General features: G+C 43.2%; 3 protein-coding genes across 5 annotated transcripts; 2 read left to right on the top strand and 1 right to left on the bottom strand.

Moving 5' to 3' along the window:
* Positions 1–16,858: 16,858 nt before the first annotated feature.
* Positions 16,859–23,699, top strand: CMBL (carboxymethylenebutenolidase homolog). Its single transcript, XM_016217310.2, has 5 exons — positions 16,859–17,077; positions 20,068–20,175; positions 20,975–21,117; positions 22,212–22,303; positions 23,044–23,699. The coding sequence occupies exons 1-5, from the start codon at positions 16,863–16,865 to the stop codon at positions 23,221–23,223; spliced, it is 738 nt and encodes a 245-aa protein (XP_016072796.1). The 5' UTR covers positions 16,859–16,862; the 3' UTR covers positions 23,224–23,699.
* A 3,586-nt stretch (positions 23,700–27,285) lies between these two features.
* On the bottom strand, positions 27,286–42,542 carry CCT5 (chaperonin containing TCP1 subunit 5). Its single transcript, XM_016217325.2, has 11 exons — positions 42,351–42,542; positions 39,693–39,753; positions 36,080–36,244; positions 34,787–34,985; positions 33,511–33,703; positions 33,281–33,430; positions 31,198–31,317; positions 30,355–30,540; positions 29,616–29,753; positions 28,923–29,103; positions 27,286–27,654 (listed from the first exon to the last, which is right to left on the bottom strand). Exons 1-11 carry the CDS (start codon positions 42,453–42,455, stop codon positions 27,527–27,529), a joined length of 1,626 nt encoding a protein of 541 aa, XP_016072811.1. The 5' UTR covers positions 42,456–42,542; the 3' UTR covers positions 27,286–27,526.
* Positions 42,543–42,741: 199 nt separating this feature from the next.
* ATPSCKMT (ATP synthase c subunit lysine N-methyltransferase) lies at positions 42,742–58,440 on the top strand. Of its 3 annotated transcripts, none has more exons than XM_016217329.2 (5): positions 42,742–42,897; positions 48,168–48,457; positions 50,068–50,159; positions 51,407–51,459; positions 58,217–58,333. In XM_016217329.2, exons 1-5 carry the CDS (start codon positions 42,882–42,884, stop codon positions 58,240–58,242), a joined length of 477 nt encoding a protein of 158 aa, XP_016072815.1. In that variant the 5' UTR covers positions 42,742–42,881; the 3' UTR covers positions 58,243–58,333. The 3 variants fall into 3 exon arrangements, with proteins under 3 accessions (XP_016072815.1, XP_016072814.1, XP_016072812.1); XM_016217328.2 differs by having other exon boundaries at positions 42,744–42,897; positions 50,068–50,205; positions 51,409–51,459; positions 58,217–58,440; XM_016217326.2 differs by lacking the exon at positions 42,742–42,897 and having other exon boundaries at positions 47,628–48,457; positions 50,068–50,205; positions 51,409–51,459; positions 58,217–58,440.
* Positions 58,441–60,948: the final 2,508 nt, after the last annotated feature.

Below are 60,948 nucleotides of genomic sequence, written 5' to 3' on the forward strand. Positions count from 1 at the left end.
GCGGCGGTGGTGGTGAACCCGTCTCCGAGCGCTCACGCACCCAGCGGCTACACCGCTGTCTCCCTCCGCACCCCCGAGCTTCTGGGCGCACGTGCAGCCTGCCCACGGCGCCCACCCTGCGGGGCGGGGGTCCCTCGCGATCCCGCCCTAGCTCTCGGCCGCCCGGTTTCTGCTTACCTCCCGACCCTCCCCCAACCCCTGCTGCTCCGACTCTCTTATTTGCTGTTCTCCCTAACACAATATTGCCGTTTGTCAAGCCTCCGGCCCCCTGCAGTGCCTTCGATTCTGAGCCAGGTCTCGCAGCGAGAGCCGCGCGGATTCCGCTGACTCGGCGCCACGTGTCCGTGCTCCGGGCTCCGGTCCCCCCAATCTCGGGCGGCCGAGGGGGGCATCACGCTCACCCAAGGACACCTCGGGCCTGGTCCCCTGCCGGGGCCTGCCCCCCCCCCATTCTCCCTGAGGTCCGCAGGGACTCGGGGGGGACAGGATCCAGGTGCCGGGTGCCCAGCGGAGGAGCGCGCTGGGGGCCGCCGCCCTCGCCCTCTGAAACGCCCGCTCGGGTCTGGGGCTTCCGTTTCGGTTGGTTTCAGGATCTTCCGGGGCCGCTGGTGTGCATCTGACCCAAACAGCTCCGTTAGTGTCAGGTGCCAACCTTTTCCGATGACCCGTGTGGCAGGGTTGCTCGGGGTGCGCGCGGGGGGCGCGCCCTGGCGGCACGTGCGCGGGTCCCTGGGGCGGTCTCCCCTCGCCTGTCGCGCTACAGGCTCCTCACCATTTCCTGCGACTCCGAAAACCCCACCCCGCCCGGTTCGAAAGGGGAAGAAGTGAAAAGGGAAACGGAGGCTTGAAGAAAGGGCGACAGGGGCCGAGAGCCAGAAGCGGTTTCCAAGGCGATTTTCTGGCGCTTAGAACAGGAATCATATACAGTATACGGATACCCTTGGACAGGGCTCAAAAGGCAGCTATTTTTAACCTCTTTAGTGAGCTCTAACTCACCATCATAGCATTCGTCCACTTAGATATACTAGAACCCCATGGTCTAGTATATCACAGGGGCGTGCAGTCATCACCATAGTGAATTTCAGGACGCTTGTCTCTGTAAAAACAAGCCTGTACCCATTAGCAGTCGCTGCCCATTTCCTCCTCCCCACCAGCCCCTAAATGAAATCACACAATATGTGATATTTTGTGGCTGCCTTCTTTCACTGGGCATAATGTTACCACAGTTCATCTATGTTGTAGCATGTATCAAGACTTCACTCCTTTTTTAAAAAAAATTCACCAATAATATTCCATTGTTTGGATATAGCACATTTTATTTCTCCATTTGTTAGTTGATAGACATTTGGGTTGTATCCACTTTTTGGCTATTTTGACTAACGCAGCTATGAACATTCATATATAAATATTTGTGTGGACATATGTTTTCAATTCTCTTGGCTATATACCTGGGAGTGGAATTGCTGAGTTATATAGTAACTCCAAGCCTAGCATTTCAAGGAACCATCAAAGACCTAATTTTAGATATTTTGGAAAGGTGGGGGGGTGAGGTCAGTTCAAAAAGCAATTGAATGGATCTGCAATCCAGGTGTTGACAAAGAACCTTCCATACAGAAATCTTACTATATGGAGACTAAGGAGAGAAATTACTCACTATATTGAGAAGAACAGATAGTGCTCAGGCAGGGTTGGATCCAGTGAGGACATCCACTAGGTGAGAAGGGAGACACACATCCCAACTCTCAGCTATAACCTGTTCCAGAGGCTTTTCACAGAGAGCAGAAGTCCACAGGAACCCCCAGCTGTGGCTGGTTGGAGTGGGGGCTCTGGTGAGGGTGTGGGGAGGAGCACAGCTTTACAGCTGAAACAATATTTACCTCCACATCTGAGAGACTTTGCAGCAGGGAGCAGGGAACAGCATGGGGTAAAACTCAGCCCTGGGAGAATGCTTGGTGAACTTAGCAGTGTTGAAAAGAGGGGGCTGGGAGAGGGGGAGACAGGCCCAGGAGGGTAAACTGAGGCCTGGCTTCCATGCCAGGGAGTTTGAACTTGAACCTATAGGTACTTCTTCCCCAGAGAGTTCTTGGAATTAGTCCAGATTGCAGATGTGGTCAGATGTCTGCAAGGCCCTGGTCCCCATCTGAACATCCCTCTATTGCCAGAGTGTGGCAGGTTTGGCAGCCTGTGGTGGCAGAGGGCCAGGTTGGAGCTGTGTGCACAAGGGTTGTTATCCTGGCCTTTGTGCCTGCTGCTCCAAGGACCTGCCAGTCTTCCAATTCTAGTTCAAATTCATGTTCAGGTTTGCCCACATCCTCTTGGGAATTGGATCCTTTCATAATTCTACATCGTTGTGAAATGTTTAGACATCAGGAAACTGGAGGGAGTTGACATACAATGAGATAATAATAGAGAATTTTAAAATAGATAATGTATTCCATATTACTTTTCTCTTCATTGATGGCTAAAATCCCCATAAAAACCACAGGGTCAGATTGCTCTGAGTCGTCTAGAAGTGGTTTCCGATAGTTTTAAAATAAGGATTAATTACATCTAAGCTGGAATGATTACGAGCTTCTGACCCAAAATGTAACTTTAGCCTAATTTCATTCAGTTTACAGTTTCAGAAACAAGAGCTAATTTAATTAATGTTTATATGAGCATTAAACATCATTAATAATAGTGTGGTGCATTGTTAAAGTCATTGCCCCCCAACAAATGGTTCCCCTGCGTCCCCAATCCTTTGCAGTGTGACTTTGCTGCTCCTCCCTAAGTCAAAAGATTCAACCTTTTTCTCCATCCCTTAGACTCTGGGCTTGCTGTGGCTATCAGAATGCAGCAGAAGTGACATTGCGCAACCTCCGAAATTAAGAGACATTGTAAATTCCGCTGTTAATCTCTTGGAACACCCGGATACCACGTGGAGAGACACACCAAGCGAACAGCCAGACCAAGGCTCCAGGCAAGTGCATGAGGCCATCTCAGACCTTCGGGCCTCAGCATTTCCACCAGCTCTCTGAGCCAAGGGAGTAACAAATTGCCCCCAAACAGCTACTTAAGCAACAAGGAACAATATCTCACAGGGTGGTCCAAGAGAAGGCCACAGCGCCTTGTACAACCTAGTCTCAGAAGGTAAAAGCCATCACATTCTGTTTATTAGAAATGAGTCACTAAGTAGAGTCCACACTCAAGAGGAACTTCCACCTTTTGAATAGGTAGAACCAAAGCATTCGTGTACATAACTTTAAATTCACCAGTGGGGTTATTTTAGGTTAAAAGAGGTAAAGGAACCAAAAGCAATGTGGGAATACTAATGGGATCCTGGATTTTTATTTTTATTTTTTATTTTTAAATATATATCTTTATTGACTCCAGAGAGAGGAAGAGAGAGGGAGAGAGAGAGATAGAAACATTAATGATGAGAGAGTCGTTGATCAGCTGCCTCCTGCACGCCCCCCACTGGGGATGGAGCCCCCAACCTGGGCATGTGCCCTGACCCGGAATGGAACCTTGATCTCTGGATCCTAGGTCAATGCTCAACCGCTGAGCCACGCCCGGCCAGGCGGATCCTGGATTTTTAAAAAAAGCCATAAAAATCATTTTGGGGACAATTGAGGAAACCTGGATATGAAGTAAGTATGAGATGAATTAGGGAATTACTGGTCATTTCCATAGGTGTGACAGTGGCACTGTGGCGATGTGGGAGAAGGTCCTGTTAGAGGACGCAGACCGGAGTAACTAGCAGAGAAATGTCAAGATGCCTGCAACTTATTTTCAAACAGGTCAGGGGGAAAAAGGGAGATAAAGCGAAGGAGGCAAAGTAACAACACTCGAGTCTCAGCCGAGAGTATAAATGTGATCATTGCCCTAGCCCTTAACTTTTTCATACTTTCAAAACAAAAAGCAGATAAACATAGTAGGATAATTTGGGGCCAAATTCAGGGTGAAGTCTCAAATTCAAGGCTGAGGGATCAGGTTATCACCCTTGGTTTGTCCATAAGGAAAGTGAGAGCCTCTACTTCTGAGTAAATGTTCTCTTACCTAATATTCCCGGCAAGTGGGTGTCACATTAGCCTCCAGGGCTCTTCCTGAAGGAGACGTGGGAAGTCTGCGAACCTTCCTGGCCCGTTCGCAGGGACTCCGGCTAATCAGGCCCCGAGGCCACACTGGAGACATCAAAGACCCTGGGGCGGAGAACAGGTCAGAAGTGGTGTGGGGAGGAAGAGCCGGTGGACTTTACAAGTCAGAGCTTCCAGGACGGCCAGTGAAAGTCTGAGGGGAGAGAGTGAGCTGCAGAGGCGGGCAAGGGGAGCCCCTCAAATGGTTTCAGAACCCAGGGCTTCGAAGCAAACCGCCGGGAATCCGCTCTCTGTTGGGCACCGAAGGGCACAGGAGGGCAGAACTGTGTCTGAGCTCAGCCAGCAGCCGAAAGCCCCAGGGCTGTGCCTTCCAAAGCAAGCCCACCCCCTTTCCAGGAGAATGCCCAAAGGAAACCCTACACATTAGAATTTACGGTTAGTGATGGAAAGGAATAAATTAATAAGACGTTATTGCATGATTCAATAAATCCTATTGATGCCAATCATTTCACCCATTTAATGACGTGGTGTTATTCTTAACAACCAGATATTGATTTTAAAATCATGTTTGATTAAAGCCCACCAGAGAGAAGCAAGCAAATCCGGTCTGGATGTGAGACTTTCTAAAAGATAACTCAGTTTCTAGATTGGAAGAGCGTTAATAAAAAAATAAATTCGCAAAACTTGGAAATAGAAACGGATGACTCAACGTCCTGCCCTTTCAATATCGTGCTGGGGCACTAACACCCTGGGGGGGGGGCAGCTTCGATTCAGGTTATTTAAGGTTAATTAAGATGTTTCACAATTCCGTGAGGGAGGGCAATAGCATGTACAAAACTGACAGCGATGTGTGCTTCTTAGGGCAAGGGAGATTAATGTTGTCTGGTAGGGATGCAAATGATTTCTGTCTGGTAGCAAAAATCAAAATGTTTTGATGATCAGTTTTATTACCTTACAGGTTATTAACCAGGCTTTAAAAAAAAATTGAACTTAGCAGTTATTTTCCAATGCCTGTGTAATACTCAGTTTCTCAAAGTTCCCTTCAACCACCTTAGCTATCCTGCTGCTTCCCTCACTCCTGAGTTAATGAAATATTTGATCCCTGGTTCCTTTATGTTTATGGGAGACGCAGGTTTGGTCTTTTTAAAAAATTCTACTTTGAAAAGAGACTTGAAAAACTTACCATCAAATACAATATGTGGGTGCTATTTGGACTCTGTCTTCCAACAAACCATTTTCAAAGATATTTTTGGGGAGATGGAGACATTTATAAGGTGGTCTAGGTATTAGATGCTACTAAGAAATGACTTAATTCTGTTAGGTGTGGAGATGGCATTGTGGTATGAAGTAAAAATATGTATATTTACTTTATTAGTTATCTAGTGTTATGTAACAAGTTATCCCAAATCACCATAGTCTTTTAAATGTAGGCTTCATTATTACTTAGGTTTGGCGAGTTCAACAGATCAGGAGTTGCCTGCCATTGAAAAGATAGTTTATTATACTCACACATCCCATGAGAAGGGGGCACATCATGCTACAGGTGGAAAGCCAGTGTCAGGGGGAAATGTGGGCAAGAGCCTTTAATGTGGTTTCCACAGGGAGGAACAGGTGAGGCAGGGTAGGTGGGTTTAGGATTGGCTGATCTGAATAATTTCAGTGGCTCTGGGGCACAGGGGCTGTCTCTAGTTGTCTGCTACCTGGCCCTGGGGGTGATTAGTGCAGGCAGGCAGTGTCCCAGTGTGTGAGAGCCCTCTGAGAGTCCGATAAAGGATGTGGTTGGGTGTGGGCTCTGGACTAGGCAGATGTGCTGTCTCTCTGAAATTGGTTGGCCCTGGAAGGGACAGTCTTTCCAGGGTCAGCAAGGCCCCAGATGTCAAAGCATCAGAATCACATGATTGATACACATAGTGACTTAAAAACTTTTTAGTGTTTTATACAGTTTCTGAGAGTCAGGAATCTGAGTGTGGCTTAGCCAGGTAGTTCTGGCTCAGGATCTCTCAGGAGCTCACCATCCAGATCTGGCCAGAAGTGCAGTCATCTAAACCTTGATTGGGGCTGGAGGATCTGCGTCCGAGGCACATGGCTGTTGGAAAGAAGCCTCCATTCTTTGCTGACTTTGGCCAGCAGCCTCAGTTCTTCACTACGTGTGCTTCTTTATAGGTTGCTGGCTTCTCCTAAAGCAAGGGATCTGACACACACAGAGGTAAACCACACTTATAAAAATAAGTTAACATAGAAGTGACATACCATCACTTCCTCTGTATGATATTGGTCACAGAGACTAACTATGGTGCAGTTGTGGGGGAGGGCTATACAGGGTGTGAATACCAGGAGGTGGGAATCAATGTGAGCCAACTGGAAGACTACCACAGTCCACCAAAGACCCATGTCCTTCCCACATGCAAAATATAGTCAACCTCTTCCAGAGTCCCCAGAATCTCATCCTATTATAGCATCTGCTCAATGTCCAGAATCTTTAATCTAAATCAGGTCTACATGTAATTATATTTCCTTAAATATAGTACAGTTCTTCTCAACAAGTTATTTTCCCCCACCATCCACTCTGTATTAGTCAGCTTAAGCTGCTATAACAAACTACCATAGACTTGAGGGCTTAAACAACAGACATTTATTTCTCACAGTGCTGGAGGCTGGGAGTCCAAGATCAGGGTATCAGCACAGTCAAGTTTGGGTGAGGACTCTCTTTCTGGTTTGGAGATGGCTGCCTATTTGATGTATCCTGACATGGCAAAGAAAGAGCTAGCTTAGAATGGTACTAATCCTGTTGCCAAGACCCCACTTTCATGGCCTCATCTAAACCTAATTACCTCTAACGGCTCCATCTCCAAATATCACGTTGGGGGGTAGGGCTTCCACTTATGAATTTTGAGGAGACACAAACATTCAGTCCATAACACCTTCCCCTACTGGACATACAATGGGACAGAGGTAGAATAACCACTCTAGACCCTTCTGGCCAAAAATGGAGAAAATGAGAGCCATGAGGAAGTTGTAGTCCATATAGATTCTAGAATCTAGCCAGGCAAATGTAAATTCCTTAGTTATGTCTCAAGGCTTGGGAACTGTACTCCAAGGCCCCAGGCTCTGCTCCCTGGGCTCTTGGTTCTTCCCTACCGGTCATTTGTCCTTTTTCATAAAAGTTATGTGTTTGCAGCTGAGTAATTTCTCAGTCTGCTTCCTGTCAGTAGAATTTTGAGGGCCCAAAGGCCTCTTTTTATTTGGTACTGTCCCTTTCAGTCCAAGCTGGGGATGGTTCTGTACATACAATTCTCTTTAAATCTTTATGGATTTTCTGTGACTCTCGTTGGGATCCACTCCATAGATGAAGACAATGCCCACAATTCTTTTTGAGATAAGTCCTTCCCTGCGTAGGGCTTCTGCAGAGAGCAGAGGGACAATAAAGCTAAGCTTTCTAGGAGCACTATCCTTTGACTGAGAGGATCTGGGAATGTCTCAGGCAGCTTGGGCTGCTATAACAAAATACCAAAGACTGGGTAGTTTATATATACAACAGAAATTTATTTCTTATAGTTCTGGAGGCTGGAAGATTGAGATCAGGGTGCTAGCATGGTTGGGTGAGGACCCTCTTCTGGGTTGCAGACTTCTTGTTTCCTCACATGGTAGAAAGGGGAAAGGGAGCTCTTTGGGATCTCATTCAGAGGGGCTCCATCCTCATGACCTAATCACTTCCCCAGGTCCCCACCTCCCAAAACCATCACACTGGGGATTAGGATTGAACATAGGAATTTGGAAGAACACAAGCATGCAGACCGTGGTGGTGAGGCACACCTCTGATCGCCTTAGAGGACCTTCTTTCTGACTGAGCAGTACTCTGGGATACTACCTTATATCTTTCTGAATCCTTAAAAACGATTTCACGGGGACACTCTAGGGTTTATCTCTGGTGCGTAGTTTTCCTGGCAGAGCCCTCAATTTGATCTTTGCTTGGAAGCCATTCCTTAGTTCTAGCATAATTTGCCACCTGGAAAGGCTGAGAATTTTCAAGCCCATCCAGTTGTAGCTCCTTTCTTCTTAACAGCCCTCCTTTCATTTATCTCTCTCCCCTGTAAGCAATCTGAAGAAACTAGGCAGCACTTTCAACACACTGGTTCAAAATTACGAGTCCCTTCGAGTTTTCTTCTGTCCACATAACTGCAGGCAACAGCATTACCAGGATACCCTTCCTTCAGTTCCTAAGAGCATTTGCCTCACTTTCCTGCAAACTCTTACCTGAATCTTTAAAGACATTGACTCTGTTAACATTTTCTCCAAGGCACTTTAATTGCTGTGTCACAATGTAACCCAACATTTAGCAGCTTGAAACAATAGAAATTATCTTGCAGCTTCTGAGGGTCAGGAATCTGAGTGACTCAGCCAGGTGGTTCTGGCCTGGTGTCTCTCAGAAGGTTACTATCAATGTTACATTTCAGATGGCTGGGGCTGCTGTTATGTGAAACTTGATTGGGGCTGAGGATCCGTGTCCATGGCGGCCCAGGCACATGGCTATAGGTCAAAGGCTTTCTTTGCCCCATGGGCCTTTATGGTGGTACTCATGACATGGCAGCTGACTTCCCCCAGAGGAAGTGATGAGAGAGAGACAGAGACAGAGACAGAGATTGTAATATGGGAGCCACAGTGTCTTTTATAACCTAATACCAGAAGAGACATACCATCACTATTTCTGGATTCTACTGGCCACAGTAGAATCAGCCCTGGCACAATGTGGGACGGGAGTGGATTCCCAGAGGCAGGGAGTATTGTGAGTGATCTGGAAGTCTGACTACCACAAAATTATTTATGGGCAAAATGTCATGTTGTCTATAATTTACATCAGCAAAAAAAGAATTTGATGAAGCAAATTTAGCAAGCTATTAATAATAATTATATCTAAGTCTAGGGTATATAGGAGTTTATTGTACTCTTTCTACTTTTCTATATATTTTTAAATTTTCATTAAAAAAAGAGAAAAAAAGCTAATTTAGGCTTTCTGTCTGTCTGGAGGTGATGGCTTATTGGCTCAAGAATCTCCTAGGGGGGAAAAAAAAAGGAAAAAAGAATTTTCTAGACACCAGCTACTTCCTTTTGTATCCAGCCTCTGACCTGCCTTCACCAGCAATACCTGCTCTGCACACAAGACTCAGTGCTTTCCCTGCTGGCTACCTACCACTGTACTCAAGGGGCGGAAGGCTGAGTCAGCACCATCACCCCTAAGTGGTAACAGATGAACTGGAATAGGTTCTCCTCCAGGTACTTTGAGCTGCTCTGAAACACACCAGCACTTTTTCTGATTTTGATCCAAAATTTCTTCAGAGGAGCAGTTCCATGGAATACTTCTGACCTTGCCCTCAAGATCAGTGTTAATCACAGGGTTTTAGCAGAGTCAGCGGTTTTGTTTAACTTTGCCTTTGCTCTGTTTGTTAATTCAGCTTGAGCTCATTCAGTCCCTGGAATTTAGTTCCTTATTTCATAATGAAAAATAAAACAACTTTGGAGGGAAAACCAGCTGTGACTGCTGAGTCACAGCTCTTTAATGTATTAAGGAACTCCATGAAATCCTAGTGTTCACTTACGCTGAGTTTCTATAAGAATGTAACTTTTAATTCTTTTCATTTTTCTTTTTTTTTTTTCTGGAGCCTGGGTTAAATATTAACTTGTGTGATGAATTTTCCAGAGGAGTTTAGAATTAAAATAGGTGAAGCTGAAAAACTGCCATTTGGGGTGTTGAAGCAATTTCTGCATTTTAGGATAGAAACAAGGATTTGTTCCTGGTTCTCAGTTTGCTCTGGGTGATAACACTCTGGTGACTTCTTCTAATTATTCAGATGTAACAAACAAACAAACAAAACCCAACAAGCAAACAAACAAAAGTACCTACCAATTATTTTGGAAAAACCCCTTCTCCCCTCCCTCCCCTCCCTCCCCCTCCCTCTTCTCCCCCTTTCCCCCTCCCTCCCCTCCCCCTCCCCCTCTTTTCTCCCTTCCCCCTCCCTCCCTCCTCCCCCTCCCTCCCCCTCTTCTCCCCCTCCTCCCCTCCCCTCCCCTCCCCTCCCCTCCCCTCCCCTCCCCTCCCCTCCCCTCCCCTCCCCTCCCTTCTTCCCTCCCCCTCCCCTTCCTCCTCCCCTCCCCTCCCTTCTCCCCTCCCCCTCCCCTCCCTCTTCCCCCCCTTCTTCTCCCCCCCCCCCCCCCCCCCCCGCCTCCCCGCCTCCCCGGGAGCCTGGGAACCGGGAAGCCACTGGCCCGCGGGATCCCGGGCCGGCGTCCGCTTCCGCCCGGGAAGGAGGCGCCTCCCCTCGGCTCCGCCGCGACGGTCGCTCGGCTCGGCGGCCGCGGCGCTGCCCCTCCGGCCTCGCCTCCTCCGCGCCGCAGACGGTTTCCAGGCGGCCACGAGGTACGTGCGCTTCCCGGGCGCAGAGACGCGCCGAGCCCCGCTCCGCTGAGTCCGTGGGGTGTTTGCACGAGGCCAGGTCCTTGCGGGGCGCAGGTGACGCGCCCGCCGTCAGCACCCGGCTTCTGTCGAGCGGGACGCCGTCGCCGCGGGAGGGCCGCCCGCGTCCTCCCGTTTTCAGCCACGCATCTTAGAGTGGAAATCGTGCTGTGTATCCACTTGCGTTCTTTCCCCCCCAGAGGCTGGTCAGAAGCCTTCCCTTCGTGCCAGCAGATACTCTTTGTAACTATTTTCCTACCTCGAAACCTTTTGGTGTGTGGTTTTTACTAATATAAAGCTGGGGGGGGAGCATATTTGCATCAAGATCACCGTCCCCATTTGGCAGCGCTTTGGAAAGGGTGGATAGTAGGAGAGGAGGTGCTGGGTCAGGAGCCTGGGGACCCGGCCGCTGGGTGCGTGCTGCCAGGAAAGGCTGCAGGGTGCGCGCACCCACGGCCCTGGGGGTCGCGAGCACAAGTGTCGCCTTGCCCAGGCCTTGCCAACATTGGGTACTGCCAGTTAGGCTTCTTGCTGATGGAAGGTGCCACCTGTTGCCTTGAAAGCCCATTTAAAATGAGGTGGTCAGAAGTGAGCCCTGCGAGTATCTGGGGAAATCCTATCTCCGCCTGGAACCGCCCAAGGAAAGGTCAAAGGCAGCTGCGGGACTGGCAGGTGCCCAGGCCAGCGTGTGCTCACGGCTGGCTTCTTAATGCTGCCCGGACCGTGTCCCCTATAGAAGATACAAGCATGATTGCTGAAAAATATCGTCCGCAACTGGAGGAGCTGACGTTCATAGAATCATCTAAGGAGAAGGAGGGCCCTGTCTTCCCCTGTAAGACTGAAAATCGGTTCCCAGGCACGTTCCTACTATGTTTACCCCAGTAAAGGAAAATCGCTCAGCCTTCCCCGTAGCCACCGCCCTTCCCATATTATCTTTCAGTGTTGCTTTTGTGGCGCTTGCAGATGGTTTCTATTTCCAAATCTCTGAAGCCTCCAGAAATTTATTCCTAGACTTCTTTGCTTGTTACAACCCCATCTCCGCCAATCCCCTTCGCTAGTCAAAAATCTGTTTTCTGCATTTCTGGCTGAGATCTTGATGGCGCTGGGAAGTATGACTTGGAGTTGTTTAGATCCTTGGGGGTGTGAAAGCAGGAAAACCACACTTGCTCACCACACTTTACCACCCATTTCTCGCCTTTCAGACTTCCGGTGAGAAATGGGAATGTTGTTCGATGATACTGTTAGAAGACAATTTTCAGTGAAAGGTGAAGTCACGACTCTCATACAGGTATAAAAATGAACATGTGTTAAAGGTTCTGTTTTATTTATTAAAGAGGGAACCCAGCAGATTTTATAAATGGTTGAAAAAAGAAGTCAAGAAGCACAAATTTATGTGGAGTAGAGAGAGGACTGCTTCAGGAAGGTACACCTTAGAGAGGGGTGAGGACTGGCAGCTTCTTGGGATTTGCAGATCAAACATACACCAGTGATCTCCATGGGTCTTGACTTGTAATTTTGTGGAGGCACTTGCTGTGCGAAGCAGGGCTTGAGGCTGTCCTGGAAAAAAACACTTATTCATGACAGTTGTTACAGAATGGCACACAGACCTTGTTCAGGACCATTTTGACAGATGCAGGGGCCACTGCAATGGGATTTTTGCAGCAGCAGAGAGATTGAGCTCAACTCTGAACACAACAAGGAAAAGTGGAGATTTATAGCCAAGGAGCAGGGGAGGGGGTCAGTGGATTGAAAATCACTAAGGAAGCATTAGGGTTAGGAGAATTCAGCTAAACCGAGTTGACAGATTTTGGCAGAAGACAAAGCCAAGGTGATCAGACATCACCTGGGGGGTTGGAAGAGGGTGAGGGTCTGGATCAGATATGGAGGGTAGGGGATTCTACTAAGCTACTTCACAGGATTCTTACTAAAACTGGGCAATGCAGAGACAAACTTGGAAGCCCAAAAGTCAGGGCCTAGTTGAGAATAGTGTTCAGAGGAGTTTGGTCAAGGAGAGAGTCTTTGTCAAGAGACCATCAGTATGTAGGGGAGTGGGCTTTGCAGTCATTCACACAGATGTGGCATCTTGCTTGAATATTATGGGGGAATCACAAGCATTAGTGTGAATTTAGTCTGGCATTGCCAATGAATGTGCCCATCAGGATGTCCTCTGCAGGAGCATAGCGTGTCTTTGCCAATTCTGGTGCCATGAAGAGGCCCCTGACTTCCAGAGGCTTCACCAGTGGGAACCAAAGATCTGACCTTAGGGTGGCCAGGATGTGTTGCCAAGTCCACCTGCTGTGATACAGATAAGCCTTTCTGGACACACATTTTATGAGGACCTCACCGTACATGTCAGACCCACAGTCCCATCCCCTTCTAGGAGGAAACTGGAAACCTTACCACTCACAGTGGATGACTCTATAAGTTCATATAGAAAAAACTGTTTCAGTGGAAAAGTATTCATTGTCCACAGCACACCCTTCTGGGCTGTCTGATTCTAACTCTGTTCATTGTATTTGAACGAGTTTGCAATTCTTCGAAAGTCCTGGGTAACTAATAGATTTGTAGATTCTGTCCTGCCTGCTAGAGATTTAATTGGCTTCTTCCCCTCCAGTGGAAAATCAGTTTTGTCCCCACTTGCGATTCATCTCAATCTTTCTTTATGACATGTAAATTTATGTTCTTTTTTTTTTTTTTTTAACCAGTTACATAACATCTGTCTCATTCCCTCCTATCGTATGTGTAAAATAAAATCTTTAATGTGTTCATTTTCATATCTATGAGGGTCATCGTTTTACTTTTTTCCTAAAATTATCTTTTAACAAATGTGTCATTTGGGGGGAAAGAGCCAAAATCCTGACAGGTATATGTATAGAAAGTTTCTTTCTAGTACAGTCAGTAGAGTGTCAAGGGTATGTTCCCTGAGGCTCTCACTCCACTAGGGGGTACAGTCCGTAGAAACTGCCCTGCCCACTGTGACCTTGGCTCTGGTCACACAGGCTGCTGTACCACGTGACGGGTCTGGCAGGAGCCCAGCCTTCCACACACAGCACACCCAGGCCTGTCCTGGCCACCTCCCCTTTCAGCAGGAGGATAACCTTGCAGGATCAGTCCAGAAAGTGGGTCTCCTGGCTGTGAACACTCTTTTTAGAAAGTGGATATCAACTGCAGCTAAAGTTAAAAGATTCACGTTCAAGGCTAATTTGGAACAACAGGATTTTCTGTGGTCTCCGTGTCTTCAGGACAGCCCAGGTAAGAAACCAGTCCAAGGAATCAGTTCTCCAACACAGTGCAGTGGACATAAAGTTCATTGCTACTGACATCGGACCTGTTCTGACTTCTCTGACTAATCATAATTCTATAATGTAGCTTATGAACAAAAAAACCCCATAAAAAATAGAGCCAAATTTGATCAAAAGGCTAGCTCTTAATTTCTGTCTCCTTAAAATTGTTATTTCTAGTTATGAACATCTAGAATGTTATGTAAAGTACACAATATAATAGAGCTGCTGCCCATATTCACATGACCCAGATTTTTAAAAACATTATCTTTTTTCCTATGTACTTCAAATAAAAACTTTTTAAGGAAATAAAATATAACAAGTACAATGAAAGCCAGCAATCTCCTTCCCCTGCCAGTAGCCACTGTCCAATGTTGATGTGTTTTATTCTCTTGAGTTATACTTTAAAAACACTGTACTTATTAATAAAAGATGTATTATTTTGGAATTTTAATATTTACTTAGCCATTATCTTTGTTATAGCATTATGTTTTTGAAATTTATCATATTGATATATGTAGTTTGTTCATTGAACTGCTATGCAATATTCTTTTCATGCATTTTCTTGTGTCCTAGGGTTGCCATAACCAATTATCATAAACTGAGTGACTTAAGACACCAGAAATTTATTCTGTCAAAATGTATTCATTCGTGGAGGCCTGAAGTTCTAAATGAAGGTGTTGGTAGGACCATGCTCTTCCTCAAACCTTTAAAGGAGAATCCTTCCTTGCCTGTCTCCCAGCTTGTGGTGGTTGCTGGCCTTCCCTAGTGTTCCTTGGTTTGTAGATGTGTCACCCCGACCCCTGCCTCTGTCTACCTTCTCTCTGTTGTGTGTCTCTATACCAGATTTCCCTCTTCTGAATAAGGACACCAGTCATTAATTAGATTAGCATCCACCCTCATCCAGGATGACCTAACCTTAATGTGATTACCCTCTTCGAAGACCCTATTAATTACTAAGGTCCCATTCACAGGTTCTGGGGTTAAGACTTGGCCTATCCTTTTTGGGGGACAGAATTCAACCCACAACAATGAATGAATCACGGTTTATTCCATTCTCCTCCTGATGGTCGATTAGATTGCTTCCAACTTTTGCCATCCCATCTATGCTACCAAGAATATACTTCCATACCCACCCACTGCATGTGTGCATGGGTGCACACACACGCACACACACACATTTCTCTAGGGGAGTTCTCTAGGGCATAAGCCGAGTAATGGGATTTCTGGGTTGCAGGGTGGCTTCATCATTGCTAGACCTTGAGAGACTTATTTCTAAAGTTGGTATCAGTTTACATTCCACGGGCACCATCTCTCAGTGTTAACAGACTTATTGACCATCTGTAAGATGTAAAATGGTATGTCATTGATGTTCTTTGTATAATTTTCTTAAATACTAGTGACTTTGACTATCTTTTCATATCATTCACGTGTTCCCTTTTGTGAGTTGCCTGTTCATATCTTTGGAGCATTTTTTCTATTGGGGTTGTCTTTTTCTTCTTGATTTATAAGAATTCTTCATAAGTTTAATCTAGACACAAAATCTTCTGCTTTGAGAATAGTATCTTCTAGTCCGTATCTTGTCTTCTCCCTATGTTTATCTTATCGTTTTAAAAATTTAAATGAAAATTAATTTTTGTTGTTGTTGAGGAAAATCTTAATCACATATAAAAGTAGAGAGACTAGTACAAAGTACGCTCCTGAACTCACCACCCAGTTCCAACACGGGGACAACACGGGGACATCACGGGGACACGGGGACAACACGGGGACACTCCCTTCCACCTCTTCCGTCCGCTGGGCTATTCTGAAGCCAGCAAACCCCAGACTTCTGGTCGTTTTATCTGCACGGACATCTTTGGGTTCTGTGTTCCCAGGTTCTCCTTTCTGATGGTGCCTTGACATTTAAACATTCAATTTGAGAATCTGTCTCAAATAGTGGATCTAATCTATTTATATTTATTCGGATCTATTTCAGCCACTTGCTTTCTCCCTTGGCAGTTGATAGGTTTTAACTTTTCTTTCTTCCCCTTTCCTGCTTTGTTTGTTTGGTGAGGCTTATTAGGTTCCTTCCTCATTTCTCCCCACGCTGTCACCATAATTTCTCCTGAAGGTTGTTTATTTGGAGCGCTTCCTTCCGTGTAGCGCTTTATAGTGAGTTCCTTTTTGATGGGTAGTGTTTTTGGCCTGGATTGTGAAAGTCTCTCTATCAAGTAGATTTGCTTTTCCTTCTGCCTGGTGCCCAGGGCCAATTGTTATGTTAATGTATCAGACCAGGCTTTCCTACTTGAAAAGGACTTTGTAAATTTGGGGGGGGGATGGTTTCTTTCTTCCCCCTTCCTCGGCTTCTTTACCATCTTCCTAGTCCTGGTTGGTAGAGTTTTTCTTTTTTGTTGTTGTTTGTTTTTTATTTTTTCCACTAACTCTGAACCTTTGAAGGGCTCTTACATTACTTGGAGAGGTCTCAGCTACAAATCCCATCTTACGGGGTCCCAGGGCCTTGCTGGATGCAAAATGGGGCTGGTAGAGTGGGTCCTGGCTCTGGCCTGTCTCCAGCCTCGCCGAGCTCTGGGCCTACGTTCCCTCCACGCTGACCCTGGTTTTAGTTTCTTCTCCTGGCTAGGGTGCTATTCCTTTCTTCCTATGAGCTCCACCATATTTTGCTTTTATTTGATGGTTACATTCGTTCTGGTATTTCTAGTGTTTGCCATAGGAACAGAGTCTTATTAGCTCTAATCTGTGGTATTGCCAGAACTAGCCATCACTGATTTTTTTTTCTTCCAGGAAATAGATTGTAAAGGTATGCCTAATAGATATTACACATGTTAAAGGTATATGAGAACATATCAAGCTAATATAAAATTGTTTCCTATAATGTCTTCAGGTGGACCAAATATTATCATTGATTTCTTGCATGAGTACAGTAGGAGTAGAGTTAAAATTAACATTTCTCTGTAATCTTGATTTTAGTTTACTTACTGTTCATAATCTTCGGATTTGCACCATAAGGAATATAAGGCATCTTTCTCTCTCTGCAGCCCAGCTTAAACCTCCCCAATGGCTAACGAAGCCCACCCTTGTCCCTGTGACATTGGCCATAAGATGGAGTATGGAGGGATGGGCCGTGAAGTTCAAGTGGAGCACATCAAGGCTTATGTCACCAGATCCCCTGTTGACGCCGGCAAAGCCGTGATTGTCATTCAAGATATATTTGGCTGGCAGTTGCCCAACACCAGATACATGGCGGACATGATTTCAGGAAATGGATACACGTGCGTATAAAGTTGTTCCTGTGCTTAAATCCATGTAAATTTCAGTGCTCTATATTTTATTCTCCTCAGGGGAAACAAAAACAGCACCAAAAACCCCCTGACTGTATTCTTTTTAAAAATGTTTAACTTTATTTTTCTCGTCGTCACGATTACAGAGGCCCCCATTCCGCCCCCTCCGTTGCCCACCTCCACCCAGCGCCCGCAGCCCCTTCCCTCTGGCCATCGCCACACTGCAGTCTGTGTCCATCGGTTGTGCAAGTATGTTCTTGCGTCCAGTCCCTAATTTACATTACCCGCTTCCTTATCTCTCTGGGGCGCGGGTAACCGGGAAATGTCCTGCGAAACTTAAAACACCCACCTGCTGTGCCCCCCAAGCCACTGCTCCTGCCCGATCCCAGGGCTTCAGTTCTTCCTGGGAGCGCCCGCGTGTGGGGCCCTGCCGGACACAGGTACAGGACACGTGTCCTTGGCAGACCTCGCCAGCTCTGAAAGGGACCCATTACTCGGCTCTTAGAGCATGTCAGCCTCGAGTCAGATTTCACAGGCAGGGCACCCTGGTCTCCACACAAACGATCATGGCCCCGTCTGAGCTAGAAGTGGCACAGCGACACCTCACTCGGCTCCTCTCTTGTTCCTTTGTCCTGTCCCCGGCCAATGCTGCCACCTGTATGCTTTCCACCCGCCCTGGTGTTGGAAACAGCTTCGGTAAAGCACGGAGCAGAAGAGGAACTGTTCTTTCCTCTCCAGCTTCAGAAATCATCAACCCAGCAAGCCTGAGTTTGGAGCACCCTGATTTCTTTTGTTTTCCCCAAAAGAGAAGCTGGACATCAAAGGGTGCACTTTGCTTTTTTTCCTATGTAGAAAGCCCGACTTAAAGGAAGCAGACTCCCTGTTGTGAGTGCCGACTGAAAAGAGGACTTTCACTTGAGTTTTTCACTTTTTCATGCCCCCCAGTTTCGTTTAATGATGAGGCAATTTAACATCCCAGCAGCAAGCCCAGTAATGAAACAAGCGAGTGACAGCCCTGATTGCCTCTGGCTCAGCCAGACCCGCCTGAAGGCTGTGGCAGGCCTACTGTCCTCTCAGTGACCCCTCCACCCCTCGAGGGCCGCACCGTCTTTGTTTTCTCTTTGCAGTTTGGGAAACCGGGGCGTGGAGACAGTTGTGGTTGCCTCAGGTCACCCCGCTGCAGCCCGCAGAGTGAACGGGATGTGGCTTCTGTTGTTTCAGGCGGTTCCTTTAGCTGACAACAGAGTAAATACGTCTGATTTACTGAGCCCTTTGCACCGTACGACTCATTTTGCCCCTCGAAATAAGCCTGTTGGGCGGTGCTGGGCGTAGACTTTGTCAGATGGAGAAAATGAGGCTAAAAGTGGTTAAATGAAATTTATATTCTTCTGACCCAAATTTCAGCGTTTTTATCCTGTCCCTGCAGGAGGAGCTGTGTTCCCCCATCTGTGGTGATGGCCCTTTATTATAGGAAACAGGTCTCTGGCCAGATCCGTGTTGGCCTCATCCTTCTGGGTTGACTTGCATGGAAGACTGTGAAAGGGAGCAGAATAAACCGTCCCACAATGTGACGGTTGCCATGGGCATTGCTTTGAGCTGAAGGCAAACAAGACCTAGCAGACTCAAGAAAAACTTTTATCTTTCCCTTAACTACTTAAAAGAGTTTAGACAGGGGGCCTCACCCAGGAAGAGAGTGATTACCAGAAATAATGTTTACCCGAACGGCCTACCTGCACAGCAGGACAGACATCTAATGACCAAACATGGGTTCTTACCGTCCCATCTTCCCTTCGAAGCCCTATCCCAGTCCTCAGCTCAGAATGGCATATAAGCCTCAATTGTCTGACTGACTGCCTTTGGGTCTCATATTTTTATGAGGCTCCCCTACATGTGACATTGTTGATGTAAGAAACGTTCAAATCTGTAGAAAATTTTTATAAGAGTTTATTTGAGCCAAACTGAAGACATAGACCAGGGAGCAAGATCTCAAGTGCTCCTGAGAATAACAGGAATTAATAAGTGGCACGTTTCGGAGGGAAAATATGGAAGATTACACGGAGGTGGGAGAAACAAGGCGGGGATTGAATTACAGGAGAGTTAACACGATTATGTGCTTTCTCCAGGGTGGTTATGCTTGTTTCAAAGGTGTGTTAACCTAGATGCCCAGAAACAATGGACGGGGCTTGCTTAAGGCAAAGAAAAACCTCTTACAAAAAATTACATGTCTGGGGTGTGACTGCCTACCACGACCTGCCCAGTTAGGAATTTATGATCAGATCACCATGAGGTTACTTTCCCTAGAACCCCTTTTCTCATCCACAAAGTTGAATTTGTTTTTCACCTTTTCATCTGTCTTATATCAATATAATTAGTAGACTAGCCAAGGAACCTAGAAGGGAAGGAGAGAAATTTTTTCTGCCCCTACAGTCGACATGGACTCAGGCAAACTGGCTGTTCTCTCGACGCAGCCCCTTTTAGAACCCTCATTAGACTACACTGTGTGGGCAGGAGATTGTGCCCTGTTGGAATGCGGGGTGGAGCTAAGGAAAATTGCTTGGTCACAGTGAGTGGACACGCTCACCAGGCGTGCCCTTCTGACCTGAGGCTAATGTGAAAGGCCAGCTGAGAGGTTTGGGGACAGGCAGGGCCCACCTTGCTCCAGGCCCTCGCTGGTGGGTCCCTCTGTCCTGTGTGGTAATATCTGGAGGGGTGTGTGCACTGCTGAGTTGCCTGGTCATTTAAAATGGGCTGGGTTATACACAGGCTGTGAGAGGCCCGCACCTTTGGTTGTGAAATCTGAGATGGTTTGGCCCAGTGCCAGTTGGCCTCTTTGTTGTGATCAAAGTTGGCCCTTGTGGTGGTGACTTCTCTTTTCCTGTGAGTGAGGATCGCCAACGTAGCAAGTTTCTTAAGGAATGTAAATAAACACCGAGTCCCAACAGCAACAGAAACTGAGATCAATTAATGTCCCTAATTTACAGGACCATCGTTCCGGACTTCTTTGTAGGGCAAGAGCCATGGAACCCGTCTGGGGACTGGTCCACCTTTCCAGAGTGGTTGAAAACAAGAAATGCCAGAAAGATCGATAAGTAAGTTATTGGCAAGTGTGGCTGTGTTTGTGGTATCCCCCAGGGCACCAAGGAGAGCTGAGTCCTGAGGGAGAGGTGGTTCTGGCATCACTGTTCAGACATCTAGCCTTCCTCCAAGTAGGACTTGGATGGCCATGACCCTGGAATTAAGTATATTGCTTCTAGTTGAAAATGTCTTCTGAGTTGTTCCAAATAACCAATTTGCAAATGAACCGTTTACAAGGCAGGGGCCACTGTGCTTGATCTCTTCATGGCTTAAATAGTCCTGGTGGCTTTCCAAATCTTGCTCTGCTCTTTGAGGATAGGAAGAGACAGGCAGTGCAGAGTGGGGTGTCAGGCAGGGGGAATGAATGTGCCAAGCAGAGAGTTTGGGGAGCTGCCCAGTTTCCACTGGTGCCCATCAAGAGGAGAGAGAAGACTGGGGTGCTGGGCAGGGGCAGATCTTCTGGTCAGGTCTTAGAGCCATGCTGTGGCCTTTGGCCTTTACGCCGAGGCTGGGGAAGGCTGTCGCTCAGCGTTTGCTGGGAAGCAAGCTGGTCGGATTTGCTGATCTTTGGGAAGGAGCCCGCCTGCAGCCCTGTCAGGTGGTTGGAGGCGCTGGGCTTGGCAGGGGGACTTGCCAGGAGAGGCATCACTCATCAGTTGGGCAGGAGGCAGTGAGGATGGCGGAGCTCGGAAAGTAAGAATCTCAGAACCTCAAGGAACAGCTGCTGATAAAACCCTGTTACCTGCCCAGTGCCCTTCCCGGGGCCTCACAAAATACCTCTTGATTCTTGAATAACTATTCTTTCTGTTCCAGAGAGGTTGATGCCGTCTTGAGGTATCTGAAACAACAGTGTCACGCCCAGAAAATTGGTGTCGTGGGATTCTGCTGGGGAGGAGTTGCTGTCCATCACGTGATGATGAAATACCCAGAATTCAGGGCAGGGGTGTCCGTCTACGGTAAATCTGCCTTGCACAGACTTACACGGTGAAAGCAGGAGGATTCGTGGGTGACCATACCATGAGCCTCTTCCCAAGCGAAGGGTCCCAGGTGTAACACAACACAGTCGTCATGAAATTGGCTTTAAAAAATCTGGAAGTCGAGGTGAAGGCTTGTACTGCAGTAACCAGAGGATGTCACTGGGAGTGGGGAGACCTGGGTCCCAACAGTGTTGCTTTGGGAAAGTCACCTAACCTGACGTCTCAGTTTCTCCACTTAGGATGAAGGGGATAACATTTACTTCTGTGATAATGGATAATACTAAGCAATATTTTCATGAGGAATATCTTAGAAAAGATTTTTCCAAGATAAAAATTATTCTCAACTGCACACACGTGTGTGTACACACACACACATACACACACACACTCTAAAGAAGAAAAGGAAAACCCACTCTAAAATGTAAATAGCAACATGAACGTGTCAGCCCAAACAAACCAAAGGTGTCGCAGCACTGAGAATAGCACATGTAGAAATGGCATACTAAGTTCACGAAATAGAAGCAGTTAGACCATAAAAAATAGTTTTAAAAAAAGGAAATTTGACCACCTTTCATAATATATATCATACAGTTATACTAATGATGCTTATTTGGCTTAATAGTTCCTCACTGTGGTATTTTCACTTACTTTTAGCATTAAAAAATTCCCTTTAAGTATTTACTTAAATGAAAGGAATACATTTCCAGTTGTCACTGGGGTTGCTAGAACTTGCAGTCCCTTTGTGTGAATTAGCAAAAGGTGCTCCTGCAGGGACGGCTCTCTGGCACCCCCTTATGGCCGCTGTTGCACAGTGCATGGGTTGTGGCGCATGGCAGGACTAAGAGGCCTGGGGACATCAAATACCTGAACAGCCCTGCGGTGAGGCAGGGAGCCTCCGTGCCCATCTTTCCTGTGGCTCTCTGACTCCTAGAGAGGACGTATAGGTGAGGGGAGGCTCTCTAGGTTACTCAGGTTTGCTGTGCTGCCAACAGGAAATGGGGGGGGAAGCCATCCATTATGCAGCACATGTATGGCTGGAAATCATACCTCGTGTCCCTGTCCCCACCCTGCAGGCATCATCAAGGATTCTGAAGACGTGCACAGTTTGAAGAACCCCACGTTGTTCATTTTTGCAGAAAATGATGCTGTGATCCCTCTTGAACAAGTAAGTTGGCATCTTTCCTCTTCGCACTTTTATATTTAACAACACGATTTGACATTTTGGGGAAAACATACTAAAAGGATTCATTGGTTGTTCCAAATATTTTTCAACATTAAGGTTTTTTAAATTTGATTTTTTAATTTTTAACATTAAGTTTTCCAGTTGGGTTTCATTGGGGACTTAGAGAGGGATTGTAACCCCACCAAAGTGCTCTTGGAGTGTCCTGGTTACCAGGCATAGATGAAGCCCTGCCTCCCAACCCCACATGTGTAATCTGGTTGGTAAGGAAAATGCAGACGAAAACTGTGGTTCAAAAGCAGTCATTTAGAAATTATTGTTATTCATAAGCAATACTTTGTTAACATAAATTTCAAATAGTTTATACTTGAATAAATGGAATTTTATATTACATATATTGAATATTACATATTATTTGTCATTGAATTGAATATGTATATTGAATATTACATATTATACAGTATTTGGATTATATAAGATGTATTAATACAATTTCAAAGAGTTGATGTTGTATCATTTTTATATTGCCCTGAATTCTCTCCTTTGCCAAAGGTAAGGACTGTGTTGGTTATAACGTTAAAAGTAAAAAATTCATTATGGCTGTGGAACTCAATTTAAAGTATTGATGCTGAATCTCTTTTATGAGCATTCACAGGAGATTTAGTGATTGGAAAATACAACTAGAGGGTTAGAATCATTTCATCGTGAAAATCTTTGCACACCAGGTCTCCTTGCTGACCCAGAAGTTGAAAGAACACTGCAAAGTGGAATACCAAATTAAAACCTTCTCCGGGCAAACTCATGGGTTTGTGCATCGAAAGAGAGAAGATTGTTCACCTGAAGACAAGCCCTATATTGACGAGGCAAGAAGGAATTTACTCGAATGGCTAAACAAGTACATTTAGCAGTGGCCAGTGCCAACTTTTCTCAAGATAGGTTTTGTCCAGAAATTGGCTTTGAAATACTTAGATCTTTTGATTTAATTTCCATTTTGTATAAATCAAGGAATCCTGAAATTCATTATTTCATCTGAAACATAGATTCAGTAGGAAATGTTAATGTATTAGATAATTTACTTTTTAATATGTACCTAAATAAAAATTTAAAAAATAGGTTAGTACCTGAAGACTTGATGGAGTAATATCCTAACAGTAAAAACCTGGGGTTATTCTGGACCAGCTGATGTCTCAGGTGTGGCCTTTCTGGTCTTTAATGGAGGACATCTTTTAAAATGACTAATGTTGCAAAGCCATGAACACATGAATTGTAAACTTAGGTAGATTAAAAGCCCAATTTAATTAGACTGATATCTTTGTCTTAATGCAAATGAATTTCATGTTCACATATTGCACTGAGAGAGAGATTAAAATAGGGGGTCCATGGGCCTAAATTATATCAAGCTAATAAACTTTTTGAGTTTTTGAATTTGTGGCTTTTTCTAAAAGCTAATTAAAAAAATGATGGGTTGGAGTTACCATCCAGCTGTCTCCTATGCATTTTTGGGTCCCAGGGGCTGCAGATGCATTAAAAATCGCTCATGCATTTAATCAGAATGAAAATGAAATCAAATAAAAAGTTCAGCTCCTGAGTAGCCCTGCCACACCTTGGCCGCTCCGCAGCCATGTGTGGCCAGTGGGAACCATATTGGGCAGTGCTCACCTACACTAGAAGGTGCTTCGCACCCTCTAGCTGCTCCTGTTGACTTTCTGTTAATCCTGTGACCTCCCATGTAACAGCCCCGAGGTTGATCTTCCTCAGTCCCTGCCGAGAATTTGGTTACTTGGCAAACCAACCAAGCCTAAACCAGTGAGCTGGCCTTCCCACTGGACCCTCTCATGTCTGCAGACACCAGAAGGGCTGCTTAGTTTCCAGCCCACACAGGCCTGGGCCCTCAGGAGGCTCCCTCCGCTGGGTGGGAGAATGGGGAGGGGGCTTGCTTGGGTCCTGGGTGGAGGGTGGGGATTTCATCCCATGTGCCAGGGCCAACTTGGGGGGCTGTTCCTTGTCAGCCCTGGGGCTCCTATAGAAGATGGGGGAGCAAGGAGCCCTGCAGCCTCAGGGAGCCACACGGACTCCTCTTTCATTGCTGGGTCGGGCTGCAGAGTCCCAGCTGGCTGAGGTTATTTTTTGAGAGCAGCAGGAGTGACATTGGCCCCTCGGGAGACAGAGGGACAGGGAGCAGTGAGTGTCCTGACCCCAGGCTGGGGAATGGAGAGGAGGGATTCCAGAGCCATTAGAAGCAGTGAACTCGGTGTCTGAGGCTGGCATAGATAACCCAGCACGGGGAATACTGGAAGAGAACTGTGGAGGAAAGTTTGGTTTTGGTTGACCCGGGAATATCAGTTTTTTTTGGGCTGCAGATAACTGGAAGCCTAACAGTATCCGACTAGTGGTGGCTAAGAGAGTAACATTGAAGTCTCTTCCACAACACCCCTAAATGGATCTAAGTGGCTCAGGGCTTTCCTGATGTCAGAACATGGTCAGGAGCCTGCCATTCCAGGTACTCCTCAGCCTCGCAAGACACCAGCCCCAGCAGCAAGGCCAGGAAAGGCTCTTGTGTCTAGTTTTGTGGGGAAGAAACTCCCTGGAAATCCTCCGGCTGGTGACGGCACGTGTCATGAAAGAGGCCTGGAGTAACCATGGGTTAGTTGGGGGAGTCCATGGCCAGGACTGACTGGGTCCCAGGCTGGGTACAGTGAAGAAAGGGGAGCGTGGAGGTCTGGTGGGTGTGCAGCGGAGGCAGCCCGCCAGGTGTGGGCAGAACGTGGGAGGCAGAGTGGGCGTGAAGAGCTCAAGGTGTCCAGGGCCTACCATGTCAATTTTGGGCAGGCACCTAAATTGTTTTTCTCAACGTAGGATGAGGAAAATGACTTACAGGGCTGTTGGGGGAAATGGTCTCATATGAGAAGTATCATCATCGTACTTTGACTTGGGTCATGGTGAGGACTTCACATACCTTCAGAGAGGAGATGGAGGGGCCAGGGATGCATGAGGACAACTAGGACTTCCATGAAAATCACTGGAGGAGCTTCAAAAAGCAAAAAAAAGGTGGGGGGAGACAATCACTGAGGTAAGAGATCCACCCCGCCCTGGGCCATGTGAAGATACATTGGATCTGCCAGCTCCTTTATCTTGGATGTCTAGCCTCCAGAACTGAGAGAAATGTTTATTAACCTTTCAGTCTGTGCCACTTAAAAAAAAGGTTTTTACTGACTTGAGAGAAAGGGAGAGAAACATCAATTGGCCGCCTCCTGCATGCACCCTACTGGGGTTTGAGCCCACAACCCAACCCAGGCATTCTGGGCACGTGCCTGACCAGAAATCCAACCGGTTGTTACCTCCAGGTGCATGAGACCACGCTCAACCAACCGAGCCACATCAGCCAGGGATACCATTTTTGAAAAAAATGTCTGTTCCATACCCAAATCTGAGTAACCAGTTCATCATTCTTTGAAGTAAAAATGGTGTTCCACAAGGGGCTAGTTCAGCTGAGACAACCACCATACTTGTTGCACAAATCTTTAAATACTTACATCACAGAACACTAAAAAGGATGCACTCCAGGGCTGAGAACCACTTCAGGCAAGAGGCTCTGGTCCAAAGCAAGCTGTTCTATGCTCTTTGCGGGCTGGAATCAGTCCTTGTAAATCAACTCATCTGAACTACCACTCACTTATTTAAGCAGAGCTTTATGTCTGACGGGAACCTACTCTTGGAAAAGATGCATCCTGATGTGCCACTCAAAATGTAGTAGCACAAATTATAATAGTGCAACTTCACAATCCATTGTATGATGAAATACTCAATTGTTTAGTTCCATAGACATTCTAAAATTATGAAGACTGATATTAGCACTTTTTCTGAAATCAACAATATAGTTTTTAGCAAAACCACCAATGCACCAATGTAGAGAAAACACGATGACCCAATGGTTAAGAGTGGTCAATGTCCAGGTTCACAGAAGGTGACCCTGACACTTAAGTCAGGAAGAATCACTATTTCCTAATCTTAGGAAATGTGACAAGTCTTATCAGCAAATCCTCTACCCCTAGTGGCACATAAGTGAACTTTATCATCATGATTCTCTATAAGAAACATTGTTTTAGAAAATCTAGAGAACCATACAGAAGCAAAATAGCATAGGGGATGAGAGGAGAACTCTCGAGTTAAGACTGCCTAGGTTTGATCTGGCTCTACAACTTACTGGCGAGGAGATGTCTAGCAAATGATCTAATCTTACCTGTAGGGTGTAATAAATTATCCTTCACAGGATGATGAGAATTGAGACAATTTAAGTCTTCAGAGAAAGACCTGGCCGTGGTAACAGCAGTCACTGCTGGCCAGTGTTATTTTAGTACAGAATTAATTCAATAGCAATCCACCCATTCATGGCAATTGCAAAGCATTTCCTCCCACTAGAGCCATTTCTCCCTTATTTCCTAGAATTCACTCTAACCTATGCTTATTCTATCCCTCTGATAAGAAAACCTCAATTGTATTCTGACTTGCCCTTCTAGGCATCTGTAGGTGCTGTAGGAGCCTGTGCCCACTCTGACCTTCTCCATACACAAGCTGGCTTGTGTTCAGGGTGGGCTAGGACCAGAATAAAGAGGGATTATGTGAAGATTTAACTTGCAACACTGGTTTCATTAGCACTGTAATAATATCCTAGGTTAAGTCAGTGTAATCTAATAGCACTTAAGACAGCCCAAAATTCTGTGGTAGAAACACTCACCTATGACAGGTCTCTAGAATCATAAGATCCACCCATTTAGACAGGCGCAGCACTTAAATACATTTAATAGGATCAAGCCCACACTCCTCTCAATGTTAAATCTCGAGAACAATCTCAATGTTTAAGCTGTTAAAATAGTTCCTAGAGCTTATTAAAAAAACAAACTCTTTGAATGAAGACAGCATTTGATTACAGTGAATACTTATTTATCTTAAAAAGCAAAAGATAAAGGTGGTTTTTAAAGAGATCTCTTTAATATAATGAATACAAAAGCTTGTGAGACATTGTTCCTACTACAATTTTATGTCTTTGAACAAGTGAAACTATGGTTACCAAACAACTATTTTTATTATAGCATCTATAGTGTCTGAAAAAGAACATAATAATAAATAACTGTAGATGTATCATAAGACACCCTTTTATTTAATCACAATAGTGGTTCTTACTACTACATTTTACTCTAAATTTTTTCTTTATTCTTCAGATTCTCCAGGCTTACGGATATCATCAATCTTCAAAATCATTCTAACCATCTGTGTTGCAAGAGAGATTTGTTGCTTTTTGCCAATCAAGGTTTCTATGACATGTTGTTGCTTCATATCTGAAAAATACAAATAAATTATCCTAAAATACCATACATTTAATATTGAAAACTTCTGATTAATGAAATCAGACTAAAACGTAGGAATTACAAATTTGGAAGCCAGTTAACTTTATTCTGAGGAATAAATGTCATTACTGCCAAGGACACTCTGGAATTTGAACCTGATATAACCAGAAAGCTGGGGGAGGGGTGGGCACAGGGGGCACCTCTCTTCAGTTATAATCTAAAACGCTAGGCAACTAACTAAAAGGTGAGCCCTTTCGCCCAGCTGGCATGGCTTAGTGGATGAGCATCGGCCCATGAACCAGGAGGTCAAGGTCTGATTCTTGGTCAGGGCCACATGCCCGGGGTTTCAGGCTTGACCCCCAGTAGGGGGCGTGCAGGAGGCAGCTGATGGATGATTCTCTCTCATCACTGATGTTTCTATTTCTTCCTCTCCCTTTCCCTCTCTGAAATCAATAAAAACTTAGTTAAAAAAACAACGGTGAGGCCTTTCAGTGACATCTCGCCTCACAAAATATCCAATACCATGTAATTTAGTAAACAAGAAATAAATGAAATCTGACTGTACTCGAAGTGTAAGATAATTCCAAGAAAGGCCTAAAAATGGTAAATTTAAGTACAACCAGGCATTCAAATTTAAAAAAATTTATATATCTGAAAAAGAATTGTTGCCGTTGTAACATCCTTGGGCTTTGACACGAAGAGCAGAACATATCTAAACTTCTAAGTAAAAACAAACTGTCCGATTCTGCCGTCAGGACTGACTGCAAAACTGCAGATACAGCGGAAGCAGTACAGAAACCACTGGGACCACTGTTTCAAATGCTTTACTACCTTTTCAGCAAGGGAACTAACTGTTCACGTGGCCGTGGTGGTTACAGTACATCACATTTATAAAACACACCATAACTTACGGGATACAAGCACAGAATAAGCTGTGAATTAAGTCAGTTTCAGGGCTACTTTATGAGAGACGCAGAACCAAAGCACTTTGACAGACGTTTGTGTAAAAAAGGGAAGACAAGAATTATTTTCTAAAACCAAAGATGAAAATGGAAGCCATCTTTGGTGTGAATACCACACTACAGTTGAAATGAAATCAAAGATCTGAAATTCAGGACGTGAATACCTTCAGTGTGTTTAAGTATTTAAAAAGATATGATAACCTCACAATAAGCATTACCTACTATATAGCCAAGCACGGTGTAATTACTCAATTTAAATTAAACCAAGCCCCACATGCAGTCATGACAGCTCCTCACCATTTGTACCCTTGTGCATGCAGTCAATCCCAAGAGCAGGGTTCATTTCCTTCACTTGTCTGGCTCGGACCTCGGACATCGTCTGAATGGGATTCATGCCACTGTTCTCGGCAAGGGCCATGGGGATGACCTCCAGGGCATCGGCAAATGCTCGCATGGCATACTGCTCCAAGGTTGGGCACTGCAGGGTACAGGGAAATGGTAAATGTGCTTGGCAAAAACATCCCCAGGAGCAATTTAGAAACAATTAAATTACATACTTTAAAAAGCAAACAAACTAACTCACGAGGAATTCTAAGCACAGGCTATCTTGATTATTTTCAATCTGCCAGAATAATAAATGTCACAGCAAAATAAGGATGGAGAAGGCATACATGTGAGAGAAGTCTGAGAACTGGCTCTTACCGATCTGTTTGTATTGATATTTAATTTTGAATTTCAAATAACATTAAATGTAGAGATCTACATAAAATAATAATTTCCAAGGCTGGAATGACTGAATGAAGCTGAGAAATGCTAGCTTATGGTAACCTGAATCTGACTACATGGGCATGAGAATCAATTCAGATCGAACACCTGTTAAACTCCGATGTTTTTGTTCACTTTGAGTCTAGCACCCTGTTGATTCTCAGCACTGCTGCCTCACATGCCAGAGCTGTCTTAGTCCTTCGTGAGTCCCCATGAGCATTTTACCTTATCTGCTGCTTGGCTAACTGCCAAAGCACAAGCAATTTCAGCAGCACCTCCACCATACACCACACGATTATCACGGATGAGGTTCCGGATGACACACAAAGCATCGTGAAGAGATCGTTTTGCTTCCTCGATGATCTAGGGAAACAGTTCTGCCTAAATTAATGTGATCATGATTTATTCATTTTAGAGCCAAATACCTGGCACCTCTGGTTTAATCTAAGTGTTTGCTGAAAATATTCCTAACTCCCCCATTAAAACCAGCTTGGTAAAAACAAATGAAGAGAGCCTGCCAGAATATCTGTTATCAGGTGGCTTCTATCTTTACCTCTTTTCCCTATAATGTAGTAAAAAAACATGCAACAGGCAGCCAGTGACTCATTCCAGTACACACAACCAGGCAAAGGGGTCAAAAAAACCCCAAAACTGACACAGAAACCTCACAATGAATCATTTATTACAATGCACTAAAAATTCATTCTAGGGAAATGGAGAGATTGTCAATGTTTACTTGGGTTCCCTATTTCTACCTAAGGGACTGAAGAAAAGCAAATGTGCCTTGTGGAACTGACAACGGAACATGGTCTTCGGTAATTTTATACCATAATGTCATTGTTTCTTTGAGAAAAATGATCCTGTTTTACTTACGGTAACTGTGTCTCCATTAATATGTTATGGACAAAGCCAAACCATGTACCAAAACTGGAAAAAAATGTAGGACAAATAACTGAACTCTCACCATCTTATTTCCTCCTCTGATGAAAATGGTTACAGCTCTGGAGTTCTTACACTGCTCGATGACCAGCATCTTGTCTTTAGTTGTCCCAAATGAGATCTCTTTTACAATCCCAGCAAAGCCGAGCTTCTTAGCTGTGAGCTCTGAGAAGCGTGGGACGATCCGCCCTCCTGTCGCAATGGCAATCAACTAATTGGGGTGGGTCAGGCAGAGAAGAAAGACAATGCTGGTCAACAATGAATGTTCATAATTGGATCACAATGAGCTGAACTTGATCCATGACCACCTTTTTACTAGAATAGCTGCCCCATTCTGGCTAAAAAATTCAAGTTCAACCCCAAAATCCTTGATAAATGAACAGGTTCTTAAAAGCTCAATGTCTTGGTCTGGCTCTGTCACCCTGCACATGTTCCCATAGTTCTTGACCTCATCTCCTGAGCGTGCCACTGAATCGGAGCCCTGCACAGCTGTCCCTCTGCAAAATGGGATATAGTGAGGACCAATGAAGCTGTGTGGGTCCAGGTACAGACCATGTCTAGGATGGCTATTAAGTATTCGGCTGACACAGAAGTGGGTAAGACCACATTTGAGAGCTCAGGAGAGGCCAAATGAGATGACACATGGGAACCATATGCTATAGAACACTGGAAATAGATGGCAGCATTAGTAAAACAATAAAAAATATCCTAGCACTTTTCTCTCTCCCAGCTCATCCTCCTCTAACCTATAAAGCCTTAGCATGACCTGGTAATTTAAGACAAGCGTTATCAAAGCAGCCCCATGATACATAAATGCATTGTTAAGCCCCGCCGCTGTTTAGAAGTCTCTTTCCATAGAGCTTCCTACCTCGATTTCAGGTCCTCCTACCCAACGAACTGCAGGCAAGTTGTTCTGAAGTAGTAAATGATTTGCTTCATCATCAAAGCCCCACTGGCAAATAGCTAGGTTAGCTCCAGTTTCTTTAATCTGGGAAAAGAAATGCCACAATCATGTTAAGAAAAAGTATTCTTTGTGCTCTAATGTTTAAAAAAAGGTGAGATGCATGCAAGATGGGTGCACTGAAATAAAGCACAGAAAAGGAAATAGACAACTGTCTACTTTCTGTCAACTCCATATTCTAAATAATGAACACATATCAATGGGAATCACCTTACTTTTAAACTATGCTTTAAAAATCAGTAATTCATACTGAACTCAATTGTTATAGTGAAGAAAAACTAGAGAGTCAACAAAACTAAGCATTTTGTTAGCTCTCAGGAAATCAAGGTAAACAGCTCTGTCCTGTCACAAACGTCTATGAAGCAGTTTCATTCACTCGTCTGTGTTTCAACAAAACATTTTATGACATACACTGCTCTGCAACTTGCTTTTCTCACCTACATGGGATATCCTCTATGGATCTATGGATACAGACTTATTTAGAGACCAATAAAGATGATCCTGCTTCTAACAAACACCCCCTACTCTTTGCAAATGCCTCATGACGCGTCCCAAGGTGGCAATGATTATAGTTGACTGTCCATCCTTCCCTTGATGATCACCTGTGATACATGTGCTACAGCTGCCATTTCACTTCTGTCCTCACCCAAGACTCCCAGGTCACCTACCACGCCTGGCTTCCTACCTCTCCTTCCTTCCCCAACTCTCTGGAACTAAGTCCATCAACAGAAAACTCCTTGCAGTGTTTCCATTACATTCTTGCTGTAAACAAACCTTGGCTCTCCCTTGCCCTTCTACTCAAATGGCTGTTTTTTCTTCCATGTGCTAAAAATAGGAGAGGGGTCCTTCTTGCTCCTCACAGCCACCCCTTATGTTTCTTGAGCCACTCCCTCTCATTCTTTAAAATGGTAGCACCTAGCCCCCTCACTATTCCCATTATCATTGCTGACAACCGCACATCTAACGACGCAATCTATCCAACTCCCTTGACCTCTCAGTTCCCATGCTTTTCCTCCACTGCATCTTGGCCAGCATTCCCATGGCCACCCAGGTAACAGGCCTTTATTTACAAACTCCTGCCAGCATGCTCCAACTCCTCAGTCCTAATGTTCTTTGCACATGCCAACCTCATTCCTGCCACAGGACCTTTATACCTGCTGTCCATGCCCCACCACCTCAGCCTGGAAAACTCCTCACCCAGATAAACTGCTCTCACTTCAGTTAGGTTTCTGTCCACACATTACCTCCTTAGAGGCCCTCTCTGACCACTGTCTGTAACAGGACCCCTCCCACTTTTCCCTGATTCTGCACTGGAACAGCAAGAGCTCTGCTTTGTTCCTTGCTGTATCTCAGTGCCTCATATAAAGTAGGTACAGTAAAGGACTAAATGAATTCAATACCCCTCAAAAAACAGACCTCTAGTTTTTGCTTGCTATGATAATGTCCATGTTCACGTATCTTTGAGTTCTGCTGCTTTAAATTCCCAAGGACAGGGTGCCAAAGAAGATCCGCTATGCCACAGAGCACGTACATGTAAAGTAGTTAACAGCCAGAGGAGAAAGAGAGTAGGTCTTTATAAAATAATACTCTGATTTGTATAAGCAAAGAGATGGGATTTCTATGATTGCATTTGGGTTTAATTCCAGGTATCCAGTAACTCCTTTAATAATATTTAGAGGTCTCAAATATGTGGTAAGCCATATTAAAATTGTCCAAACCTTAAACTTACTAGTTTAGATATGTTCAGGAGAGCAAGTATGTAAAATCAAAAGCACAGCTCAAGAGCCCATTCTTGCAGGCATCCTAGACACATGACCATTTTAAGCCAAAAATCAAGTGAAGCAAACAAGCCTATGCTGGTTACATGTTATAGCCATGTGATGAAATATCGAGATAGTACAGGTCAGTGCCACATACATTTACTACCTACAGCTGCCTAACTGCTTCCTTCAGGAGCAGAAATGTCACTAAGTGCTATGGGAAGACCTACTTGCTGAATCATCTCTTCAAACTTCTCCTTCTCGTATTTCTGAAGGGCTTTATAGTCTTCTACAGAGGTGACGTCCAGCTTATGCTTTGTCTTTGGTTTCGGTGGTTCAAATGGACATGTGAGAATTGCAATCTTGGCATTTTCTACTTCCTGTGGGGAAGGATAGGAACATCTGAGTTGGTGGCTTTAAGAGTTAAAAAAGCATGAAACTGTGAAAGGCAATGACTTACTTTTGGCATCTGTGGGTGACTGAAATCCTTGTCCACAATCACGCCCTTAATAAGTTTAGTGTCCTCCAACCTCCCACCCACTTTGCCTTCTACTTTGATGAGCTCAAAGTCAACGTCTCTGCGCTGCATATCGGCCACAGTGAGAACAGCATTCACAGCAATCTCAGCCATTTGTCGGTGACAGCTGTTAACCCTGATGAAAATATGCCAAATAAACCACTCAGTTTGTGCCACTGAACAGTTATTGAAACCCAAGTAAACCATATAATGTGATATGGTAACTCAAATACAAGTTAACATATCATAACTCAAAGATATTTTATAAAACTAATGATGTTCAGAGTCTTACAAATGAATGGCATCACAACCCGTTCTTTCAAACAGCGTGGGACAGGGATTCAAAGGCAACCAGGAACTTGGATGGAAAAAAATTTACATCTTTATTTCCACTAACTCTAAAATTTAATATTTCCTTCCATTAGAATGTACACAAGAGACTACTGAAGTATGGCAAGAACAAAGGTTTTTCCAAGACTCTGCTACTTTTTAAGAATACTATTAATATTTTACAAGTCCAAAACAGAATCAGAAAGATAAGAAATCATCCAGGAAAAACCAACCTTATCTAAATGAGGTGTAGCACTTACTGAGAAGTGAGTTGGTGTGGTGTCGTACCTTGCAGAACTTTCCACTGCAATACTGGTTACAGGTGGGAGATACCTTTTTTGAAAGCTTTGAAACATCTGAATAGACTACTCAATAAATTCACTTTTAATTCTGGAAGAACCACAAGGGAAATCTAGTACTCGAAATGGTGTCTGAAATCTTACATCATTTAGAAAGATAATCATGAAACTAAAAATGTTATGCCTGGCTGGTGTAGCTCAGTGGTTGAGTGTCAACCCATGAAACAAGAGGTCGCTGATTCTAGTCCTGGTCAGGGCACATGCCCTGGTTTTGGGTTCAATCCCCTGTAGGGGGGCGTGCAAGAGGCAGCTGATCAATGATGTTTCTATCTCTCTATCCCTCTCCTTTCCCCTCTCTCTAAAAATCAATAAACACATATTTTGAAATAAAGTTGTTAGTATCCTAAGTAGGTGATTTACAATACTTTGCTTTACGTTGAATATGTCCACACCTGCATTTACAACAAAACCAAACCAAAATAACAAAAACAGAAAAAACTCATCAAATCAATATGAAGACACTGAGGTCATTTCCTGTTGCCTTTAGGAACAGGCAAACAAACTTTGCAACCTATAACATGAGAACATACACTTTGGAGCCCAGCGTGGTTTTAGCAGTCTGAATCAGGGGCTCAGTGTCCTTTACGTCAACAAGGACACTATCGCTGATCTTGTCCAGGAACTCGATAGCAATGCGGGCGGCTTGCTCATAGCCGTCGGCGATCCTGATCGGGTGAATGCCACGATCCAGCAGCTGCTCGGCTTCTTCCAACAAGGCCCCAGCCAGGACTGCAGACAAGACAGTGACAACAGGTTCAGGAAACATTAAAACTTTGCCCTGGAACTCTGAAGGTTCCAGAATTAAGCTGGAAGTAACTTAGAGGTTGAGACCATCTAATCTATGTTAAAAAAGAGAGCCTCTTGTTTCAGTTCTAGCAAAGGTCTAATAGGTCTCCCATTATAGATGGATGTTCAACTGTCAGTGATGTAAAGAATGTAATTAAAGAATATAATGTGGAAACACTTTTATAAGGGGAAAAACTCTTATGTTTCCTAGGCCAGGGATTTCTATTCCATGAAATTCATGCTCATGATAAAAATTTATTACTTAACCTCCGCTCCCACCTCCCTTTAGTGTCACAAAGAAGAGTTTTATCTGTTTTAATACTGCCACACTCCAAGCATATCTAGAACACTGTTTGGTACCCAATTAAGATTTTTGAATAAATGAATTAAAATACTGCCTGCAGAAAAAGTAACATTAAAAATATTTATCTCTCTAATCTTCCCTAACTTTTTAACATTTCAGAAAAAATGTGAGAACAGTAAAATGAACACTACTTATTAATAACATCTTGTCACACACATTTGTTTTCTCTGTATATGCACTTTTTTCCTGTTCAATTCTGAGAACTGTTGCAGAAATCATGGTATGTCACCCCTAAATATGTGAACAAACAGCTCCTAAGAACCAGGGCATTTTCTACATCAATGCAATTTGTTACTCAGGAAACTTAACACTGAAAAAAATACTATGTATGTTGTTATACACAACCCACAACCAAATCCCCCTATATGTCCCAAACACCCGTCATGGCGTAAATAAAATCTGGCATCTGATCAAGTTTTACGCATTATAGCTGGTTGTAATTTCTCTTTAGCTCCATTAATCTAACTACCTCCCTCATCTTGTTCTTTTATGATACTGAGTTTTGAAGGGTCTGAGCCACTTCAAATCTGATGTCCTTCAAATCTGATGATCAACTTGGATTTGTCTATCTCCTAGTAATTTGAGTCAAAGAAAACACTCTGGGTAGGCATGTTAGACCTGTGATTCTAAATAACACCTTGTAAGGGAGAAAAGATATTTTGCCCTTTCTTACCAACCACTCCTGTGGTTCCATCTCCAATTTCATCATCCTGTGATTTGGCTAGTTCAACCATCAACTTGGCAATCTGATGATCAACATCCATCATGCTCAAAATGGTGGCACCATCATTAGTTACAGTCACATCACCATCCTTATCAACCATCATTTTATCAAGTCCTAAAAAGACAACAATGCTTAGAATAGCTTTGGGGGGGGGGGGGGGGGCGGAAAAAAACAGCCTATACCAAAATCTATAGAGAAAAAGTCTTGACCCAGGTCCTATCTAGGAATTTATCATAAATATTCAATATACACAAAGACATTTTAGATAGGCTAATACAAAGTAAAACATTGCAAATAATCTAAAATGGCTAAAACCAGAGAAATGTCAGAAAATTATGGAGTATCACTAAATGTAGTATCACAAAAGATGACTGCTCTGATTTCACAGGCATCTGGAGGCTGCAAGACCATGGACTCCAGTACCTATGGTTAGAGTCCCACACACTGTGCAGCAGAGACCAAAGGCCCACACCTGCACTTTTCTCCTCATTCTTTTTAAAAAAGAAAGCTTTTGTTTTACCTTGAAAACGCTAAGATGAGACATTCCAAAATGAAATATAAGACAGTGCTGAAAGATGAGACTTCCAAGTCCTCAAACAGTTAATAGGAACATGGTACGTTAAGAAGCATAAGCCAAAGTAAACAGGAATTGTAAAGCAAGAAACGGAACGTCTCACCACTGCAGTGCTCGGGGTTAGCAAGCTAGACTGGACTGGACTGGGGCATTTCCAGCAGTGTTCTGCTCTGGAAATGACAAGCTCAGAAGAAACAAAGTGGCTTTAATACTGAGGCAAGATGTAACACAGGCAATTAGGGGTTACTTCCCGAGGTCTGACCAATAACATCAATCAGACTCCTAGGAAAACCTATGAACACAACCATTATTCAAGTCTACACTCCAATTACAGAGGCTAAAGATGAAATTAAAAGCTTTTATGCAAATATTCAAGAAATTGATCACACATCAAAACAAGACATGCTGATAATTATAGGTAACTAGAACACAGAAGTAGGAAATAAAACAGAATCAAATGCTGTTGGAAAATTTCTATCTAGGGGTCAGAAATGAAGCAGGAGATTGACTTGCGGATTTCTGTGAAGCCAAAGCTTATCTATCGCAAGCACATGGTTCAAACAACTGAACAGGTGACTGTACACATGGACATCACAGATGATCAACAGGGAAATGAAACAGACTATGTAATTGGAAACAGGAGATGGAGAAGCTGTATCCCCTCTGCTAAAACAAGACCAGAGAAGACTGTCCATGAACTGATAATGACCATGAATTGTTAATATCAAACATCAGGGTAAAGCTGAAGAGCACTAAAAGACCTGCACAGCCAAAAATATAATGCAAATAACATTCACTATGGATTTAAAGTGCCATAAAGAACAGATCTGCATTGTTAAACTTAACTGATCGAGGGTCAGAATTGTGAATTGCAACTAGAGATATTATTAGGGACGAGTGTGAAGCGACAATGCTGGAAGTAAAAAAGGAAAAAAACACCTTGAGATGGATGACAGAAAAACCCCCTGTATTTGTTAAGAGACAGGAGAGAGGCAAAAGGTGACAAAAGCAGGGTTAGAATTCTGAATGCAGTTTTTCAATGACTGTCATATAGATATAAAGAAAACTACTGTAACAGTCAATGTAGCAAGGAAATAGAAGAAAAAAGTAAAAACGAGATCTCTACCAGACAATTCAAGAAATAAGAGAGAAATTCAAATCCTGATTAGGAATGCTGCATTACCAACACAGAAACATATTATCTGACCAGGAGAAAATAATGAAAAGGTGGAAGCAGTCTACTGAAAATCTATACAGAAGAGAAAGAAGGATGAAAGATACTTCTAAAGAAGGTTCCTATGAGAAAGAACATGTAATTCTAGAAAGCAAAGTGAACGCTGCCCTGAACGTGTTGGGAAGAAATAAATCACCAGGGGTAGATGGGATACCGATAGATTTATTTCAAGCCAGAGACTGCATCTGTCAAAATCCTAATAAAATATCAGCATGGAAAACAAAACAATAGCCTATAGACTGGAAACATTCAATATACATCTCAGTCTTCAACAAAGGTGATGCCCACTAGTGCACTAACTACAGGACCATTGTTCTAATTTCCCACACAAGTGAAGTCTTGCTCAAGGTGATGCAGCAAAGGCTTCTACCCCGCATGGAGCAAGAAATGCTGGATGTTCAAGCTGGATTCAGAAAAAAGGCACTTGAGATTTAATTGTGAGTTGAATATTGGGAGTGCTCCCAAGAATTTCAGAAGGTTAGTCTACATTTTATAGACTACAGTAAAGACTTTGTGTGGATCATGAAAAGCTACGTACGAGTTGCTCTGAAAGAAGCAGGCATGCCTCAGCAATTGATTATCCTGATGCATAACCTGCACTGTGAAAAGGAAGTGGTTGTCAGGACAGAATATGGAAAGACAGAAGGTTTCCTATGGGCAAAGGTGTCAGACAAGGGTGCATTTTATCTCCCTATTTGTTTAATCTGCACACAGAACTGGGCTAGATTCAGAGGGAGAAGGAGTGAAAATTTGTATTAAGATTTATTAACTTAAGATATGCAGAAGATACCATCTTATTGGCAGAAAGTAGCAATAACTTGAAGACTTCTGATGAAAGTAAAAGAAGAAAGTGCCAAAGTAGGGCTGCATCTGAACACCGAGACGACAAAAATCATGACCAGAGAAGAAATGCACAACTTTAACATAGACAATGCTTTTAAATGGGAGAAATGAAGAAATCAGGAAAAAGCTGAGACTAGAAGGGTAGCAATGGAAGAATTAGGAAAGATTGTCAAGAGCAAAGATGTGTCTTTAGAGACTAAAGTTAAGATCATTTACATTCTCGCGTTCCTAATTACTATGTACAGATGTGAAAGGTGAAAGTTGCAAGTTGGACAGTGAAGAAGGCTGATAAGAAAAAAATGGAATAATCTGAAATGTGGTGTTGAAAAGCTGTATGGATACCTTGGACAGCCAGAAAGATGAACCAAGTGAGTCCTTAAGCAAATTAAGCTTGAAATGTATCACTGGAGGTAAAAATGGCAAAGCTGCAGCTGTCCTACTTTGGGCACATCACCAGAAAGCAGATTTCTTTGGAAAAGGCAATAATGCTGGGTAAAATAGAAGGCAGAAGGAAAAAAGGAAGACTGAACATGAGATGGACTGACTCCATAAAAGAAGCCATAGGCATGAATCTACAGGAGCCGAGCAGGGCAGGTGAGGACAGGACGTTGTGGACATCACTCTACTCACAGTGTCACCAGGAGTCAGAGCTGACTCAACAGCATGTAACATACACACATGATCTGGAAAATGCTAATGAAATGGTGTTACATGGAAAAAAAATAAAAATCTGACCTAAGATTGTACACATGTTATACTATAACTGTGTTTAGAGTATGCAATACACCAAAAGTTTGGCTCTATTAGGGGAGTAGGAAGGCCCCCCTCCATTCCCCTATTCTGTAAAGAGGTTTTACTGTTTAGTTTCTAATTTAAAACTTTTGTTAAAAAACTCAATGTTAGCCTCTTACCATTTGGTCCAAGTGATGTTCTCATTGTATTTGCTACAGCTTTTGCTGCCATTATGTGAGACTAAATGAAACAGAAAAAAAGCAAATATATTCAAGTTACATATAATTTTAATAGTTCAAAGCATACAGCTGCACTTTGCAATGCTAACTTCATGTGAGTCCAGCTGTAAACATACAGTACCTTGAATGATCACACATGGTTTATTGCAGAAATATACTCTTCTCTCAAATGGCCCAGCCAATACACAACCCATACACAAAGAGTCATCCTTGCATGTCTCCTGCCAAGGTTTTCAGTACTGAAAACAATGGAAGCTTGAAATCATCCGTTCCTATTTCCACACATATAACTAGATCCACTTTTCCTCCATGTTGTTTCCTTTCTATTCTTGCTGTCACAACCTAACCCAGAAATCCAGGGTCTCTTATCTCACCTCCTATCCTTCAGATTCATCCTACATCCACCTAAGCCATCCATTTCTGTCGCTTATCAGTCCCCAAACCTTAAACGCTCCTGCCCCATGCTTCAACATGTAAGTCTAAAAGCTTCAGCTTTTCCAAAGCTCTCCACAATGTGAGACCTAGTTCCCTTCCAGTGAGGATGGTCTATGCCTGTTTCCCAAACATGTCCTCTGACTCCTGGACTACTGGGACACAAAAGGCCCTTTCACTACCCACCAAAATCCTGACCAACTTTTAAAGCAGTTCAAATGCACATGTTCTGTGAGGCCTTCTTTCCCTGGTCACCCCATCTGGCAGGTAACCAAACACAAAGTTCATTAGATCTGTGAAAATGCTGTAATCCTTAAAATATACTTTGATATGTCTGTATAATGGAATTTTTAAAGGATAATAATAATAGGGAGGTAGTTCCTAATGCAGGGGAGATTTTGTCCCCCAGGAGACATTTGGCAATATCGGAGACATTTTTGGTTGTCAAAACTGGGGAGGGGGCTATTACTGGCAGTGGGTAGAGAGAAGTCAGCCAGGGATGCTGCTAAACACCCCACACAAGCCAGCTCCCACCACAAAGAATAATCTGGCCCCAAATACAGTGCCAAGGCTGAGAACCCAGGTCTATACCACTGGTTCTGGAGCAGGACAAAGGTGGGCTTCAACTATGGCCTGGTTCTTCACTAGCTCTGTGATCTTAAGCAATTACATCACTGCTCTGGGCCAAGTTTCCAATTCTGTAAAATAATACCTGCCTCAGAGCATGAGGATTACATGAAATAACGCACATAGTTAACACAGTGGCCGATGCAAAACTACCTGCAGATTCTATTGTACTGTTTTACTGGGTGTGTGTGTTGAATGTTACTTTCTCTGCTAGCCGCTTTTAGAGTGTAGTCACTCCTTAGGTTACCCCACTTAATTCTCATTCTCAGCTTGACAGAAGTATATTAACTCCACTGAGAAGAGGTTCCGAGAGGTTGTGTAAGTTGTCTTAAGTCAAACAGTCTGTGGAAGAACTATACTGTTTCTTAATTTAAGTAAAACTGCAAGACATTAAGTGAACAGGGACACTCTGACCTGGTGGGAAGGTCTACGCATATTTAATGTCGTGGATTACTTCACTTTATAAGAAACTCTAAAGTCAGTGCCCTCTCAAAGCTTCCCTTCCTCTGTACTTTCAATGTCTGTGCTCAGATGACCCATCCTTACGTGGACTCCTGCAATAGTGTATTTGACTCCCGTGGTCTTCCTTGTTCCCTTCAGTCCAGCCCAAACTCTACTTCCTAAGGCAGAGTTCTACTTACGTTGTGACTCTGCTCAAAACCCCTTCCTTCCCACGGGATAACATCTTGACTGTGGGGCATTCAAGGGCCTGCATCTTTGGAAACTAGTGTAACTTGAGTAGACTGTGCTCCGCGAAAACCAGGGTGCGTCTCCCCCAAGGTGCCATGCCATTTCCTGCCCAGGTCTTTGCTTTTACTGCTTCCCTTTTCCAGAATGCTGCTCTCCCAACCAAAACAGGACCCCATTCCTGTTCAAAAGCCACCTGCATCACATATCTGAAGGACACCCTCCAACTTTTATCTGCATCCCCTCCAGTAAGTGCTGATTCTGGTCACACACCACCTTGTATTTTGGCTCCCGGTGTTCATGTCTCACATTGTCACGGTAGCATTCTCTTCCTTAAGGGTCTACATTAAAAATTTTTACGACACTGCATCCAGAAAAACGCCACGCATAAAGACACTAAAAAAATGAAGTACTTTGCACGCGACTCAGCCTTTAGGAAGTGACAAAATGGACCTCCACTTCTCTTAGGGCTGTCGCAGGTACACCAGCTGAAGATTAAGCAGCAGGGTCTCAAAGGTCCAGGTGACCTGAGGATACTTCCTCCGCATCTTACTGACGAAAACACTGGGCTGTAACGTAAGGCTGCCAGGCTGGAGAAACGCGGGTTCCCCGCCGGAGATTTACAGCTGCCCCACCCAACTCTGAAGGGCGCCTGCGGATCACTCTAACCCCCAAAGGCTTACACTGCCTCTCCCCAGTTCCAAGAGCGGGGTGCGGGCCTGTACACGAGAAAAACTCCCTCGGCCTCTCCCCGGCGCACATGGCAGAGCCGCTCCTGGGCTTGCGCAGGCGCAGAGCCACTGGGTTCGGTCGCCTCCTCACATCCCACCGCCAGTGTCCGGGTCCCGTTACCTTGAGAGCCTCCAGTCCCATAAGACGAGTCTTGCGGTCCTGATCCTTGATGATGAGGAAAGGGCGCCCATATTCATCGAAGGCGAGAGTCCCCACAGACGCCATAGTGCAGCAGCGGTGGTTATTCTCCCGCAACCGGCGGAGACCACTCCGGAACAACCGAGCGCGCACCTTCCGCTCGTGGGAGGAGTCAATAGCTCGCGCATGCGCAGCACAACCCGCGTGAGACTTATTTTTCACTTGAGACTAGTTTAACGCCAGGCAGTACTTTCTGGAATCGGCGGTCTTCGGAAACTTCTATCATCTAGGGAGTTGTGTGTGGGGGGCTTCGGAGTCACAGACGGAAACTTTAGAACCCCCAAGCCAAGAATAGAGAGAATTTAGTCATTTCGTGAAGTTATACAATATCGTGTTTCTGGATAGGATCCCAACTAGGAACTCGGAGTTTTTTGTCCCTCCTTCCTACCCCGACTCCAAGAAGATGGTAGAATCCACTTCCGGGTTTTATTTTCCACTGCCGGAAGTCTCGCGATGGAAGGAGGAGGAGGTGAGGGTGGCCCGGCGAGGCGGGCTCCTCGGGTGCTGGCCTGGGAGCAGGCGCGCCGTGGGTCCCTCGGTCGGCCGGGTCTCCTCCCCGCAGCCTGTCCGTGTGGGGGCGGGCGGGAGTGGGAGCCGCTGGCGCCGTTCAACAGCTGCCGGGCGCTGGGTGCACAGGGCTCGCCCGGGTGCCCTGTCTCGGGCCGCCGGAGCGGGCCGCGGGCGCGTGTGCTGGTAACGGCATCTAGCTGCCGGGAAGCGTTCTAAGCCCTTCGGGCGAATAAGTACGCAGTTCTTTGCACGCCCTTAATGTGACATGGGTACTGGAGTCACACTGCCTGGGCGGGAATCACGGCTCTGCCGTTTCACTGGCTGTGCCTTACGGACAGTGACTTTAATCCTCTGTGCCTCGGTTTCCTTGTCTGCAAAAACGGCAGTAATGTAGTATCTGCCTTACACAGCTACTGTTCAGATTCAGGGAGAGCAGTGCCTGGCTCTTAGCCAGTTCTGTTTAAGTGTTTGTTAAAGAAACGCCCAGTTTGCGCACATGGCTCAGTAAGTTGACCAGCGTTATAGAACTAGCTAGTAAAGAGCAGAATTGCATAGCCTTGCGCCAAGGGTGCCCCTCTGAAGCCCTGCGTTGTGCTGCCTCGGAAAGCTCTCTCCTGGCAACCCTAACTAACTAACTACTACCTGGTTCTCTAAATCCCTTCTTCAGAGCACTGGTCATGACCAAGTATTTTATGGGCTATGTATTTGTTACGGGTTTCCAGCCTCCCGCTACCCCAGCTGCCAAAGAACATGGGCTTACCCCTGTTGTATTATTTCGTAGTCTTTATTAGGTACTCAAATATTGAAATGAATGCATGCGTTATAACATGGTTAACCCTGGCCTGAAAGTCAAGAGCTGGCTTTGTCACTGGAGGGTTGGTGACCATTTAATCTCTCCTAATGCTTGGCCCACTTATTCTCAAGACAGAGCGATGACCCAGGGACATTGTAGATTTTGCAGTCAGGACTCCATTCACTTTAACTTGGCCAAGTCAGCATTTTCTCATTTGAAATGGTGAATTCTGCAGTATCTGTGGCTCATTAGATTGTTGTGAAGTGTAGGAAATGTCTACTATTCTTCATGCAGTTTATTTTTATTTCCTGTCAAAACATTGGGGGAACAAAGGTTTTTCGTAGTATCATTAGGTGCTGTATATCAAAAGGACACAAACGACATTAGGCCAGTATAAGAAAGGCTTCTTAAGGGACCAAAAAATATGTTAAAGGGACATAAAAATATGCTGCAGTTTTTCAGCTGGTATGTAAATGCAGGTACACAGTAGCCCTTAAATACTGTGACATTAAAATATAAACGTCAGTTTAAACTCAGGTGGCACGCCACAATTCCAAACAGGCCTGTTTTTTCTTTCTGGCCTTTTTCCTTTTGCTTGAACTTGGATGAGAACCCTGTCTGCTTTTTTGTGTGCCTCTCAGTCACTGCCTCTATCTTTAGGTGACCCAGATCTGTCCCTGAAAATTGAGTTTTCAGTCATTGTCAGAAGTCAGTAACTAGGCAGGGGACAACAGAAGTTCATCTCTTTGGGTTCTTTCTTTTCAAGGACTGACTCCCTCTTAAGTGCTCAACAAAAACAGCCAGTGGCCACCACAGCTCTTACCCAATGGAATGGCTCAGTGTTCCAAACAGCACAGTTGACAGAAGTCTTTGTCATTTATTTATATCTTAGTAAACAGTCTTGTGACTCTAAATGTGTTCCATTGAAAGGACTAGAAATTTTAAGAGACAGTTTTGATTTTAGTTTTGAATCTTCAGGGACTGTTTTTCACTGATAAAAGTCAAAACATTTTTCATCGAATGGAGGTAACAGTATAGTCATATATTGGGTTTACACAGTAACTTCAAAAGCTCATACAAATTTTTGTGAAGTTAATAGTCTTGCAGGTGTAAAAACTTGTGACAGGAAATTCAGTGATTTCATCAAGGGAGACACCGCTGGCTGTGTTTCCTTTCTTAAATTACAGATATTGTAATGACTTTGCTCAAAAAATTTCATCCCAGTGCATAAGAATAAAATACACATTTAGCCTGCCATCAAGGTCTCACATTTGCCTTCCTGTGCTGTCTGCCACTCTGCTCAGCAAATGGTTTCCCACCTTCTATGCCTTAGTTCCAAGGCTCCCTTCTTTTGTTAATACCCCCTTTCCAGCAACCTCATGCACTGCTCACATTCTGTCAACATATCCCTGGTTCCACCTCCCCCTGTATTCCCAAAGCATTTTGCACACCTTATAGCATTTCTTACAGCCTGCCTTGTGTGTGTCTCAAGTGGACCTATCATGCACACAGGTTAGGTAGGAGCCCTGAAGACGGGAGCTCTTTGTTATATCTTTTGCTAGTTAAATTGCAGGGTACAAGTCTACACAGGTGAAGCAGAACTTGGGTTGTCTAGTTAACTGTCTACTGGCGTATGCCGATTAGAGAAACTCTTCATTAATGGACCAATGGATAAACAAAATGTGGTATATCCATACAATGGAATATTATTTGTCTGTAAAATGGAATAAAATGCTGATACACAGTACACCATGGATGAATCTTAAAAACATGCTAAGTGAAAGGGGCCCGTCACAAAAGACCACATACTGTATGATTTCACTCCTATGAAAGCCCAGAATAGGAACTTGATAGAGAAAGTAGACGAGTGGTTGCTTAGGGATAGGGAGTGAGGGGGAGGGTAGAGAGGTGGTAATGAAAGGTTAAGGGGTTTCTTCTTGAGGTATTGAAAATGTTCTAAAATTGACTGTGACATAGCTATGAATATACTAAAAACCTTGAATTGTGTACATTAAACTGTATGGTATATGAGTTACATCTCAAGAAAGTTGTTAAAAATTATTGATTTCCCCTCCCCCCTCCCATGATGGTATTGAGAATAATAATAGCAGCTAACAGTCATCACTCTTTCCAGCCTGTGCTAAGTGCTTTATATGCATTATTTATTTAACTGATCAGTAACCCTGTGAGGATAGTATTATTTCTTTATTTTTAAAATTTTAAATATTTTTCCTTTTATTGAATTTATTGGAGTGACACTGGTTAACAAAATTTTACAAGTTTCAGGTGCACAATTCCACAATACATCATCTGTACCCTGTATTGTGTGTTCATCACCCCAAGTCAAGTGATAGTATTATTTTGAAATCCTACAGGTGAGGAAACCCAGCCTTAACTACAACTTACCTAATGTCACAGAACTAGTTAAGTCTGAGATTCCAAATCCTCTTAACCTCTCTGCTGTACATTTGGGATGTCCATGGGATAATTTTATATAAGACATGGTGAATGTGCTTTTACTATTAAAAAAATAATCAAATGCATGACTACTATAGCTCGTAAGGTCCTCCAAACACTGCTGAAAAGTATAACTGGAAATGTATTTAAAACTCTTGCTTTCTATTAAACACCATCACCTTCCTAAACTTTACTTTTATTTTATCTCCATCACTAGCACCAGCAGTAGACTTTTGTTGTTTTTGTTTCTGAGTTGGTTTCTACTATGAACCAGTTTTAAAATTCACTTTAGGGGACCTCAGGCATCAAGAAGAACAAAGCTCCATTGCAAAGGAGGTGCTGACTGTTGGTCAGCTGCTCTGGAGCAGGGTCTCACTGCTGTGAACCAGCTTTCGGTGTGTCATGTGTTCAAATTTGTACCTCCCAAAATTGTAACAGATCATCACATTTCTAGGTATGATAGGTAGAATAATCACCCCCCTCCCCTGCAAGAGGTCCATGTCCTAATTCTCAGGACCTGTGAATATGTTACATGAGAGATTTTTGCAGATGGGCTTAAATTAAGGACCTAGAGATGGGAAAATTATCCTAGATTATCTGGGTGGGACTGATGTAATTACAGGGGTCCCTATGAAGGAAAGAGAGAGGCAGGAGGGTCATAGAAGATGTCATGATGAAAGCAGATGTTGGAGTGATGTGGGCCACTGGCCAAGGAATGTAAGCAGCCTTTAGAAGCTGGAAAAGGCAAGCAAACCCATTTCAGACAGTTGACTTCCAGAATTGCATGATAATAAATGTGTGTTGATTTAGCCCACTATGTTTGTGGCAATAGGAAACTAATCCAGTGGGCCTTTTGAATGGCTTTCTAATTACTGAAATTGAATATCAGTGTTTTTTGAGTAACAAGAATCTGTTGTCCTCCTGCCCCCTTGTACTCTCTTTCCTGTGGATTCCTGTCTTTGGTCTTAGCTCCTCAGCTAGATGGTTTACTGCTTCTGGGCAGGATGGTGTTGTCTCAGGTTCAAATGCAAGGCACTGTTTCGAGTGGTTTACCTGCACCCACTCATTTCATCCTCACAATGACCTCTAGATCCCACTTTGCAGTTGAGGAGAACGAGGTTCAGAGAGGTGAAGGATTGCACCTTAGCAAGATTCCAGGCTAGGGTCCTAACCTTGGCAGGCTTATGCTCTTACCTGTGATGCTGTGATCGTTAATCAGTTTCAAAATTAATTTCAAATCAGTTTCAATCTAAAAAAACTTTGAGATCTTACTAAGAATGTGTTTTAAAGGATAAAACTCAAGAGGAGGGTATTTAAGATTCCATTTCTCTGTAACCAGTGATTGGAATTTTCTTTATTCCATACTAGTGATAGTATTGAAATGATAATTTTATATTTTGTTCTTTTTAGATCTGCTTTAAAAATCTCATTATTACCATACTTATTTAAGATTTTTAGTAAAATCTGATTCTTGTCTCCTCTGTTATTTCAAATTGTGTATTTACAACTGGATTAGAGGTACCTGACCAATTTTGGTGTGAAATCCTTTCATCTTCTTTGAAATAGGGTAATAATTAGATATTTTCATGCTTATTTGTTTATGAGGCTTTGTTCTGAACCATGAAAGTATAAAGTTCATGGTTAACATTTGTATTAACAGATATTGAATTGATAAAATACCGAATAGGTATGAATGCATTGTTTTCTAAGGATGACTCCAGACACAAAAAATAAAATGTTGCAAAGAAAAGATTTAGTCTTTCATTAGTATCAAATAATTTTCTCTAAAACACCTTAGTTTAATTGATGGAATTTAGAACTCATTCTGGAATCTTATACTTGTAATTTAAATTATATTCAGCTAAATTATCTTTCTTCAAAAAGCATGAGTTTATTTGCCAATAAGAATTGTAGAAAAATACTACCTTATATTTCAGATTTGGGGCTACCTATATATTTTCTGCTTGCTCTCAATCTAGGTACACCCCCAGAAATATTTAAAGAAGAAAGTCGGTCAGGATGTGTTCCACCTACAAGTCTTGAAGCCAGTGGTTTGAAGAAGAGCAGCTGGGGCTTCTTAATTACTGGGATTGTTGGTGGGACACTGGTGGCTGTGTATGCCGTGGCTACTCCATTTATAACACCGGCCCTCCGGAAAATCTGCTTGCCTTTCGTACCTGCAACTACAAAGCAGATTGAAAATGTTGTGGCAATGTTGCGAAGCAGAAGAGGACCTCTGGTGGACATCGGTAGTGGCGACGGTCGGATTGTGAGTTATGCTAAGACGTTTTAAGGTTTGGTGCCAGAATTGTTAAAATTTCTCTTTCGCGTTTCTTATGAGGTTTATGCAAAGACTCGCAGAACCTGACAGTTTAATAGAGTGGTCGTTTCATTTTGTGCTTGTTTGGCTGAACCATCAAACCCTCCAGCTTGAATTTGGAACGTAATTTTCTCAGATTTAGTTTTTTCTTAAAGCAGAAAGTACTCTGTGGAAATGTCAGGTAAAAAGGAACAATTAATTGGTAACCATGAAATTGCCTGGTAAGAAACGGGCCAATAGAAGTGGGATAATTGGAAGAAACATGTTAATTCATGGAGTTTCACTGGTTTATATTTTCGCATCATAAATGTTTGCTTCTACATTTATCTGTACTTACACATGTGTAATTCCTGTGGGGTGACATAGAGTTAAAATAGGGAACAGCATTAATCCCTCGTTTTCGAAAGGTCAGATTTTTAGTGACGTCAACTTACTTTGACACCTTCCCTGCCACTGGGAAGCTGTTTTACTTCCTTAAGGCCACTGACTGGCAAACGGGTGTCCCAGACCATGTTCCTCCATGGACAAGGTGGCATCTAAGGATTTGGGCCTCTATTCACCGAGGAGCTAAAAAAATGAGGTGGTAGCAGTCAAGGCTAGTATTGTGGAAACAGTTAGTGTGGAGACCAGCAGGACATGATGTTTTCACTGGCCCTTGACCACCTAGGCCCTGCAGTTTCATCGTGGTGACCTGGAATAATCAGGAAGGGATTAAAAAGTGCCTTGTGTTTTAATAAACCAGAAGATATATATATTAATCAGGAGGAAGTTTTAAAATCCAGATATGAATGCTTTGCATATTCAAATAGTATCTCTATGATTTCTCAGAAAATGGTTCTTTCTCAAGCAGCGGCACTATAGTTATTCTGGAAATTACTGTAGGTGGGACAGCTCCTTCAGAAATGCTCCTTTCAAGAGTGGTGGCAAAACCAGATAAGCAGAGAGACCCCAGAGAGCAGCCCACCAGAGGAACCAGCCCACTTTCCCAGTCCCCTTACGTAGGTGGTGGCATTCTGCAGTTGACTTTATTCCGACTTGTTCTATTTTACTTTTATCTGCTTTCAATTTTGAGTGAACAATCTTAAGTACTAAGGAAATATGTAACAATGGTAGGTTCTTTATTGACAGACTATTTTTATTGCACATTACAACTAGTTCACAGTACAGTCTCTCGGGTACACTCATTTTTCCTGCTGTTGTGCTGTCACTGATGGAGAGGGACTGTGGGTTTTCAGTAACTTTTTGTCAGACTGACCCAGAGGTTGGCCAATCCAGAATTAATTTCATAGTTGTCTTAAGCAAACCTGACTATTCTGATGCTTGAGGTGGAATCTTTGACAAAAATGTGAAAACTGAATTAAAATTGGCTGGCATTATCTTGTCCACAAAGCTACGTAACTTTAGAGATCTATCTTTAAATGGTGTCTTGAACAGAGGGAGTGCCTTTTGATTGGACATTTTATGATTATAGACCATAAATAGGAAGCATTCATATCATTTTCTCAAAAAAGTTGATGTTTTTCTTTTTATCTTCAATAAATACTGGCCTCTTTCTGCAGGTGATAGCAGCTGCAAAGGAAGGATTCACAGCTGTTGGCTATGAATTAAACCCATGGCTAGTTTGGTACTCCAGGTACCGCGCCTGGCGAGAAGGGGTACAGCACTTGGCCAAATTTTATATTTCAGATTTGTGGAAGGTATGTAAAGCAGACCACAGTCCTAGGAAACCAACCGAAACTTTATAACTCATAATTAGTATGATTGTGAACTGAAAAATATATAAAAAGAAAAAGAATTAAAATACAAGTGTATATTTTAGCATAATGAAATGCAAATTGACTAGAGTATAAGCTTAAGGTTTATGACATGATAGATCTGTGAATTCCAAGAATTTGCTCAATTAAAAAAGTTCTCATTTCTATTTATTACAGAACGACATTTATCTCATTTGGAAATCTTATAAATTGTGATACTGTATAGGCATTCACTTTATTAATGTTGTTCTTGGTAAATAGTAGCCTTTTCTGTGTGTGAGTGTGTGTGTGTGCGTGCGTGCTCGCGCATGCATTTAGAAAGGCAGAGACAGATGTAAAGAAAAGAAAGAATCCCCCAACCGTGCTGTCATGGATTGCCATGGTCTTCATAAAGTACAGGATACTTCCAAATTTATTTGTACTCTCAAAAAATTGCTCAGTAATTTTGCTTTAGGAAAACTCCATAAAATGCTTTTTCTTAAATAAGGATTTTCCATTGTAATGGTGTCATCAGTAGCTTATAAAAATTCACTTGAGTTTTGCTTGCATTTTTTATGCCATATATACATAAGTGATCTCTCTGTAGAGTAAATAAGACTTTTATTGGGTGATAAGAATTTTGACTGGCAAAGCACTTTTCCTCCCAGTTTTTCAACTAAAGACCATTTTATTGCATTTTTTACTTAGTATTTTAGAGAAGAGGAGGGGACTAGAATTTTAAGGATGGTTCAACATAAAAAAAATGGTAATCTGAGATCCCTTGAGTTCTTGCAAAGCTACTTTGGTGTAGAGCAGCAAAGTGTGGACCGGGGCACAGATGCCCAGGGCCATGGCTCAGCCCCCAGCTGGTCGTTGGACGAGTTACTGGCATTTCTGACAGGTGACCCTTAGGCAGGCCCTTCATGGAGCAGTTGTGAGGATGAGATGAGATAGGGGAAGCATTTGGAAAACTGATGGATTGAACTAAAATGAACAAAACTGTGCACATGGTATTTTTTCCCCCTGTGAAATCTAAAAGGGGACCACTCTTTGTGAAAATCTACTATTTGATGAAATGTAAAATTGATACTCATTTTGAAACAAAAGTTAAGCTGGATGTTTGACTTTTAAAAATTAATCTATGAATTGTTTCCTCCTCTCCTTTAGGTTACTTTTTCGCAGTACTCAAATGTTGTTATTTTTGGGGTGCCTCAGATGGTGAGTACGCATTCTCTTGTCCCCTGTCTGGTTCTCAGGCATGAAAGCCCTTCCAGCTCTTATAGGCCACCTCTCTATGGCCTGCTCATCCACGTGCAAAATGACGCCTCCCAGATACTCTGAGGGGACACTGGATTTCAGTTTATTGGTTAAACAAAATACTTCAGGGCCTTAAAAGGTTAATCATAAAAGATTCAGTCTTATTTTTAAACTTTTGCTTCAGATAAAAATCTCAATTATCTATCGAAGCCCTAAAAATTCCAGTCTGAAAACTGCTTTATGAGCTCCCGCTGTCTAATGTAGCTGCAGATTTTCACGGTCGCTCACTTTCATCCAGCTGAGATCACTTGGGAAAGTTAATGGGATGTTCGCTTTGAATTGATCATTCCTCTGGTTTTGCAGTAAGATAATTTTCAGGGCAGACAAGCGCTGACTAGTTTCAGTTGACCTCAGATGACTGATTTGTACTGAACTTTGATTATCCGCTTTCAAAAGTGAAAGTACCACAGCATTGCACTGAAAATAGTCCTAAATTTAGCCTTTGGAAAGATGACCAAAATGGGATGCTTTTGTTGTAATTGTTGGTTTACAGACCATGGAAAGAAATCCCTTTTCACTTTTCAAAGCCTGTAATTAGCCATAATAATCTTGGTGAAATTGGATGTTTCCTGAAATACCACTATAAAACTGATATGGTTTTCAACTTAAAAGGGAAATGTACTTTTTTGTTGTTTTGTTTTCTTGTTCATATCTTAATTTTTGTACAGGAAGTTTTAATGTTTGAGAAATTTATTCTTACCCCTTGAACCTTCAGTGCAATGCTATTTTATTTTTAAGAAGTCGATTTAGAAGTGTTTTGTTACATATTCTTGAAAGTAACAGGATTCTATATGTTTGTAATTTTCTGTAAACCTAAGATTAGCTGAAACCTGAGTGTCTACACTTTTGTTATAGAAATGAAACGAGGTAGAAGGGCATGATCCTTGGCAATTAAAAACAAAACTAAATTACTTAAGACCTTAGAAGTGCTATGGAATTTCATGGTTATTTATTAGTTACACTGTTTGGGCTTTCCTTCAGAATAACTAGCATTTTGGGGCAAACAACTTTAATTTGAAATCCATATTTTCTGAAAATAGAAAGTTGATATATATTGGGACTTCCAGGCAGTGTTGAGAGGCTGGATGATGGCCTGAGATGTGGACTATGAAACCACAGCCGCTGTGTCCCAGTGGGGGGCAGCAGTGGCCTTTGGTGGTCACTGTCACCACGTAACCTGAGGGCTCTGACTTCTTGTACTTCCCTCTTACCATGTTTGAAGTATAGTCAGTTTTTGTAGCTGTTTACTCAGGGGAAATAAAAGAGTCCTAATATTTTGATGAATGCTTTCGCAATTATTGCCAAAAAATAAAAAAAGAAATTCTTAATAAGAAACTTGTAGTATTTCACTATTCCCAAGAAAAAGGGGAGCAGCAGAAATGTGGGAAGCACCCACGTTCCCTGGAATGGCAGGGATTCAGCCACCTTGCAGTTTTCCACGCAGGTGGCTTGATCACAGGTGCAGAGGGCCCAGGTGGCTTCTGTTGGTCTAGAGGCCCAATTTCAGGTGTGGAGGGCCCTGGCTTTCTACCCTTACTAAGCTTCGCCTTCATGGAGGATGTGAGCAGGAGGGAGAGCACTGGCTGGGGAGCCAGGGGCCAGGTCTGCCCTCAGTGAGGTGAGTCATGAAAAGCCCTTTTATGTGCCTGGGCCTCATCATTCACTGTTCTGTTAAAATGCATTTCCCTTCCCTGAGCATGGGTTGGTATTCCGGTCATGCCTAGGTGGCTCCATGAGCCAGTGTGGCGTGAAACGTTTCCTGGGGCAGCGGAAGCACACATGGCACGAGAGAGCTAGGAGGAACCTTAGGGAACTTCGAAAGTAGAAACCTCAGTGTTATAAATCCTCGCCCTGCTTCTGGTAGTGGACTGATTATTCCTGATAGCTCTTTGCAGTAGTAGCTCGAAATTAGAAGTGCCCTGACATTTCAACACTGGCATGTGTCTGACATACAGGAATGAGGAATCCCATTGGACCTGATAAATCCTGTAGGAGGATTGTAAATTCCCACTTAAAAAAAAAAAGTGTGTGTGTGTGTGTATTAATTGATTTCAGAGAGAGGAAGGGAAAGGGAAAGAGGGATAGAAACAACATCAGTGATGGGAGAGAATCACTGATCAGCTGCCTCCTGCATACCCCCAAATGAGGAGTGAGCCCACAACCCGGGCATGTGCCCTGACTCGGACCGTGACCTTCTGGTTCATGGGTTGATGCTCAACCACTAAGCCACACCAGCCATGCATAAATACCCATATTTAAGACTAGCTCTCCACCTCAAGCATCTTTTGAAAATGTGGGACAGATAATTTGTATCCTTGTTTAAAACCCTTCTGTGATTTCTTGCTGCTTAAAAGCAGTGAAGATAAGGCTTAAACCTTTGGCGCGGCCCTGAGGCCTGACGTGGAGCAACTCCCGCTTCCCTCAGCTGCCTGTGCCCAGCCCCCATTTTCCTCTTGCACCCTGGGCTCCACAGTATGTGGGACCATGCCCTTCCTCTGACTTCAGTCCCCCAACTCTGGGCCTAGTCAGTGAACACCTATTGACTACTCATGCTTCAATGTCTTTTCCTCTGAGAACCGTCCCTGATCCCCCAATGGGACAAGCTCCAGTGCCCCCTGTTTTTCACTCGTGCAGTGCCTGTTTCCCCCTCCTTACAAGAGTTACAGCACAGTTCCTGTGTGATGGCTTTGGCAGTGTTTGCTGTGGGCCCTGTACTACGAGTGCTAGAACGAAGGCCGGCCTGCCTTTGCTGCGTGACCTCCAGCATGGCAGCACTCGGCAGAGAGTAATCACTCGGGAAGTACGTATTTGTTGAATGAATGAATAAATATGGTATAAACATACCCATTAAGTACAGTTTCCCCAGTGGGCTATTAAATTTCATAACTTCAAAGAATGACTAATTTAATTTTAGTTGTGAATCCTGTTTTGAATTAATGAATGAAAATGTTATCAGCATGTCCTGATGAAGAAAAAGCATTCATGATTGAATTATTTCTTCTTCATTCATTTGACCAGTTTTTATTCAGGGCTCACTTGGAATACTTTAGTGAATAAAGGAGAAAAACAGACCTGTTCCAGGTGCTTATTTGCTAGGGAGGAGAGCAGATACTAATGAGATTCCTATACAAAATATATTGAATGAGAGAAGGGGATATGTGCTGTGGGGTAAGCTGAAGCAAGGGAGGGATGGGGCAGAGACAGTGTCCCTGTAAAGGGGATCTGTGGAGGTGGGGGAGGGAGGTGTGGGTCTGTGTCAGGAAGGGGGGAACAGCATTCCAGACAGGAACAGCTACTTTGGAGGCGCTGGGGTGTGTATGCCTGGTGGGTTCCAGGAGCTGCAAGGAGGTGGGTGTAACGGGAAGGGTGAGTGAGGGGAGCTGGGGAGAGGTGAGGTCAGAGAGAAAATAGGGCTGGGACATGAAGAACCCTAGGCCCTTGTAAGGCAGGAGCCACCGCGTGGGTTTGAGGGTTTGAGCAGAGGAGTGAAGGAATGGAATGGACTGGGGCTGAAAAGGATCACAGGCTGCCTTGGGGCGAGAGAAATAGCCATGAAGGGTGGCTCCCAGGTTTTTAGCCTGAGCAACTGGAAATATTTTGAGTTGCCATTAGTGCGCTGGGAAAGGTGCAGTGGAGTGGCTGGGAGAAGATCAGGAATTCCCGGTGGCGTGTGACGTGTGAGATGTATGTGGGGAATACCAGGTTGTTGGTGGTGGGTGGAGGGATCTGAGGCTCAGGGGAGAGGGCTGGAGATCAGGCTTTCAGGCATCAGCCCCCAGAAGGAGTTGAAACAGAGGGGTGGCTGAGATCACTCAGCAGAGGGGCAGAGCCATCTGGGGCCTGAGCCCTGGCCTCTGACAGGTGGGGGTGCTCAGCAAAGGACAGGAGAGGGGGAGCTGGGAAGGATGAAAGGGAGGCTCCCTAGAAGCCCAGTGCAGCCAGCGCCTTGGGAGGAGGCCGTGATGAAGGGCTCTAAGCTGCTGGTGGCCATGGCTAATTTACCTGACAAGCCTTTGAGCTGCTTTCAACTTAGGTTTAAAGTTCTGAGGATGTAATTAGAATGTGATGAGTTCGTGTCACTTTGAAACCTATAATTGTATGAATGAGTTTGGATTCCATTAGATATACATGACACGTCACTGCTTCTCTTGTGTATGATATCAAGACCCTGATTTGTTGCATATTTATGTGTAATTTAGTCAGTTAATTTCTTATGATTGAAATAGCTCCTTTTCATTTTTAGGTTTATCTTGACTTAGCATATGACAGTCATTTGGAAATAAAAGAAACTGTAAAAGGGAAAAGAATAATTGTAATATGAATATGTTTACAATTATCCTTTTTATGAACAAAATTACCATAAGAAACCCCTAATATGTTGGAAGAACATTCTTTGCTTATTTAATATTTCCCTCAAGGAACAAAACTTTTTTTTTTAAAAAACCTCATCTTTTTCTGGCTGTTAAAAGAATAGAAATATTTCATCCTTAATGGAATTTATTCTTTGTTATCTTGGTATTGATGCTAATGAAGAATCAGAATTCTGGCTCACTGTAGCCCTCGGTCATGTAGAGGATTTTTCCAGGCTACTTTTTAAAGGTATAAAATCTTCATAGAAATACTCTCGATTTGTCTGTCTTGATTTACTTTGGTACATGTAAAAAGAGTAGTTTTTGCTCAGATCTTGGTTTTTAAATACCGTGTCCCACTCAGAGGAACCAGGAATGTTTGAGAAATGGCTGATCTCAGGGCTGAGGAAGGGAAGATACAAAAGCCTGGAACATTTTGTTGAGCCGGAACATAAGGAAGCGCTCAAAATATTTGATGGGGGCCACATCCAAAGGAAAGAGAAGCCCACTTGAAGAGGCTCCTAGGGGCCAAACTGGGACAATTTGAGCATTTAGAATAAGTGGGACAGTGGTGAATGAAATAATCTAGGAGTTCATCCTACAATGGTAGCTAGCTAGGTAGAAGGAGAGAACGGAAAGCTGTTTATTTTGTTTTTTTGGTAATAGAAAGTAGAATTTCATCTAGAAGGAATGATGGAATTAGCAGATCCACACTTTGTAATCATTAGAGCAAAAATTGACTCCCTCCAGAATCACCAGTGAATGCTTCATCTAGCAGGGGGACAGCCTGATGAATAACAGGATATGTACATCCTCTCAAGGAATTTCCCCACAAATCATTTATTACAAAGGAAAAATAGTGACCGCGCTATGGAGACACCAGATATCACCTCAGCCACGTGGTGAACCGAGTGGTGCCCATCACCCTCAAAGCAGGAGGACCCCATGAGCGTCTCACTGTGGGTCCTTGAGATGTTCACAGCCTCGCTTATGTGCCATTGCCAGGAACTCACATGCTGAGTCATCACGAGCAAACATCAGAGGAACCCCAGTGAGGGCCGTTCGGAAAAATAACTAGCCCATATTGTATGGGATGTTAATTGTTGTGAGAGGCAAGGAAAGATGGAGGAACTGTTCCAGATTAAAAGAGACCAAGGAAACATTGCAGCTAAATGCAATATGGAATCCTAGACTATGGGAAAGTGTTACAAAGGTCTTTTATTATGGAGACATTTGACAAAATTGGAATGTTACTATTGGAATTATTTTATTGGAATATAATGCTAAATTTCCTGAATGTGGTAACTGTGCTGGGGCTATTTCTTAGAAAATATTTTCTTAGAAAACACTGAAATATCAAGGAATAAAGGAGCATGTTATATGCAACCAATTCTCCAATTAGAAAATATGTTCATAGAGAGGGGAAGGGAGCAAATTGGATAAAGCAAATATGACAAACTTGTCTTGCAACTTTTCTGTAAGTTTGAAATTGTTTCAAAATAAATTAAAAGGAGAGAGTGGAAAAAATATTCTTAGGAGGCGAAGGTGGTAATGTTTTTAGGACCTGAAGATAATTTTTAAGGGGTTGTTAATGTGCTGATGTAATTATAGTGTCAATATTTTTAGCAAACAAAATGCTTTCTCCACAGGTAGATTGGCAATAAAATGATACAAAAGTGACAAATAATAGATTTTACTGTTTATATAAGTTATGTTGACTATCAAGAAATCAATTATCAGTACATTATTGATATATATAGTTTAAAAAGTATGAAATATTATATTTCAAGTCTGTAGAATGTGTATTATTTTATAGTCGTATCATTCTATATTTCATTGAATCTAGATGCTATTGATTTTAAGATGCATCTTTGCTATTGAGAAAGAAAAAAATTGCCAATTATAATTCTAAAACACTGTCAATGGTAAGATGTTAAAAATGTGGAAAAATATATTAAATAGTTGAGACAGAGTAGATTGAAATGTTTAGGTAAGTAAATAATTTAAATCTGCATCTCATTTTAATTCTTGCCACATCATAATTTTAGCTAGAAATGAGAAATCTGTAATATACATCTGCTAAAAATGGCATATTTTCATCATTGATGCTAGAAGATGTTCTTATAACTATTGTCAATATGACTTCTGTATATTGATGGATTGTTTGATAATGTATATCTGCCCGTAAGTGATCTTTTCTATAATTAGCACTTTTTGCACAGGTATTTTCTGGGACTCAAATACACAAGGACATTTGAGAATCATTTTCTGTGACTCGCCACTAAAATAGTGACTGTCATTCTCCACAGATGCTGCAGTTGGAGAAGAAACTTGAGCGTGAACTTGAGGGTGATGCTAGAGTCATTGCTTGCCGGTTCCCTTTCCCCCACTGGACCCCAGACCAGGTCACCGGAGAGGGGATAGACACTGTGTGGGCTTATGACGTGAGCACTTTGAGAAGGCGTGAAAAGAGGCCCTGAAGGTCGATGCATTTTCAGTCTGTCATTTGAATATAAAAGTTATTGAGAGTGTTTTTCTGTCCTGTTGGTGGTCTTTGATTTTATGGAGACTTGTAGCTGTGTGTTTAGCAAAGAGTGTATTTTTGTTTGCCATGGCGGAGAAATTACTGTTATTTTCCTTAATTTTTGGAGAAAACAAGTTAAGAACAGCAGGTAGATTTAAAGTCTCCTTTCATGATATATTGTAAAAAATGTGCTTACAGCTTTTCATGCACTTGGATGTATGAAAATAGGCATAAATGATGGATGTTGATGGGTGGGAAAGATGTGGACAACTCTTCACATGATAGAGAATGTGATTTAATGCCGCAGATGAGAAGAAACAGTTTTAAAGACGTGTGTATTAGTGTTTGCAATTTCCTATAACTTTTTCATACTGAAGATTTATCTCTTTCTTCTCTATAGGTCACGACAAAATTAATTTTCTAAGGGATTTAGAGAGACATTTATATTTTATAGCATTTATTAGAAATACTTTGTTCCTAGGCTTGAGGATTACTGTATTTTATGGACTCTAAGATGAATATGTGTGTGTGTGTGTGTGTATGTGTGTGTATAAATATTTTAACATTTCTGAAGAAATTGTGAGGTTTCTTCCAGCTGATGGTGTTTTATAGCTGTAACGGACAGTGTTGTACGTAATCAACTACCATTGATAGAATCTCAGATTTGATGAAATAGAGCCTTCAGAGAAGATACATGATGCAGTGGAGTGGTTGGCAATGATTTAATAGTAAAATAAATGATCGTGAACTTCGGGGTAAGCCAGACCTGGGTTCAGATCCTTGCTGAACCCTCAGCAGGAGGCCTTGGACAGTGACTTGCGCTCTCAGAACCTTGGTTTCCTGAGTATCCCTGTCATTGGGATAATGATGTACTGAACATGGGGACTGATTTGTAAAACTCACAGTATTTAGTCTTTGGTCTGTAAATTATATTTATTATTAATTTAGATGCTGATGAAAAGCTTATTCACAGAAGGTGCAGATTATTTCTGCTAGTCACTATTTTATGAAAGCAGCCATTTATTTAATCACATTTATGAGAAGAGACTTGACCAAATTTAGATAAAGACAAGTTAAGGAAAACCTTTGAATTTGAGTAGACAGGCTTCATATATCTGAAAAATTAATATTGAATGGTGGCCCGGCTAATCCCTGCTTATCACAGAAAAGAATTGAACTCCCAGCCATACAACTTGTAACCTAAATACCAAACTGTCTTAGAGATCCGATAAAGTTGATGGTTTGTGTCTTTTACTAAACTGATAAAAATGTGATCAATTTGATAATTTTTATTTAAATGAGAAGTAACTGAGAACTCATTAATTCACTCAGCAAATACGGAGTGTCTACTGTGTAATAGCTTTTCTGATTCAATGGTGAATGGACAGGCAAAGCCCCTAATCTTAGGGAATTTATATTCTGGAAGCGGGAGACAAAGAAATGGGTGAGTAAATGTTGGTATGTGTGAAGTTCTTGGAAAGGTAGCAGTGTGATAGTACAGAGAGCAACTGCAACTGTGGGTTGTGGGTGAGGGGATGGGGTGTTGTGGACATCTGTCAGGGTCGTGGCTACCACTCTCTCCCCCATTCTCACCAGGTGAATGCTCTGCTCTGCTGTGCAGCTTTGCTGCCTGCCCCTCGCTGTCACCTTGCTCTGGTCAGCCCTGAAACTTGCCCCGCGTGCTTGGAGAGAGATGCATTGTAGCTCACTGCCAGGGCGGTGGTGGGCAGACGCAGATGTATTCCAGGTGGATTTGTAGAGGCATCAGGTTCTATGCAGGGTCATGTATAATTTGCCACTTTTGGGGTTTCTCCTTCAGTTTCTCAAGAATTAGATGATGCTTGATCCTGCAACCTCAAAGTTTCATAGAAGTATTGTGATTCACGGAACCTGCAATATCTTCAACCGTTTTTTAAAATTGTGCCTTTAAGTAAGAACTATTCAATGAGGTTTGTTCCTGTAGAGGTTATTGTGGCTTCCCTGACTGGCTGGTTTGAATTTTTATCAGTTACTAGGTTGAGGATATGATCAAATTTGCACATGACACAAGGAAGAGAATGGCAGCTACCATGTTTGATGTCAAAAATAGGGCTCAGAAATGTCTGTGCAGATTGAAATCAGGGATGAGTACTAATCTGGTAAAATTTAAATTGAAAAAAACAAACAGAAATAGAAATATAGCTTCAGGTGATGCAGCCTGACAGGAGCCATTGTGAACAGAGACCTGCAGGGCCCATCCATGCTCAGGTCAGTGACTTTAGCTCATTGCCATCTGAATGCGTCTTTCCCAAAAGTATGGCCCCAGGATTGCAACCTAGGTATTCCAGGTGCGCCTCATGAGACCCTCAGTCAGTCTGGCATTCAGATTCCTTGAAATGCTTAGCTTCACATGTGTACATGAAACCAAGTTTAAAAGATTTAAGAAATGAGACTCTTTTCTATGTACACTGTGTTTACCACTGCTGAGTGAGTGGCATACACCATGACAAGTTTTAACCAAACAGAATAGAAAAAATC

The sequence above is a fragment of the Miniopterus natalensis genome, chromosome 3 (genome assembly GCF_054644295.1).
Source record: "Miniopterus natalensis isolate mMinNat1 chromosome 3, mMinNat1.hap1, whole genome shotgun sequence".
NCBI lineage: Eukaryota > Metazoa > Chordata > Mammalia > Chiroptera > Miniopteridae > Miniopterus > Miniopterus natalensis.

Coding starts and splice junctions, on each gene's coding strand:
- CCT5 (XM_016217325.2), bottom strand. CDS start 42,455: ATGGCGTCTGTGGGGACTCTCGCCTTCGATGAATATGGGCGCCCTTTC. Junction 39,754..42,350: donor TGGGACTGGAGGCTCTCAAG/GTAACGGGACCC, acceptor TGTTTCATTTAG/TCTCACATAATGGCAGCAAA. Junction 30,541..31,197: donor TAGGAGGACCTGAAATCGAG/GTAGGAAGCTCT, acceptor CACCCCAATTAG/TTGATTGCCATTGCGACAGG.
- ATPSCKMT (XM_016217326.2), top strand. CDS start 48,074: ATGAGTTTATTTGCCAATAAGAATTGTAGAAAAATACTACCTTATATT. Junction 48,458..50,067: donor GTAGTGGCGACGGTCGGATT/GTGAGTTATGCT, acceptor CTCTTTCTGCAG/GTGATAGCAGCTGCAAAGGA. Junction 51,460..58,216: donor TTTTTGGGGTGCCTCAGATG/GTGAGTACGCAT, acceptor CATTCTCCACAG/ATGCTGCAGTTGGAGAAGAA.
- CMBL (XM_016217310.2), top strand. CDS start 16,863: ATGGCTAACGAAGCCCACCCTTGTCCCTGTGACATTGGCCATAAGATG. Junction 20,176..20,974: donor AATGCCAGAAAGATCGATAA/GTAAGTTATTGG, acceptor TTTCTGTTCCAG/AGAGGTTGATGCCGTCTTGA. Junction 21,118..22,211: donor GGCAGGGGTGTCCGTCTACG/GTAAATCTGCCT, acceptor CCCACCCTGCAG/GCATCATCAAGGATTCTGAA.